General features: G+C 39.3%; 2 protein-coding genes and 1 non-coding gene across 3 annotated transcripts; 2 read left to right on the top strand and 1 right to left on the bottom strand.

The window, feature by feature from the left end:
- Nucleotides 1-20,150: 20,150 nt before the first annotated feature.
- LOC145111223 (uncharacterized) lies at nucleotides 20,151-20,888 on the bottom strand. The gene has a single exon (XM_079047518.1). The coding sequence runs from the start codon at nucleotides 20,886-20,888 to the stop codon at nucleotides 20,151-20,153; it is 738 nt and encodes a 245-aa protein (XP_078903644.1).
- Nucleotides 20,889-21,804: 916 nt separating this feature from the next.
- On the top strand, nucleotides 21,805-21,911 carry LOC145117896 (small nucleolar RNA R71). Its single transcript, XR_013712889.1, has one exon. It is a non-coding gene; the product is annotated as a small nucleolar RNA R71 (small nucleolar RNA).
- Nucleotides 21,912-30,150: 8,239 nt separating this feature from the next.
- LOC145114776 (putative serine/threonine-protein kinase WNK3) lies at nucleotides 30,151-33,182 on the top strand. Its single transcript, XM_079050859.1, has 7 exons — nucleotides 30,151-30,549; nucleotides 30,652-30,689; nucleotides 30,955-31,182; nucleotides 31,271-31,494; nucleotides 31,579-31,736; nucleotides 31,832-32,135; nucleotides 32,203-33,182. The coding sequence occupies exons 1-7, from the start codon at nucleotides 30,460-30,462 to the stop codon at nucleotides 32,874-32,876; spliced, it is 1,716 nt and encodes a 571-aa protein (XP_078906985.1). The 5' UTR covers nucleotides 30,151-30,459; the 3' UTR covers nucleotides 32,877-33,182.
- The last annotated feature ends 38,907 nt before the right edge of the window (nucleotides 33,183-72,089 follow it).

Below are 72,089 nucleotides of genomic sequence, written 5' to 3' on the forward strand. Positions count from 1 at the left end.
GCTCCGAGCATGCTGGAGATGCTTAGCCCGAGTCAGTCCCTTCGTGAGGGGATCTGTTGGGTTCTCATCCGATGATACCCTCTTTGCCACGAGGATTCCTTCTTCTATTCGATGTCTGATGAAGTGATATTTTCTGTCAATGTGTCTGGATCTCCCATGATCTCTTGGTTCCTTGGCTAAGGCAACCGCACTATTGCTGTCACAGAAAATCTCCATTGGCTCCTTTATAGCTGGTACAACTCCAAGGTCTCCGATGAACTTCGTTAGCCATATAGCCTCCTTTGCTGCCTGGCTTGCTGATATATACTCTGATTCACAAGTGGAATCAGCCACTGTCTCCTGCTTGGAACTTTTCCAAGTAATTACCCCTCCGTTTAGGGTAAAGACCCAGCCCAACTGAGAGCGGAAATTATCCCTGTCAGTCTGAAAGCTAGCATCACTGTACCCTACAACTCTCAAGTCCTCACTGCCACCGAGGGTAAGGACCCAGTCCTTAGTCCTCCGTAGGTACTTGAGGATATTCTTTACCGCAGTCCAGTGTGCCTTGTCAGGGTTCCCCTGATACCTGCTAACCATGCTCAAAGCAAAGGCTACATCAGGTCGAGTACACGTCATAGGATACATGATCGATCCTACAGCTGAAGCATAAGGTATTCGACTCATTTCTGCTATCTCAGCCTCAGTACTAGGGCTTTGTGTCTTACTCAATCTGGCGTTACTCTGGATGGGTAACTCTCCTTTCTTGGAGTTATGCATGTTGAACCTTTTCAACACTTTGTCCACATAGGTGCTTTGACTAAGTCCAATTAGTCTTTTACTCCTGTTTCTCAAATCCTTATCCCTAGGATATAGGCAGCTTCTCCAAGGTCCTTCATAGCGAAACACTTCCCAAGCCAGGACTTTACTTCCTGCAGGGTTGGGATGTCATTTCCTATGAGTAGTATGTCATCCACATACAGTACCAAAAAGCTGACTATACTCCCACTAGCCTTGATATAGACACAAGATTCATCTTCACTCCTTGAAAAGCCAAATTCTTTGACTTTCTCATCAAAGCAAAGATTCCATCTGCGAGGTGCCTGTTTTAATCCATAAATGGATTTCTCGAGCTTACACACTCTACTGGGGTACTCTGTACTGACAAAACCCTCTGGCTGAACCATGTAAACATCTTCAGCCAACTTTCCATTAAGGAAAGTGGTTTTGACATCCATTTGCCATATTTCATAATCATGAAATGCAGCAATGGCTAACAGAACCCTAATAGACTTAATCTTGGCCACTGGTGAAAAGGTCTCATCATAATCAACTCCCGGAGTTTGAGAATAACCCTTTGCAACCAGTCGTGCCTTATAAGTGTGTACATTACCATCCATGTCGGTCTTCTTCTTGAAGATCCATTTGCACCCAACTATCTTACGATCAGGTACATTGTAAACCAAGTTCCAAACTTTATTGTCATACATGGACTGTATCTCGCTATCCATAGCCTCTTTCCATTTAGAAGCCTCAGGGCCTGCCATGGCTTCCGTGTAGCTGTTAGGCTCATCCAGATTTACCAGTGTGTTATCACTGATAAGTGTCTCACCTTCTACAGTAATATGAAAACCATAATAATGCTCAGGTGCATTCCTAACTCTGGTGGAACGCCTCAGAGGTATAGATTCTTCAGTCGGCTCAACAGGAGTTTCCTCCTCAGGTTGAGGGCTAGGGTTTGAGGTTCCTTCACCACTTGATTCTTGAATTTCCTCAAGGTCAATTTGCCTCCCACTGTCTCCTTGGCTCATGAATTCTCTCTCTCAAAAGAATCCTCTTCTTGCTACAAAGACCACATTATCGCTGGGTCTGTATAAGATGTAACAAAAGGATTTTTGTGGGTAGCCGATGAACATACACCTTTCGCTTCGGGGTTCGTGCTTATCGTGAGTCTCGCGTCTCACGAAAGCCTCGCAACCCCAAATCTTGATGTGGTCTAGATTGGGAACTTTTCCAGTCCACACCTCGTGAGGTGTTTTGGCAACCTTCTTTGTAGGGACTAGATTAAGGATATGGGCGGCAGTCTCTAAGGCATACCCCCAAAATGAGATTGGTAGCGAAGCTCGACTCATCATGGAACGAACCATGTCCAACAAGGTCCGATTGTGCCTCTCAGCTACACCATTCAACTGTGGTGTCCTAGGAGGTGTCAATTGTGAGACAATCCCACATTCCTTAAGATAGTCAAGGAACTCAGTACTAAGATACTCACCACCACGATCGGATCGAAGCATCTTAATGTTCCTGCCCAACTGATTCTCCACTTCTTGCTTAAACTCTTTGAATTTCTCAAATGTTTCTTACTTATGCTTGATTAGGTAGACATATCCATATCTACTAAAATCATCAGTAAAAGTCACATAGAACCGATTAGCATCTCTTGTGGCGGTTCTGAAGGGTCCACACACATCCGTGTGTATGAGGTCCAACAAACCTTCCCCCCTGGCACAAGTGCCAGTAAAAGGTGACTTTGTCATTTTACCAAGCAAACAAGATTCACAACTATCATCTGACTTTAGGTCAAATGACTCCAAGACTCCATCCTTTTGGAGTTGGCCTATGCGTTTCTTGCTTACATGTCCAAGACGACAATGCCATAAGGATGCTTTATCTAAGCTAGTGGAAGAGTTAATACACAATACATTATTTCCTAGATTATCTACAACAGATACAGTTTCATACACGCCATCACAAGGTAATGCTTTAAAATAAAGAACATTATTAAAGTAAAGAGCATCAATACTACCATTATTATTATCAAAATAAAAGGTAAAACCTTGTTTATACAATGCATGAAAGGAAATAACATTTCTTGCCATTTTTGGCGAATAATAACATTTATTCAAATCTAATGTAAACCCACTATTTAGCACTAAGGAATAAACTCCTATCTTGGTGACAGGTGAAGCTTTCCTGTTTCCCATGATCAAGTTTATCTTTCCCTGCTCCACATTCTCACTTCTTTTTAGTCCCTGCAAATCACAACATATGTGAATACCACAACCTGTATCAAGGACCCAAGACTTAGAATGAGGTGAGTTATTAGACAATATAGTGTATATACCTGCATGGTTGGGTTTTACTTTCCCATCCTTCAAATCTTGTTGGTACTTTGGGCAGTTTCGCTTCCAGTACGACTTTTCATGGCAATAGAAGCATTCAGCCTCATTAGGGTTAGCAGAAGGAGTGACAAAACCTTTCTTGGTTTTGCTTGAAGAGGAGCCTTCAAGGATCTTACCCTTGGTACCCTTAGAAGGGTTCTTTCTCTTCTTCCCTTTGCCATGCCCGATTGACAAGACATTGGCCGCAGTTGGAGTAGGAGTAGGAGTAGTAACAACCGACTTACCCTTTAGACCACTTTCGGCGGTCTTCAAGAGTCCTTGAAGTTTGCTGAGGGTGACTTCTTCCTTGTTCATGTGATATGTCATGCGGAATTGATCATAACACGATGGCAAGGAGTGCAAAATGATGTCTATTGCTAACTCCTCAGGGAAGTTCACATTCAGCTTCAATAAACGGTCCACATACCTTTGCATTTTCTGCATGTAGCCCGTGATGGGTTCACCATCCTTCATTCGGGTTGTTATAATGGAGGAGATTATTTCATATCGCTCTTGACGAGCACTTTGATGGTAGCGGTCCATCAAGTCCTGGTGCATCTCAAAAGGATAATAGTCCTCATAGGACTTTTGGAGCTCGGCTGTCATGGTGGCCATCATGATGCATGCCACTTTTGTAGCATCTCTTTCATGTACCTCATATTCAGCAAGCTCTTCAGGAGTAGCAGTTGGCTCGGGTACCTTCAGCTCCTTGTCGAGAACATATTATTTGTTCTCATACCGAGTGACCATCCTGATGTTTCTGATCCAATCTGTAAAGTTGGACCCATCAAAGATGACTCTCCCATAAAGATTCATGAGAGAGAAGGAGCTAGTAGGGTTTGAGCCAGAAGCATTGTTATTGGAAGACATCTGAAAAGAAGAGGGAATAGATTAGATTAGATATAGAGATAGTCCTTAACAAAACACCCAAATGTAATATTAAGGCTAGGACCCAACACAATATTTTATAACTTAGAAGAGGGGTGCCGTAATCTAAGCTATAAGATATTTGAAGGTAGGTGAATGACGATTCACCAATTTCCACCATGAAAAACGAAATATTTAATTAGGTTTTAATTGGTTTAGAAACTCCTAGATTCTTTGAGATTCATTGAACTTTCTTCAATGGCATGTTTCAATCTCGAGTGTGCCCTTCAAGTTTTGTGACTGGGATGCCGAGGATCACAAAACAAGGTGTGAAGTAACCATGCAAATTACTTGGTACCCTTAATGTATTACCCCTCAATCGATGTGCCGGTTAACCACACACGCTCCATCGATACTATGATGAACATTAAGTCACCCTTTACCTACCTTGTTAAGTTCAAGTTAGTGTGTCGGTTAACCACACACGCTTCACTAACGACTTAAACAAAGTGTAAAGTGTAATTTCATGGATTAGCACCTTATTCACATTTTCCTAAAATAACTAAGATTGGGAATTCAATAAAGTTTAGTTACTTTAGTATTATCATTATACTTTTAATGAGAATTTATAAGTCCTTGTCCTACCCGTTCAGCTAACGACCCTCCACCGATCAAGGAAGCGGTGGGTGAGAGTGGACACCCATTAAGTTGCCATTTTATAGGCAACAACCTTATACCCCCCTTATAGACCGGCTTCGTGAATGAGGCGTACTAGCGGTAAGACGACTTGATCTTATACATATATAAATATTATTAAACTTATAATATTATAAAGTATAAGGGTTGAATTTTAACTTTTAAAATTCTAGGGGTTGGAACTAAAGTTTTTAATATGACTTTACATGTTCCAAAACTTGAGGGCAAGTTTTGTAAACTTTCAAAACTTTTCATTTCTCATAACTTATGAGTTAATGGTTATTAAAAATGAAGACTCTTCATTTTTTGTAACCTATGTGTTCTTTTAATGGTTATTTATAAATGTGACTTTTGGTTATCCATAACTTAAGAACTAGTTATGGACTCCATTAAAACACATAAAGATCAAGAATTAATCTAATCAATTATTAGCACATAATTTCTATGATCTTCTAAACTCATATGTTTATGAATGTTCATATCAAAAATTTCAAGAATCGTAAGTACATATACAAAACTTGAAATTTTGATACGAGCTTTTGAACAAAACTTCGATTTTCAAGTTTTTTTTTGCATCAAGTATCAAATAAACAAACCAGGCTCTGATACCACTGATGGGTTTTGAGCATTCTAACACTCCTATGGTGTACATGCAACCCTAGAAACCTTGGATCTATGTTTGACTAAGATACATGCAAATAATTATTTTTCCAAGGTTCTTATCCTAACTAGCATGGCATGGGGTACTTGAATCAAATAAAACTAGTAGAATTACTTACCTTGTACTAGTAGTTGATTGCTTGGAGTTTGAGAGCCTAGCACCAATAATGTGGATGCCTCAAATGGAAGTCACAAATCACCACAAACTTGGAAACTTGAGAGAATAGTCACAAATCACCACAAACTTGGAAACTTGAGAGAATAGTCACAAACTTCTTGAAATCGGCCCTCTTAGTTTACACACATCAACTAGTGTGATTTCAAGAACCAAAGTCTCCTTTATATAGTGTGGTGGATTAGGGTTACATCCATGTAAACCCTACTACCCATGTCTTTTCATTTCTATGAGATCCATGGGTTAAAGCTCCATGGAGTATCCATGGACTTTCCATGCAAGCCTAGCCCATTCCAAATAAGCATTAGCCCACACTATATAAATACAAGAGCCCGTATTTAATTAGTAATACTTTTGATCTCTAAATTAATTCTAGATTAATTATAGATCAATACTAATTAAATAATATGATTTTATATTAATATATTAGAACTTATAATATATTAATACATCATAACTTATACTATTCTCAAAAGATTATCCATAAATTGTTTGTGTGAAGTGCAACCCAAATGGACCATGCCGGGTCGGGTCAAGTACATACCAAATATAGTTATGGACTTAGACACTATATCCAACAGCTCCGATACGAGACATCGGTCTGAGGATGATAGTGATTACTCCATTCCTGGAGCAGATCAAGGAGGCGTAGGTAGAGGGCCTGAAGGAAGAGCGCCAGAAGTGCTAGTGGATCGTAGGCCTAGTGGCCTCATTTGATTATGACAATCGAGGGTTGCTGACCCTGCATGGGAGGGTCTGGGTTCCGTACTGGGGCGGAGTATGGAAGGTTCTGATGGATGAGGCCCATAAGTCGAGGTTCTTCATCCATCATGGGGCGACGAAGATGTATCGGGATCTTCGCCCCGATTACTGGTGGCCCTGCATGAAGCGGGACGTAGCGTGGTATGTGGAGAGGTGCTTGACCTGCAGGAAGGTCAAGGCCGAGCATCAACTACCCCACGACAAGATGCAGCCGTTGGATATTCCCATATGGAAATGGGAGGATATCACCATGGATTTCATCACCAAGCTTCCCCGGACCGCACGTGGAGTAGATTCGATATGGGTCATCGTGGATCAGTTGACCAAGAGTTCTCATTTTATCCCGATCCAAGAGAGCATATCGGTCGATATATACGTGCGTGAGATAGTGGCACGACATGGAGTGCCTGTCTCGGTGGTGTCAGACCGAGATGTCTGTTTCACTTCCAGATTTTGGAAGCGGTTTCAGGACGAGATGGGTACTCGTCTCCACTTCAGCACCGCTTTCCACCCTCAGACGGATGGACAAAGCGAGAGGACGATACAGACTCTCGAGGACATGTTGCACGCATGTATTTTGGATTTCGGTGGTAATTGGGATACGTATCTTCCGTTAGCGGAATTTTCATATAACAACAGTTACCACGCCAGCATAGACCGACCTCCGTTCGAGATGCTCTATGGGAGGAAGTGTAAGACCCCAATCTGTTGGGGTGAGGTCGATCAGAGAGTCATGGGGACTACTGAGGTAGTACTCAAGACTATAGAGCGGATCCAACAGGTCCCGAGCAGGCTCCAGACTGCTCAGAGTCGGCAGAAGAGCTACGCCGACAAGCCGCGTTCAAATTTGGAGTTTCAGGTGGGCGACATGGTCCTCCTGAAGGTGTCACCTTGGAAAGGTGTCATCCGGTTCCAGAAGCGGGGCAAGCTGGGCCCTAGATACATTGGTCCTTTCAGGGTTATAGCCCGGGTGGGCAAGGTAGCGTATCGACTGGATCTTCCAGCAGAGGTTAGCCAGATCCACAACACTTTCCATGTTTCCCAGTTACGGAAGTGCTTAGTGGATGATTTAGGGATTATGCCCTTATAGGATATTCAGGTTGACGACAGCCTGAACTACATTGAGAGGTCGGGGGTGATTCTGGATCACAAGACGAAGACCTTGAGGAACAATGTTTTTTAGCTAGTGAAGGTGCAGTGGTAGCACCACATGGGTTCTGAGTGGACTTGGGAGCCCGAGGAGGAGATGAGGGAGCACTACCCAGAGTTGTTTCCAGACACAGCAGACTTCGAGGACGAAGTCTAAGTCAAGTGGGGGAGAATTGTAACGTCTGGTTTCTGGTACGCTTTTATTTATAAATTATTCATTTTAATAGAGCTACTCGACGAGCTGGAAGCCCCAGACTCGTCGAATAGAATCGAGTCTTGGACGCGGGTTTTCAGCTATCTACTCGACGAGTCGAGATCCCTCGACTCAGCGAGTAGGTTTGCCAAAGTGAAACCCTAATTTCGGGGTTTTACACCCTATTAAAGCATCTTAATCCCCACCTTTTGGCCTCATTCCCAACCTCCAAGTCCTAAACCCTAATCCACGAAACCCTAGAGCATTTTGTGAGTGTGTGAGCCATTCTTGAGTGATTTTGTGTGTTCTTGAAGCTAGAAGAAGAAGAAGGAGCTAGAAGGTTCAAGTAGAAGATAGTATATTCAAGGATTTCCTTCCATCCTCATCACTTTCTGGTAATCAAGTCTCTAACTTGATCATTCATTCATTAGATCTACTTACTTTCATGTTTATGAGGGTTTTGGTTCAAGAACCTTGGTCTTTGGGATTTGGACGTCCCAAGTGACTTACATTTTAGATCTGGGATCTAGAAAGGGTTCCATGGCATAAATGTGCAAACTTTATGACCATGGAAGCCCCATGCAAGCTTAAAAGCATTATTATGGCCTTTTTAGCCTTAAAAGGCCATGCATGGAAGGGAAGCTAGGAACTTTACGTGTCTAACTGATGTCCAAGGCCTAGATCTATTATAGTGCGCTTTGGTTTAGAGTATTATGGCTTGTGGGCCAAGATCTATGTTCTAGAGAGTTAGGGTTTGAGCTAAACCCATTAAGAAGGACTAATAGCGGGTAAAGTTGGAAACTTTACCCTTAAAAGTGTATCCCAGTGTGTAGATGAAGTATGGACTTTGGATCTGAAGGGTAGGAACTTAATCCATTGAGTTGGCTCAATCAGACAGAGGAACTCGGCGAGTCCATAGAGGGACTCGACGAGTAGAGTTGGTTTGTCCCGTTTTAGCTTAAGGTAGAACTCGACGACTCGGTGAAGGGACTTGACGAGCTGATTCGGTAGATCGTGACTATGAGTAGCCTGGGAGCTCGACGAGTCGGGGAGACTCGACAAGTTAGATCGCGATTTCAGGTTCTAGGACTCAACGAGTTGATGGAGCAACTAGACGAGTTGGGTCAACCAGAAGGTTGACTTTGACCAAAGCGTTGACTGTGACCAGGGGTAAAATGGTCATTTTACCCTAAGGAGAATTATCAGGTTTTGACTAAGTGTTATTGTGATAATAATAGCCAGGGAGTCGTGGGAGCAGCCGTCAGAGATTCCTCACTCGAGATTTCAGCAGTCAGCTTTGCGAGGTGAGTTTCCTTCAGTAGGAACGGGTCTACGGCACCAAGGTCGGCCTATAGTATGATATGTTAGTAGCTGAGTGTGGGAAGGGCCTGAATCTCATAGTAGCCGAGTGTGGGCGGGGACTGAATCTCGTAGCATTATTTGAGTATAGATATGTGACTGCTTGATTGAATTAGATATACTTGTTATCTGTGTGATACTTGTATGCATGTTAGTAGCGGAGTGTGGGCGGGGATTGAATCTCCTAGACAGTGGAGTGTGGGCGGGGCCCGAATCTCCTAGAAAGCGAAGTATGGGCGGGGCCCAAATCTCCTAGACAGCGGATTGTGGGCGGGGCCTGAATCTCCTAGACAGTGGAGTGTGGGCGGGGCCCGAATCTCCATGAGAGTGGGCGGGGCCCGTATCTCCTAGTTACATGTTATGTGTATGGTATGTGGTAGATTGGGGAGACTCACTAAGCTTCGTGCTTACAGTTTTCAGTTTTGGTTTCAGGTACTTCCACTAGCAAGGGGAAGAGCTCAGGATGACTGCATGACACACACCACAGTTTATGGCCTGGGATGTTTTAGACTCTGATATTTTGACACATGGTTTGATATGAGTTTTTGGATACATGACTTGTGATTTTATTATGATGATGATGAATTATGGTTTTTCTTAAATGATTTTAAAATAAAATTTTGGACCGTATTTTTGGGATGTTTCACTACGTCACTACCAGAAGATCACTAATGAATTCATAACTATATGTAATCAGAGGTAAGATAGACAGTCGAACATGTGATCCCACTCTAGAGCCACAACCAAACAAGGAACAGGCAAGAAAGCCTAGATCAAGAGTTCTCATGTTATCCTACATGACTCAACTAGACGATCACCGAACCATGGTACTCTAACCAGCATACGACTACTCCTATATCCTAACATACAAGGATATATATTGTAACACATAGTATAATGAGGAAACTCACCTGAATCAAAGACCCAAGGAAAGACAGTAACGCCCTCACTTCCTGAACCGATCACCCCCACGAACCGACTAACACCAAACAAAGATAAATCCTTAATCAATAACCCAATTCCTTCAAGTTTGACCCAAAGTCAAACTGGTCAAAAGTCAACGGTCAATGGTTAACCAAGTTAACACTCACCATGACGTGGAGACCTCTTGGCCACGTCGTGGGCATGTCAGGAAACAGTCGACATACGGAACCTCACAACGTCGTGGCAATCCCTTTTTCACGTCGTGGATCCTGACAGAATGTGTGACAACCCATTATTTCGAGTCAATGTAATTCAAACTAATTTGAATAAAGTCTAAATTACAATCATGAACAAGTAAACTTACAACATAAATTGTTGCAATAAGAAGTTTGAATGCCTAGTGTACATGCTTATTTAACTAGTGTATGTGTATTTAAGTAATGCCTTGTTAATATGAACATATACTAGCCTAATACTTAACATAAATCACAAAAATACATAGGCTAAATGTAAATTCGGTCAAGGGAATCAAATCCCTTAATCAAGACCGAATTCCTCTTCACTTGGTTGACTTGAAACCGAAATCACCACCTTGGATGATGCATGACCGAATTCCCTTCATCCTTTGACTAGAAACCGATTTCATGTGTTTGTAGCACACATTAGGACCGAATTCTATGTAAATTCAGTCATATAGGACCGAATTCACCCATTTAAAAGCCCATTAAGGCTGAACACAACCTTATATATAATGCCATAACCGAATTTACTTCTCATTTCTCACATTTCTCAACTGAATTCACTTCATTTAGCTCTCAAGTATCATCAAAATTCCTTTCATTTTCTCTCAAGTATCATCCAATATCTCCAAACCTTCATACCATTTCCTAGAAACCCTTTGAAGATTCACATAAACACCAAGAACACACCAAGAACGCCAAGAACACCTTCGAATATTCTAAGAACTTATTGTAAGTATTTCTTAGTTATTTTAGTGTTGTCTAACACTTTAAATTAATATATTTATTAATTTAGCTTCGATATCGTGCATAATTATTATTAGAATACGACTTCTCACACGGGTTTCTAAACTAGAGGATCATTACTACTAAACTGCATCTTCACTCTATCACTCACAAAAGGTGAGTTCATACCCCTATGTTTTACCATTTTTAAATGTTTTCAGGGGGAGAATACAAGTAGAACACAACATATTTGTGTTCACACTCACATGCGATTACAAACCATTCTTAATATTCTGATGCTTTTATAAATTTATTAAACTATTTTAAACTGTTTTCAAACTCTTAAATTGTCCTTTTATCAAATCATATTCATATATATATATATATATATATATATCCTTATGTATAATTAGGATTTAACAGACTTAGGACTGGTGCTTTTACCTTGACTCCTGTTCCTTGTTTGGTTGTGGGCTTAGGGAAGGATCATTTGTCCGACTGTCAGTTAAACTTTGATTATACATGCCAAGTATATATATGAGTATTAAACTTATTTCAATAACAGTGTGAATCAGTTCAGTACAAACATTACATTAGGAAACTATAATAGGTATAGTTTTGAGATCTATTCACACTACTACTAGTTCAAACTACATTACAGGAATTTAATACATACCTACAAACTACTTTCATTGCAAGTACATTATTTATTTACAAGAACAAGAGAACATATACATACTATACGTAAACGAGTTAATACTAAAATGTGATATACTACTTCATGGTGTGATGTGTGTTAAACGAACTAGTTTTATCCTACTTTTTACAATATGAATTAGACACACAAAGGCAGTGAACCTGTCTTTTAGTGGTATAGTTGGGTAAGTAGGGTATCGAACTCGAGGAACGGAAATTAAACTAATAACTAGAATTAACTAAACAAGTAATGAAAGCAAAAGGTTTTCTTTAGTTTTACAAGACTAGAAACTTTACCACATTAACTAACACGCAAATTAAGTAACTAATCAGCTAAAAACAAGTAAAAACTAACCAAATTCAGTAATAAAGAGGTTTATGTTTAGGTTCGATTCATTTACTCCTATGGTTGATTTAAGACAAATGCAATGGATTAATTGTTATTGGTTACCGACTAAGGTGATTAGATTCACATTCGCTATTACCAATCCTTAGGAAACAAATTAACTTAAGTAGTGATCAAGTGTTTAAACTAATGAATTTCCTAGTTTAATTATTTGAATTAAATAAGACTTGTAATTAGTTAATCAAATTAATAATTCAACTAACCTCTTGTTGATGGTTTATCACACAAGCTCATACATTAATTTACCCATTCTCTAGTTAACCCTAGTTTCACATTCACTATTCCTAGGCACATAACAATGTTTTCACATAAATTATATGAGGTAAGCAATTAAGAGATGTTCATGCAACTTAATTACTTGTCAATTAGCTGAAAATAGTTATGGTTAATGCATAAGGTTCCTTAACAAGCTTAATTTAACAAGATTTACCAATAAACAATCAATCCAAATCTAAATCAATCCATATGAGCAAACTTATCTACCCTAAAAAGAAACTAAAGGAATTAGTTCATAATTGCAGCAGGTAACAACCCAAAAACGAATTCTAATAATCCAAACATAGTTCTATTCAAGAATAAAGTGGAAAAGTAAACTTATGTTGCCTTAAATCTTCTTGGAATTGAGGATTAGGGCTCTCTCACGATTTCCAGAACTCCAGATGCCTTCTTGGTCGTCAAGTAATTCTCCTTCAAAATTCCAAAGAGTCTCAATTCGGGAATGTGACTTATATTTATAGTTATTAGAAAACAGGGTCTACTCGTCGAGTAGGTAACCGACTCGCCGAGTCCCTTCGTGGAATCCGTATACGGCAAGGACTTTGTGTTTTGCTTCGCGAACATTCGTGGGTACTCGTCGAGTAGACGTCCAGATTCGCCGAGCAGCTTCAGTATTTGGCTCTTTTTCTTCTTTCTTCAGTTCCCGAGCTTCCGATCGCATCTCCTGCTTCCTTTTGCTTCCGAGCATATCTTTTGGACTGAAAATACAAATTAAACATAATTAAGTACCTTTTGTCCATAAATTGCATTAAAATAGCCAATAAATGATAAAAATCTATACTAAATATATAGCTAATTATGCACATATAAAAATACCCCACACTTGACTTTTGCTTGCCCCCAAGCAAAACTGAATTTTAACATACTAATACCACATAAGACAATCCCAATCGAACCAAGCCATTATGCCAAGACCGCAACGCATGCATTTGTGTCTAAAGTTTTTCCTAAGGACCCCCCTCAATTCTAAATACTCACTTTCCTCATAAACACTCGCCCACTTCTTTTGAACAATGCTCATTTTATGCATCCCTCCGAATCCATCCGCAGAAAACCTCCTAGCCTCAAGGTATTTTTGGTTGAGCAACCCAAGCATACATAATCTTGACAATTACAACTTTTTGATACTACTATAGAGCTTAATTGAAATTCTTCACTTCTTTGATATTTGATCTTTTTAATTTCTTGAATTCACCACCTTCTTTGATTTGATTTTTGGTATCTTCAACTTTTGAATTTTCGGAATTTTGATCTTTTGATCTTCACTTTGATTGCTCCAAAATTCTTACAACTTTTACTTGTAATGCTCTCTCTCTTTTTTTTTACATGTATCTCACTTTTTTCTTTCACTCAAATCCTACATGCTTAAGAGGGGCGCTCAACTTCAACCTTTATTGATTAAAGATAAAAAATTTCCTGGATACATTTCTGGTACACGATGCTAAACATATTGCATCCCTCAAACTAAGCGAGGTTGTGTTTTTGTCCCATGATTTCGCTAGAATAAAGGAGGCCACAAATGCACTAGAACGTATATTGGCTCAACTAAACATTTGGGTCTTCACGCAATCATCAAACATAACACTAGCATGATTCCTAATTGCTTTTTAACAAAGTTTTCTAAATTAAATCCTAGCAATTTTATGCAAAAATGTCAAAAATAACTAAAATTTTAACTAATGTAACCAACCCCCTACCCCACACTTAATTTATGCAATGTCCCCATTGCATGTTATGCATGAAAAAAAAAACAAAGTAAAGAGGGAATTAGAACAAACTCCCATGGGATAGTAGTAGCGAGGCTGATGTTCTTCATTTAAAGCTCCATCTTCAATTGACTTTAGGCATGGGAACAGCTCATCCATGCCTTGGGTGCTAAATCTCGTGTAGCTAAGCTCCAAAAATGGCTTACGGAAATCTTCAGGAATTAATTTTCAAGAGAATATCATCAAATCATCAGCTTTAGAGGTGAAATGGAAGTCAGCTGTAGCGCAAAACTGGCAAAAGTCGTGAAATTGCATTGCGACTCGTCGAGTCCTATTTGTGCACTCGGCGAGTACATCGTTGTATGGAAAAATAAATCTTCTGCTCTAAGTCCGTTTCTGCTGTACTGAAGTAACATCAAAATGACACTTATGCTCATTTTTCTTCAATATTTAGACACTCTTTAACCATCTTCATAACCGGACTCGATACTTGAACTCAAAACTATATTTCCTCTCTTGCCTAGACTCGATTCTTCCTACTACTCTTTCACTCTCTAGACCCTTTGCATGCATACCCTTATCCAAATTCTGAAAAGAATCAGCAAACACAAGCAATAAAAAGGAAAAACAAACAATAAACATCCTACTTAAAAGTTTGAACAAACCAAACAAAAACAACCAAACAAATAAAAATTGTTTTAACACAACCCAACAAATAAAAAGGATAGATCTTAATCCTCATCTTCTTCCTCATTTCCTCCCGCTCCACTTGCACTAGCTTGATTTCTTCTTTGATTTTCCCGCTCTTCCCAACTCGCAACATAGGGATATCCGGGCCCGGGTCTAGGCGCAATGTTCATTTGTTCAAATAAATAAACAAATGATTCGCTGTGATAGTTCATGCTTCGTCCATGGTCATCTTGATAACGTCTCATCTCCATATTATACCATTCCATTGGTATCTCCTCTTCCACCGGAATGACCGGTGGGTCTTCTCGAACATTCTCTCTTCTTTGCCTTACCCTTCTTCCCAGCTCCTCCGGCATCAACACTTCATCCGCATTTGGGATTCCAAAATGTCCCCCACCATAATCCTCAACAATCCTTGCCCTCCTGAATAAAGTGGTGCTAAAAGGAGGAGAGGGAATCATTGTCAACATTCTTGCCTCCCCTTGTTCCAAGATCCCATATAACCTAGCCAGCTTTGTGACAAACATACCACCATTGATTTTGGACGTGACCCGCTCCTTAACCGCCCCTTCTGCTAAATATTTCGCCAAACAATATGGCAAATTGCAGAAAACATCGGGAGTAATGATGCTCCACATATAGAAAATATCAAGAGTGGGGACCTTATCATCGTCCTTCCGCATATTAATGGTTCTTGCGATAAGACGATGGATCAAGCGGTGGATTGGGGGAACGTATGCTTCCCTCTTGTGCAGAAGAAGGAATGTAGACTCGGTTAGAAATTGTGTTCCACCAAGTAGATGCAACCACCTCTTCAGGAAAGTCCTTGTGGCAGTGCTCCAAAAATGCCTCAACGTTTTCAGACATGATCACATTTTGATCATAAATTCCTAGCCTCCAAGCAAGTTCTGCTATGCTGCATTGGTGCAGCTCCCCTCCAAGACAAAAAGTGATAACGCCCGGGTTATAATAATCATTTCCACCTCGGAAGGAGATGGTAGCAAAGAATTCCTAGCATAGCTCCTGGTAAACATGTTCCTGAATCCTGAATAACCGACTCCAGCTGTCTCAAATGATAGTCGCCCCATCATTGTCAAAAGACTTGACCAAATAAGGAGTCAATTCTTCCTCCAATCCGGATTGACCTATCCAATGCCAGTCTATTTGGTTGGGCACATATATCTCCTTTCGTTTCAGTGTTTCCAGCTTGTTTTTCGCACGGGCGAGTGAAGGTTTGGAAGTTATTTATGGAAAATTCAGCCATGGGATGTCCCCATAACCGCATCCCCTTGAACTTTGTCCACGCCTAGACATATTTTCTGCAAAATAAAACCAAGAACACCACAAACAAAATACTGATAAATTAAAAGTGTCAAAATAATGGGCATCTGCAACCTGGACTCGCCGAGTAGAAGTCCTACTCGACGAGCAGGATGAACTGCGCGAGTCCATTCTGAGTCGGGCGAAATCAGCCGTCCAAACACACAAATTAGTCCAGGGGTTTGTCTTGGTATGTCTATTAAGCATAAAATTGCAAGAAATCATGTCTAAAACAACTTAATTCGACCTAACAATCAAAACCCTAGGATTGGAGTAAACCCCAAAATTCGGATTTCCAAAAATTACAGCCACTAATATACTCAGGACATGAACTTTGAGAAGATTAAGTAGAAAAACGTTACCTTTTTGGTTGAGGATGCAAGAAATAGCAAGAACTTGGAGATGAATGCTTGAGAGAGGGAATGCTTGTCGAGCGGCTGGTGGTTGCGTATGAGAATGTGTTTTACTAATTAGGGTTAAAACCCCTTATTCACATAATGTAAATTAAATATTTTTTTCGGGTAAATACGTGGACTCGCCGAGTAGATACGCGAATCCGCAATTTTTTGTGATTTCCAAAATGGACTCGCCGAGCAGATATATGGACTCGACGAATTTTTCGTTCTGTTTGACAAAAATTTGAGTTCTTAAATTTTATGCCACCAACTCCACACTTGAGCACTGCTTGCCCTCAAGCAATCATATTAAGCACAGAAGAAGATTTATTTTTCCATACAGCGATGTACTCGCCGAGTGCACAAATCGGACTCGACGAGTCACAATGCAATTTCACGACTTTTGCCAGTTTTGCGCTACAGCTGACTTCCATTTCACCTCTAAGCAGATTCTAACAAAAACGAAAGTAAAATGAAAAAGAAAGGTAAAAAGAAAGCAAACTCTAAACTCGGGTTGCCTCCCGGAAGCGCTTCTTTTTAAGGAGTCGTGAGCTGGACTCCTTCCCGCTTTACGTTTCTGTAATTTCTTCCAAATGCAGCCCTTCTTCAAGTCCTTCATCTTTTGGGATTCCTTCTTCATATTTCTTCACCCTATGCCCATTAACCTTGAAAGGGGTCCCATCTCTTGATAAAAGCTCAATAGCTCCATGTGGAAAGACTTGTTTCACCACAAAAGGACCATCCCACCGTGTCTTCAGCTTGCCCGGGAAAAGCTTTAACCTTGAACTGAAAAGCAACACCTTTTGTCCTTCATGAAAGTCCTTATTACCCTTTAATCTTTTGTCATGCCATTTCTTGGTTTTCTCTTTGTATATCAAGGAATTAGTGTAGGCCTCATTTCTAAGTTCTTCAAGGGCATTCATTTGCATCAACCGGTTGGTACGAAGTTCAGCCAACTCAAAATTGCACATCTTTAAAGCCCAATAAGCTTTATGCTCTATTTCAACCGGCAAATGACAATTCTTTCCATAAACTAGCCTATATGGTGTAGTACCAATAGGTGTTTTGAAAAGCTGTTCGAAAGGCCCAAAGTGCATCATCAAGTTTATCCGACCATTCCTTTCGATTTCCTCCAACCGACCTCTCCAAAATCCTTTTTAATGCCCGATTTGTCACTTCAGTTTGTCCACTTGTTTGTGGATGATAGGATGTGGAGAACCTATGATGTACCCCATATTTTTTCAACACTTTGGCTAATTGATCATTTTCAAAGTGAGTGCCTCGGTCGTTAATAAGAGATTTAGGAACTCCAAATCTTGAGAATAACTTTTTTAGAAATCGCACCACCACCCGAGCATCATTAGTAGGTAATGCTTGTGCCTCCGCCCACTTGGACACGTAGTCGACCGCCACCAAGATGTATTTATTCCCTTTTGACATTGGGAAATGTCCCATAAAGTCAATCCCCCAAACATCAAATATTTCACAAACTTGAATATTATGTTGGGGCATCTCATTTCGGGATGATATGTTCCCCGCTTGTTGGCATGAATCACATTCCTTGACATATTGAGCAGCATCTTTAAAAATTGTGGGCCAATAAAACCCAATATCAAAAATCTTTTTAGCCGTGTAATGTGCTCCATGATGTCCCCCAGCGGGCCCGCTATGGCAGTGTTCCAAGATTTCCTGACTTTCTTTCCCGAATACACATCTTCTTATCAGTCCATCTGCGCAGCTTCGGAAAAGGTATGGCTCGTCCCAATAGTAGTACTTGATTTCTGAAAAGAACTTCTTTTTTTCTTGGCGGGTTAAATCTTTTGGAATATATTCAGTAGCTAAGTAATTAGTTATATCCGCAAACCATGGCACCTCTCCTTCTATTACTAAAAGATACTCATCGGGAAAATTATCTCCAATCTTGTTTTCTTCCAACTCCTCTAAATGCGGGTTTTCTAATCTTGACAAATGGTCGGCAGCTACATTTTCCATTCCCTTTTTATCGCGTATTTCAATGTCAAACTCTTGTAAAAGTAAAACCCAACGTATCAATCTCGGTTTTGCATCTTGTTTAGCAAATAGATACTTTAAAGCGGAATGGTCGGTGAAAACAATAGTCTTGGACAAGACTAAATATGGCCGGAACTTGTCAAAAGCATATACCACCGCTAGCAACTCCTTCTCGGTAGTAGTGTAGTTCTCTTGAGTTGGGTTCAAAGTTTTGCTTACATAGTAGATCGGTTGAAAATGTTTATCAACCTTTTTCCCTAAAACAGCTCCCACCGCATAATCACTAGCATCACACATTAGCTCGAAAGGAAGATTCCAATTTGGGGCTATCATGATAGGAGTAGTAGTTAATCTTTCCTTTAATAAATGAAATGCTTCATAACATTCTTTAGAGAAATCGAATAGAGCGTCCTTCAAGAGTAGTTGAGTCAAAGGCCTTGTGATCTTCGAGAAGTCTTTAATGAAGCGACGATAAAATTCTGCATGGCCAAGAAAACTCCTCACCCCTTTTACATTTGTTGGAGGGGGTAATTTGGCTATTGTGTCAACTTTTTCTCTATCCACTTCTATCCCTTTCCTTGAAACTTTGTGGCCCAACACAATTCCCTCTTATACCATGAAGTGGCACTTTTCCCAATTAAGGATAAGGTTGGTCTTCTCACATCTAGCTAGCATCAAATCTAAATTAGATAAGAAATCTTCAAAGGATGACCCAAAAACCGAGAAGTCATCTATAAAGACCTCCATGAATTACTCGATCATGGCATGAAAGATGGCCATCATGCACCTTTGGAATGTAGCTGGTGCATTGCATAATCCAAAAGGCATGCGCCTATATGCGAATGTTCCCCTTGGGCACGTAAAAGTGGTCTTCTCTTGATCTTGTGGGTCGATTGGAATTTGAAAATACCCCGAAAAGCCATCGAGAAAACAATAATATAGATGACCGGAAAGCCTTTCTAGCATTTAATCGATAAATGGAAATGGAAAGTGATCCTTACATGTAGCATCATTTAGTTTTCTGTAGTCGATGCAAACGCGCCACCCGGTTACTGTTCTTGTTGGAATTAACTCGTTGTCTTCATTAGTAACCATCGTCATTCCTCCCTTCTTTGGTACTACTTGCACCGGACTCACCCATGGGCTATCGGAGATCGAATAAATGATACCCGCATCTAATAATTTAACCACCTCCTTTTTGACAACTTCTTGCATGTTTGGGTTAAGTCTTCTTTGGCGTTGAACTACAGGTTTGGCTCCTTCTTCTAAGTTAATTTTATGAGAACAGTAAGCTGGACTAATTCCCTTGATATAGGTGATCTTCCATGCTATGGCACCTTGCCTCTTCCTTAGCACTTCCACAAGGCTTTCTTTTTCATGTTTGGCTAGATCAGCAGCTATAATTACGGGTTTTTGTTCCCCATCTTCAAGAAATGCATACTCCAAATGATTAGGTAGAGCCTTAAGTTCAGATTTTGTGTTCTGAATGATGAACACGTCGAGTCCAGTGAGGGGACTCGTCGAGCCCTGGGTGAAATTCGCGATCGATCGAGTTTCTTTGAATGGACTCGTCGAGTCGGTCGAGGCTACTCGGCGAGTCGGATGTTCTGTACTTCTGATCAGATCATTATATTCAGCTTCCTCGAGCAGTCTCTCTATTTCCAGCAGGTCTCTTTCAGCATCAAATTCTTCTTCAAGGGTGATGGTGGACTTGTTTGGCTCAACTTCATTCCATTCCTCCATTAACTCTTCCAACATATCAACTTAGAATGTCATGTCATCACTACTCCTTGCATGCTTCATGGCTTGATCAACCCCAAAAGTAAATGATTCGTCTCCCACCCGAAGAGCAAGTTTAGAATCTCGCATTTCAACTATAGCACTTGCGGTGTTTAGGAAAGGTCTTCCAAGTATGATCGGGACTTGAGGGTCTGCTTCCATGTCTAATACTATGAAGTCCGCGGGGAACACGAATTTATCAACTTTAACCAATAGATCTTCGCATATTCCCCTTGGGAATGTGATCGTTTTATTTGCGAGGTGAATTGCCATTCGGATTGGCCTTGGCTCCGAAAGACCTAATTTCTTGAAGAATGAGTAGGGCATGAGATTTACACTTGCCCCTGAATCAGCCAATGCATAAATGGTAGCTAAGTTTTCGAATTGACAAGGCAAGGTTAAGCTTCCCGGATCACCCTTCTTTTTAGGTAGCTTGTTTAACATGGCAGCTGCATAGTTCTCATTTAGGACCACCTTCTTCACCTCTTCCATCTTCTTTCTATTAGTTAGAAGCTCCTTGAGGAATTTGGCATATTTAGGCATTTGTGCTACCGCTTCTATGAATGGCATATTAATTTGAAGAGCCTTTATGTGTTCCAGAAACTTCTGGTAGTCAACATCATTCTTTTCTTGTCTAGCTTGAGCTGGAAATGGCAGTGGAGGCTGATATGGCTTGACAGGAGGCTTGTTTTTCTGTTCAGGTGGGGGACTCGTCGAGTCCATAACTTCGACTCGGCGAGTCGGGTCGGGAATTTGTGATTCTTCATGTTCTGCTTCTTCCTCTTGAACCAGCTTAGGATCTTCTTGCTGAATAGGGGCCAGAGGAGTTATAATATTCCCACTCCTAGTTGTTACGATATTTATATGTGCACCTTTTGGGTTACTTTCGGTATTACTAGGAAGTCCACCCGGTCGTCTCTCGTTCACTTATTGTGCAAGTTGGCCCAGCTGTTTTTCTATGTTGAGAATAGATGCTTGCTGATTCCTAAGCAGAGCTTGTTGATCTTTCATCATGATTTGGTGCTCTCTCAACATATTTTGTTGATCTTTGATTACCGCATCGGTATCATTATGTCTTTTCTCGGAGGCGGCCACGAATCTTGTAAGCATGTCTTCCAAATATGATTTCTTTTCATACACCGGTTCCTCCTTTTGATAAAAGCCTCTATCTTTTTGCTTATATTTTTCCTCCCTTGTTTTTTTATACTCTTCATATGGTAGCCATTCTTTCTTGGGTTTTCGCCAATTGTCATTATACCTATCACCACTTGAATAGCACACTTGCACTTTCCGGTTCCCGTTTTCATCAAGGTCACAATCTTTAGTAAGGTGGGGCCCTCTACAATTTTCACATCCCACTCTAATGGCATGGATGGATTGGTCCATCTTAGTTATTCTTCGGTCCATGCTTTCCAATTTTGCCATCATTGCCGCCATGTCATCGGTAATAGAATTCACCACCCCTCGAGTTAAGTCATTCCTTGGGTTGTGATATTCTCTAGAGTGCTTAGAGAATTCTTCAATTAGAGCCTTTATCACTGGGGGTGCTTTCTTTGTGAGTGGTCCTTGCGAATCAAGGAGTTGCCTGGTTGTCACATTTACTCCATCATAGAAAATGGAGACTTCTTGTTGGCTGTTTAGGTCGTGATGTGGGCAATTTCTTAGTAAACCCTTGTATCTTTCCCATGCTTCATAAAGTGACTCTCCAGCTTGTTGTTCAAAATTGGCATTGGCTTTCTTCAATTTGGCTATCTTTGATGGAGGACAAAATTGGTCTATAAATTCTTCTTTCATTTTAGTCCAAGTAGTGATGGATCCTGGAGGGAGTGATTTCAGCCAATCTTTCGCGGCTCCCTTGAATGTGACTGGTAGCATACGTAGCAAAACAGTGTCGTGAGCCACATTAGGGACATTGAAGTAGTCGGCTATGTCATTGACCTCGTCAAGATGCTTGTATGTGTCTTCATGATCCTTCCCGTAGAATGGGATTTCCTTAAGTTGAGCAAGTATGTGGCCCTTGAGTTCAAAGGTGGAAGTTATGGGAATCGTGGGTTGCACGAGTCCCGGGCCGGTGTCGTCACGCATCCTTTTCTTCCATTCACCCATGGGAACTTCATCGATGTTAGCCATGTTGTTAGCTAGTTCGCCCTCTATGTCGCTTCCTTCTCCAAATTCACTTTCTTCCTTTTCGGATTCGTACACGATATCGTCCTTCTTCGGGTCTTCGTCCGCCTCTGAAAAGATGCTGGATTCTCCCACTTTCTTGCACTTTTTCTTACTAAAAATAGATTTTAGATTCTTCAACGGCGAATTCTTCGATGTTGCGGTTTCTCCTACGGGTTTGCCTTTGTTTTTCCTCAAAGTTGCTTCCGGGTCTTCAAGTGGTGGAATCAAAGGTGTACCTCCTCCTCTGGTCATAAACGACTGCAATCAAAAAAGAAAACACACGTAAAAAGAACAAAAATAAACTAAAAACGAACTTCTATTTCAGCGATGGACTCGTCGAGTAAGTGCGACTGCACTCGGCGAGTACAGAGCTAAAACAGAAATAATTTAAACAAAAGATCTAAAAACATAAAAACTTAAAATTTAACCTAATAACTAAATTTCTAAAGCAGTAACTTTGTGCAAGGTGGATCTCACACAAAGGATCGATAATACTAGAAATTAGATTTAATTTTTGAACCGTTCCCCGGCAACGGCGCCAAAAACTTGATGTGTGTTAAACGAACTAGTTTTATCCTACTTTTTAAAATATGAATTAGACACACAAAGGCAGTGAACCTGTCTTTTAGTGGTATAGTTGGGTAAGTAGGGTATCGAACTCGAGGAACGGAAATTAAACTAATAACTAGAATTAACTAAACAAGTAATGAAAGCAAAAGGTTTTCTCTAGTTTTACAAGACTAGAAACTTTAACACATTAACTAACACGCAAATTAAGTAACTAATCAGCTAAAAACAAGTAAAAACTAACCAAATTCAGTAATAAAGAGGTTTCTGTTTAGGTTCGATTCATTTACTCCTATGGTTGATTTAAGACAAATGCAATGATTTAATTGTTATTGGTTACCGACTAAGGTGATTAGATTCACATTCGCTATTACCAATCCTTAGGAAACAAATTAACTTAAGCAGTGATCAAGTTTTTAAACTAATGAATTTCCTAGTTTAATTATTCGGATTAAATAAGACTTGTAATTATTTAATCAAATTAATAATTCAACTAACCTTTTGTTAATGGTTTATCACACAAGCTCATACATTAATTTACCCATTCTCTAGTTAACCCTAGTTTCACATTCACTATTCCTAGGCACATAACAATGTTTTCACATAAATTATATGAGGTAAGCAATTAAGAGATGTTCATGCAGCTTAATTACTTGTCAATTAACTGAAAATAGTTATGGTTAATGCATAAGGTTCCTTAACAAGCTTAATTTAACAAGATTCACCAATAAAGAATCAATCCAAATCTAAATCAATCCATTGGAGAAAACTTATCTACCCTAAACAGAAACTAAAGGAATTAGTTCATAATTGCAGCAGGTAACAACCCAAAAACGAATTCTAATAATCCAAACATAGTTCTATTCAAGAATAAAGTGGAAAAGTAAACTTATGTTACCTTAAATCTTCTTGGAATTGAGGATTAGGGTTCTCTCACGATTTCCAGAGCTCCAGATGCCTTCTTGGTCGTCAAGTAATTCTCCTCCAAAATTCCAGAGAGTCTCAATTCGGGAATGTGACTTCTATTTATAGTTTTCAGAAAACAGGGTCTACTCGTCGAGTAGGTAACTGACTCGCCGAATCCCTTCGTGGAATCCGTATACGGCAAGGACTTTGTGTTTTGCTTCACGAACATTCGTGGGTACTCGTTGAGTAGACGTCCAGACTCGCCGAGCAGCTTCAGTATTTGGCTCTTTTTCTTCTTTCTTCAGTTCCCGAGCTTCTGATCGCATCTCCTGCTTCCTTTTGCTTCCGAGCATATCTTTTGGACTCAAAATACAATTTAACCATAATTAAGTACCTTTTGTCCATAAATTGCAATAAAATAGCCAATAAATAATAAAAATCTATACTAAATATATAGCTAATTATGCACATATCATGGTGCTTAGTAATATTCTTGCTAAGTCATGTTTTATAACCAGAGTCTCCTGGGGGGAGAGCGTGAGTTTGTGTATAGATCTATACGGGACTGACAATCCCGCACCTTGGTTGTTAGCTACAGTTGGGACTGGCAGGTCTACGGGTGACAAATGTCATAACTTTTCGACGTCTGAAGAACGTCGTGTAGAATACTAGTCAATTAAGTATGGTTATAATCTCATTCACATTAAACATTAACTAACCACTTCGGTTTACAAATCAAACATTTCTTCAGTGGTTTTATTTCAAGTAATAAGACTACCTACCATTATTTTCCACGTACTAATACACTAGGGAGTTCATATTAGTGTGGTACAATATTTTCTATCAAAGAAACATACATTTATGGAAAACACACACACTCACACTATTTCAGAGTACAATAACATACAAAACATTTTGGTCTTAAGGCCTAAGACTGCTTTTCATTTAAATAGAGAAAATATGGGATTTTCTGGGTAACATACTATCATTTTCATGGAACAAGTACAAACATCAAATACTAAATGCTTATGAACTCACCAACTTAAATGTTGATACTCTCTTTTCAAAATAACTTGTATTCTCAGGGAACCAGTAGACAGGTACACTCATGCAGGTTTTTGAGAAGATGGAGCTTACTCAAGGCTCTTCCTTTATTGTTTTACATTTTTGGTGTCATACAACTATACAAAGAACACACATCTATTAACTATATTATTAATACAATGGATGTTGTTGCTTGTTTTGCTATTGTGCATTGTTATGATATTGTACATGACGTCCTCCGCCCCCGAAAGTTTCCGCCGTTCCGGTTTGGGGGTCTGACAGAATGCCATACTTTTCACTAAATGCTTAATCCTTACAAATCTAAACCCATAACTTCATATTTGGTTACCTTAATGGATAATGTTTCCAACTTTATCCATTAGAACTCCACCACAAGGAAAGATCTACAATTCTAAGTCCACTAAGTCCTTAGAGAGGCCAAATATTGGACTTGGACACAAAGTAACTCCAACCATGACTCTTTTCTCAATTACCAGAAGCTTATAGACTAAAAAATGACCATAACAAGCTCTGGAGTTCCTCAAACTCCAAGAGCATCCATGGAAGGGACCAAAACTACCCAAAATGACCCTAAACGTGAATCTAGAAGAAGAAATGCCAAGGTATGAACTTTATACCTCAAATAGTTCAGAAATCAGAAGAGAATTGTAACACCGTAAATTTTCAAACAAAAATTTTCATTTAAAAACCCAAATATCTCATTTAAAAATCACATTTTCCCCAAACATTAAGTTATCAAAACACATGTCTCAAAAACTATTTATAACACAAATCCAGGATCTTCCAAAAACATATCTCCGATGCAGGTGTGTGTACAATCAAGTCGGCGCCTTCCCGTGATCCTGAGAAGTACCTGAAACACATAACACATAACACGGTAAGCACGAAGCTTAGTGAGTTCCCCAAAATACCACACGCAACTCATTAACCACTCTAGGCTATAACTTAATAAGACCCTCCGGTCAATGTGTCTCAGTGTGACCCTTTGGTCCCAACTCAATAAGCTCATAATAACAATACTCAGCATAAATCACAAGACATGATGCAAAATATTAAGATACACAGTTAAGCACAATAAACATCTCAATCACACAAAGGTACCACTCATGGCAAGTATAGTGAGAAGACTCACCTCGTAAGCTAGCAAGTAAAAGTCTCGTACTCGTAAATCTCGAACTAGCCTCCGCCTAACACATAGGATAATCATCTCTAATTAATACTCTACTTATAATCAAATATACCAAAGGTTGTTCTCTCTTTCTCTCTAACTCTTGGAATGGGTAAAAGACCATTTTACCACTCCATTGTCTCCATTACTCATATTGACCAAACCCTAAAGTCAACATAAGTCAACTCGAGTCAACAGTCCAAGTTTGACCCGACTCGCCGAGTGCATCTATGTGACTCGTCGAGTCCACCTGTTCTCCTCAGAAGTCTCATGAAAGGTCCAACTCAGCTCGTCGAGTTGACCCCCAACTCGTCGAGCTTCCGCATGATCAAGCCCATTGGGACAACCCTAACCGACTCGTCGAGTTAGGACATAGACTCGGCGAGTCTCTTCGATCCGATTTCTCATTCATACGTTTTAAGGCAGATCTATCACTCCAAACACTAGATCTACCATCCTAAGGCTCGATTGTTACGTAAAGCTTCGATCTTTACGCTCGTGCATGGTGGTTTTGCCCCAATCTACCAATACATGTTCCCACAAGATGTTAAACACCATACTCCTCATATGGATGAATAAAGTTGGGACCTTTGTGCTCTAGGGACCTCACAAGGTCCAGATCTGAGGTTTAAACCTCTTGATAACTTAACATGCTCAAAGTCCCAAATAAAATGTGATGAAAACCCTAATTTCTCAAACTCATGAGATCTAACCAAATAAAGGGGAAAGGTTCAAGCTTTTTACCTTCCTCTTGAAGCTCTGGACGAAATGGCCAGAACCCCAATAGCTCTTTCTTGTTTCTTGCTGAACAAACTCCTTTTCCTCCTCTAAGATGCACTAAAATCCTTCAAGGTTAGCTTGGAGACTCTCTTAGCTCACTACACTCGTTTAGGGTTTCACACAGTAGGGTTAAGCAGCTGGTCAGCCGCAAATGAGGCTATAAGTGTCCTTATATAGGCCCCAAACCCGGGGATTTAGGGTTTCTCTTCATAACGTCTACTCGGCGAGTCGACTCTCTGACTCGTCGAGTAGATCATTAATCCCACGTGGCACATCGCGACTCTACTCGACGAGTTGTAGCACCAACTCGTTAAGTTGCTCAATAGTCCTCAAAAATAAATAAATAGATAATATACCTGAAAGTCCGGATGTTACAAGAATGATGGATCCAAACCAACTCCTTGCTTCCTTGCACCAATGTGAACTTCATTCTTCCTCAATCTTCACTACAATCCAAAGAATAAGCTCCAAATCAAGAAGATAGGCTCTCAAACATGCATGAAGGATAATGGTTTCATTTCTAAGGGTTAGAGGTGGAAGAGGATGCCCTAATCCTTGAGATTAGGTGGTTAAATATGGAAGAAACCCTAAAAGATAATGGGATTGGAATGCAGCAGCTGCCACGTCGTAACATTCCTCTTTCCACGTCGTGTCGGTCATCAGATACACATTTCACACATTTAGCATGACACATTGTGGTGCTCCATTCACCACGTCGTGGCACTAGATTTTTCCAAAAATCTAAGTCCTCAACTGATCCATCATGGAGAACGAGTGTTACATGTGTGTATGTGTGTATTCACAAATGTGTATGTTTGAGCACATATTTATGTGTGTATGTGTGTGTTTATCTTAGTCTTTGCTAAAAAATTCATGTTTGACCAAAAAAATTCATAGTTCGTCAAAAAATTCATATTGACAAACTAAACCTACAATAACCGACCACAATGATAGTTTTTAAACAAGACAAACAAGTTCAAATTTAAGATGTGTATAAGAAAACTTAGGTGACTAAATGTGTACACAAAACAAAGTCTGTTACCTTAATAAGTCATTATCTCTTTATAGTTTGACGTCAGACTAAACAAATTTAGATTGATATAAGTTTTTGGTTTCGTCTATGGTTCCAAATATATTTAAAATAAGGCCGAAAGTTGAATATTTTGTTAATAAAATAAAACATTGTCATGTCGTTACCATATCATCATCTTGTCACTGTTAAAGCAATAGTCCAATAAGTAAACAAGTTACGATATACATTTTTCTTTACATAAATGGAACTTCAGTGATAAAACATCTTGAAAAAAGGTTTAAGGTACCCATATGAAACAATCTGAAAAGTTGTTTGCTATTTAGTGATATTAGCTGTCTTTCAAACTTGAAAAACGTTGTACTAAACATCAACATGTCTATTTATTAATTTATTCCCATAACAATGTCTAAAAGGTAGGGTTAGGCCTTCGGTGCCTATAGATAAAGGGGCACCGTCCCTTCCATTCCATCCAAGCATCCACATAATGCTATATCATATATGGATTCTATTGATTAAATCAAACCAAATTATGTATTAATTATGTGGGTAAATTACACCAATCGTCCCTCGTGCATATGCCAGAAAGCGTGTTTAGTCTCTATTTTTAAAAATTAACTCGGACCGTCCCTCGTTTCTTTTAGACTTGCACGCTTCATCCCTATTGACATAAAATGACTATTTTGCCCTTAATAATTTCTTTTTTTCATTTTCTTTTATTTATATATAATTTTTTTTATTAAAAATAAGAATAAACAAAAAAATACCCCCACCCTTCCCCCTTCCATTTCTTCCTCGATCTGAAGGTCGAATAAAACATATAATTTCTTCTGCCTTCGTCTCCTTCTTTCTCACTCGATCCCTACGCCAACGAAAACCCCATCACTGCCACCTTCACTAACTTTGCCATCATCACTATCATCTCTAACCCTTAAAACATGCAACAAGATTCGACTATGGCCACCATATTCTCCATATATTACCCACCCTACGAAGAATCCATCGAAACAAAATCGATCAGGACATCCATGGTGGTGATTTTTCCAGATTTGTCAATGTCGTACATGTCGGGGTTCCTCTCTTCATAGAGCTTCAACAAAAGAATATACCCAACTGACCATAGCTTTATTTGATTTGCCAAATTGCTTGACAGGAAATTGAGTTTCGAGAATTCGTATGTACCAAGCCGTAATTTATCCCGATATCATGTGATGAACCATCATAGTTCTTTAACAGGAGAGGGAAATCCATGGTGGTGATTTTTCCAGATTTGGTAAAAAATCATATCTGCTTAAGGGTTGAACGAATACAAGTGTGTGTTTCCATAAGAATCCATCGAAACCAAATCAAACCAAATCAACCAGAAACACAAAATCAAAATCGATTTAGGAAGGATGGAGAAGGGGAAACGAAGAAATGGGGATAAGCTGCTCAGTGAAACAATTGGGAAAGGCATCTTTCGGAGACTAAACCTTCACCCGTTTCGTCCGATCTCATCTTTGCCTCTCATTGGAAACATAAATTTGTGATGAGGTGTTCTTGGTGTTGCTAGAAGGGTGTTCATCAGATGGAGTGTGGAGGTGGGAAAAGATGATCTAGACACCAGAACCTTCCTCCTTCCCATCGACCCGATCGTCGGAAACTACCTCCATATATGTCGAAAATTGTTGAATTGAACGTCGCCGGAATGTTGGAGGCTGAGGGTTTGATGCTCGTCGGAATCCTAGAATGTGAGGGTGAGGTTTAATGAGAGAAAAGATAAATAAGGGGAAGGGCCGTTATTTTTTTTTTCTAAATATAATTTATAGTTAATAATACTAAATAAACAAAAAATAATTAGAAAATAAATAAATAAAGGGCATTATGGTCATTTCAGATCTTATATGGACTAGATTTGCAACAAAACCACGTATGAGGGACGGAGTGTGCAACTTTTAAACAAACGAGAGACGGTCCGAGTTAATTTTTAAAAATAGGGACTAAACATGCTTTCTGGCATGTATACGAGGGACGATTGGTGTAATTTACCCTAATTATATTGTCCGGTTTCGGACCAAACAATTTTAGATTGGTTCAATTTTTGTTTCATTATTTTGGTTTTCTGGTTTCGGTTCTAGATCCAATATCCAACATGATGCTCATCCCTTAAATACATACACAATAACCAAAAAGCAAGTATTTTTCTAAATAGAAGAAATATGCCTATTGAGACACAATTCAGGGGTATTTCTTGTAATTCATTCGTAATCTTTGATGTGTAAATTCCCCCAATTGACTTTCCATAATGCTTCCAAATTCAAACTTTTTTTTTTATTAGATTTGATCTGAACAAAAAACAGAACAATTTACTAAGCTGAATTCCTGAAGCTTCTTCTAGATCTCTCACGGCTCTTTCTTCAATTCAAATTCTTCAAATTTATCCCTAAAATTAATAGAAGTACATCAATATTGGGAATCCTCAGTTCATGATTGGGTTGCCGGCGGCAGGATTTTCCGGTCAGAAATGACAATTGTTTGTGAGTTTTATTTTGTGGAATTTACGTGAATTTAGAAGTTGATCTGGTTTTTTGTTCGCAAAGAGTTAGGGTTTTACGAAGGAAAAACATACAGAAATGCCATTGGAATCGTCGATGTCAGACCATGAACCGGACGATTCCGATACTGAGTTCGTTGAGATCGATCCATCCGGTCGTTATGGTCGGGTTAGTACGCTTAATTTCTTAATTCCTTAATTTCATTTGACTAATATATGTTAAGATTTTGATTTGTTTCTAATCTGATTGTGATATTGGGATAACTGGCAGTATAAAGAAGTGCTGGGAAAGGGGGCTTTCAAAAGAGTGTATCCTCCTTTTGCATTGTTTTTTTATACTCATTTCTTTAAGAGTCATAACGATGAAAAAAATGCTGCCTTTGACATTTGATGTCACATTCCACCTTCATATATGACATGGATTTGCATCAAGATTGAACCTTTTGATATCAAATTTGCAATTACAAATTACTATGTCCGACACTGAAATTATTGTGTAGAATAATCAATAATACAAACATGCTATTGTGTATTGGAGCTTTATTTGCTTCCTTGATCGCTACTGGAAATTTAGATACAAAGCATTTGACGAATTGGAAGGAATTGAAGTAGCTTGGAATCAAATTAGGGTTTCTGATTTCTTAAGAAACCCTGAAGAACTAGAGCGGCTATACTCAGAAGTTCATTTGCTCAAGACACTGAAGCACAAGAACATCATCAAATTCTACAATTCTTGGGTTGATACAACACATGAGCACATTAACTTCATCACCGAGATTTTCACATCTGGAACATTAAGACAGTATGTTTTTTTAATTTTGGTGTAGACTGTAGAATTGTAGATACGTATTCTAAATGATGATAGGTATGTAATTGAAATTGGTATATAGGTATCGCAAGAAACATAAGCATGTAGATCTGAGAGCATTGAAGAAGTGGTCTAAACAAATATTAGAAGGACTTTTGTATCTTCATAGTCATGATCCTCCTGTTATACATCGTGATCTTAAATGTGACAACATTTTTGTCAATGGGAATCAAGGAGAGGTCAAAATTGGAGATCTTGGACTTGCTGCCATTCTTCGCCAAGCTCGTTCTGCTCACAGTGTCATTGGTAAGTCCAAGTCCACACTTTTTTTCTTCTTTTGATATATTTTCTTTTTTTGATTATTTTTCTTCCAAAATTTGATGTATTTAGGTACTCCGGAATTCATGGCACCAGAGCTTTATGAGGAGGAATACAATGAACTTGTAGATATTTATGCATTCGGAATGTGCTTACTTGAATTGGTGACATTTGAATATCCATATTGTGAATGTGCCAATGCTGCACAGATATATAAGAAGGTGACATCAGTAAGTAATTCATGATCCCCTGCTCTTTCATTTCCATACTGTCTCCACAATTTACATCTATACCCTTTACTTTTTTTTTTTATGAATCTTGTTAGGGTATAAAACCGGCTTCATTATCAAAAGTCAAAGATCCTGAAGTCAAATCATTTATAGAGAAGTGTATTGCTAAACAATCCGATAGGTTATCAGCCAAGGAATTGCTCATGGATCCGTTTCTACGTGATGAGCATGATGGAATGAATAGACCAGGTCAATCCAATTCCAATTCCGGTTCCGGTTCTGGTTCCGGTTCCAATCCCAATTCCAATCCACCCGATATCGCAAGAGATTTCACAGTCAAAGGTCAAATGAAAGACCTGAATACTGTATTCCTAAAGCTACGAATAGAAGATACAACAGGTTGTTTTTTTTTTTTTTTCGATTTTTTTTTCTTGAATTAAATTTAAAATTTTGATTGTGGGGGCAGGGAATGTTCGGAATATTCATTTCCCGTTTGATACGGATAACGATACATCAATTGCTGTTGCTAGTGAAATGGTGGAAGAATTGGATTTAACAGATCAAGATGTGTCCACAATTGCTGAAATGATCGATGCAGAAATTCGTTCTTGTATTCCCGATTGGGCTCCGAGAGATTACGATGATGATCAAGATGATGCCGATTCCAATTCCGAAGTTCAAAACGAATCTCAATCCCAATCCCAATCCCAATCCCCTATAACAATCAAATCTTCTACTTCACCTGGGACTTTAGCTCTTGAAAGATTGCCTTCAGGTAGAAGATATTGGAGTGATTCACCAAAAGGTTGTTTCTCTCCACTCAGACCAAGAGATTCAAACGCTTCTGAACCCGTAAGTAATGATGGCAAAACAGAAGAAGAAGAAGAAGAAGATAAAGATGATGATGATGATGATTATGATGATGATGACGACAATGTTGATACAATTGTTGAGAAACTTGAACATTTGTTGGATGAGCAACAAAAGGAGGTGGATGAACTTAGAAAGAAACATGAGTTGGTGGTGTCGGATATTTTGAAGAAACTTAGGCCCGAAACCCGTCAAGAAGTTGCTAATATTTGTAAATTTGAAATCTGCGAGGAGCCCGAGCCCGAGCCCGATCCTGAGCCCGAGATGTAGGAGTTGCCATCTGTCAAAAGTTGAAGGCTTGTACCAGTGGCATAGCTGTAGTTTTGGGAAACGATAAGGTCAGTTTATAACCAGTTTTATAGGATTATATATGGTATACGTGTGTGTGTGTAGTTGTTTTGAATTTCATAAAGGTTTTTTTTTTAAATATGTTTTTGGAAGTATATACTTTTGTACATAAGTTAATTAGTTGTATACCCTTTTATGTATTGGCACAAACGGGTGTTATATCATTTTAATCATTTTATTTGTGTTAGAACGTTTAGGAAGGAAGAATTCGATTTACACATTTTTGTATCTCATGTTCTTTTATTTGGCAAATTGCATAAACGACATTAAATTTACATAAATTTCTATTTTGGCGTTGTGTTTTCATTTTTTTTTAATTAAGTCATTAAGTTTATAATTTTGTTGTAAATTCAACCAATCAACCAGTTTATGATTTTATAAAGAAAAAACATATTAGAAACAATTCTTTGAGAAAAAAAGTTATAAAAAAAAACTAAAGTTAGGATGAATTCATAATAAAATTCTAAAATTTGGGCAAAAAGGGTAAAGTTTGGACCAAATTTGTAACAAAATTTTAAATCTGGGCCAAAAGTATAAATTTTGGACCAAATTTGTAATAAATTTTGAAATCTGGGCCAGAAATGTAGTTTTTGAAAGTTGGATGATCTGTTGACCGGGTCAAATGGTTAAATTGAATACGATTACCGGTATTTGAGACTTAATTGGATAAAAAGAAATATATAGGGACTAAATCGACTATGAGACCAATATATAGGGACTTTATTGCAGTTTTCCCTTTATTTTTTCTTAGTTTCTTTAAACTAGTTGACTTTTAATATTTCTTAGTTTCTCTTTAAACTAGTTGGTTGATTTTAGTGTTTTTGTTTGGTATTAAATTTTGTTGGATTTGTACCATTTTATTTAGAATTCCTGGAAATGGGTTAAAACCCAAAATCCATCAACCTGGGTTGAACCTGAAAAAAACCGACCCACGAAACCGAAAACCGAACGCAGTGGGTTTCAAAACCCAAAACCGAGCTTATCAGTTTGGGTTCAGTTTTACCCTAAAACCGATCCAAAATGACCCATGCTCACCCCTAACAGTTAGCAAACATTTTGGTTAAACTAAACATTTGCGTAGATTTGTACTCACTTTTCCTTATTTTTTTATTCTTTTGTTTTCTTAGAACATCACAATTTTGTACATAAGTTTCCCGTGGGTAGAGTGGGGAAGCAAAACAAGGAAAATTACCTTTAGGAGATGTTACCGTGGATAGTCATTGTCTTGTTTACACCATTCTTTAATGAAAAACCGAAAAACCACTTGAGCCATCTTGGGAAGCTATTACACAAAATCCTGATTTTTTGAGAGAAAAAAAAGATTTTTTTTTAAGAAAAAATGAATACTGATCTATGTAAAGGTTCAATGTAGTATAAATGTTTGTCAACTATGAAAGCATCAATTCTAGTTAGTGAGAAACATGAAACATTTGAGCAAACTAGTTGGTTAAATTTATAATAAAATTACAAACTTAATGATTTAATAATTGAGAAAAATAAAAACACAATATGAAAATCAAAATTTTATATAAACTTAATATTTCAATTTGCCCCCTTTTTTAATTACTCCAGCCACAAACTCTTAGATTTATGATCAAATCAGCTTCATAAAAATTTAGATAATAATATATAGATTAATCAAGAAGTATAATGAAACATGGATCCACTATCACATAGTTATTTATAACACTATATAAATTAATCAAATAATATATTAAAAAACTAATTGCTATACACAAGTGAAACATGATAAGATTAATTTGAGCTTATTAATTTTGTCAAACCAAAACCATAGCCATCGTAGTGCAAAACACAGCACAAGCAATAGCCACAAAGCTTCTCTCTTTAATTACAACCTTAAACAAATGCATTACGACTTCACTACTAATCTTCTTCCCTTCCAACACAAGCACACGACGCCGTTTCCCTACACAACTCAACATCACAAACACTGTTATCAACGTCACCATGGTGGCTCTCGCCATAACCACCAAGAATCCGCCCACCACCAGAACACCCACAACCGGAATGTAAAAAGACGGCCACCTTGAACCACTGTGGTCGGTGTGAGAGAACAGGATGTACAATAAAGAAAGCAGAAAGAACAAGCATGATGCGGTGGCTCCGGTGATAGCTGGTCTAGTGATCATTGTATTCCTCGGCGGTGGTTTTTGGTGGAGACGGTGGTGTGGATTTGGAACCAAATGGATTGGTTGTTGTTGATGTATTGGAATCAAATGGACCGGTGGGGTGGGACTATAAGAACACCAATTTTATTAATATAATAATATGAGGATTATAATATAATTACATGTAGATATTGTTTTTTTAAAGTTTCTTAATAGTATAAAGTTTGCCATCTTTGACCACTGTCAATTTATTTTACTTTGTTTTTATAAAATAATATTATTAAATTAAAAAAATGGAAAAACGACAAGCATATATACACAATAAGTACAATTTAAGGGTAAGGAGCTAATACTTTCACGTGCGTTGACGGAGATACATGACGTCATCGACCGGCGACGTCCTTTTGTTTTTAACGTTGCGAACGACGTCGTTACGCTTTGCATCCCGTGATTTTCCTCTTTGATTTGTACGAAAAATTCCGGAAATTTTCTTTTCCGTGATTATTTGGTTTTTTAATCAAATTGGCCATTTATAAAAAAAAAAAGATGATATATACGTATATAATTATATAATAGAAAGAAATAAATGATGTATCAACAATAGCTCTCACAATCGAGAATCAAGCTAAAATTATGTATGATTTGTTTGGATACAATTATCAACCATAAATAAGGTAATTGATTATTAATTAATAAACGCATAGAATCAAGCTGAATCTTTTCAAATGATTGTACGATAATTATTCCAAAATCACATTTTTAGAATACATTTTCTTAAAATTTGTTTGTCTATAATTTCTATTTTAAGAACATGTCACAATTTTTAATCAAATTAATGGTAACAATTATAAGTAAGGCTTTATATTTTTTTAGTAGTCGAAAAATGAAATCTAAAACATCAAATAATTATCGCTATTGTTAACTTGGTCTTGTTTATAGATACATCTTTTTTTTCATGAACTTACATGTGATTCATGGAGATCTTGGTTTCTCAATTCATGGGTTAGATAGAACACTTTATGTAGAGTTTATATCGTGTGAAAACAATTTGAGCAAAAATTCATCCATTTGCAAGGTAAGGACACAATTTTCAATATTTGCATTGTCGTGACACGACGTGTTCGGCAAAAATAGATGGTAGCGAGTAACTTGTAGCGGGAAACGAGTAACTTCTAGTTGGTACCGTTTTGTTAAACGCTACGTGAAATAGCATTTGGATTTGGAGCATTTTGTTTAAACTAAACATTAGAAGTTTGTAGCACCAAACAAGGCTTTTTGTTCAAAACAGAGCGTTTTGTCAAACGCTAGAACCTAGAAGCCCCTTAAACGCTCCGTACCGAACACGCCCAAGTTTCTAAATTTCATGTAGAGTCTATATGAATTTTTTCTATACTGATTTATGAATTCTATGGGCAAGTTTGTGAACTTCATGTAGAAGTTTGTGACTCTTAATATATATATATATATATATATATATATATATATATATATATATATATATATATATATATATATATAATTTGTGAATTTCAAATACAAGTTTGTGAACCATCTGTACAAGTTCGGGATCAGATATTGTAAATATAATAAAAACAATAAAGCAATTTGATGTTGCAAATTTGAACTCCAAACAACGAGGAAAAGAAAAAGAACTTGGAATGCAAAAGAGTATCTGAAAACGAGACTTATAACTTGATTGACAAATAACCTACAAATACCATCTATTTATACTAATAAAATAGAATCCTCATCTAATACTAAAACTAGGAAAAACAATTATTTAATTAAAGTTATCCTCATATAATAATATTTTCCTTATTAACTAACCGATTAATCCAACAATCACCCCCTTAATCGGTTTAGTCATAACATTCATTCAAAACAGTGTCGGTTCCTCTTCGATGAGACCCACCTCTTCTTGGACACTCGTTGCTATAGTGACCAAGCTCACCATATTTGTAAGATTTAACGTGACTTTTATCCCGGATACGTTTATTACCATCTCGAATTCTCTTAGGACCCTCGACCTCTTCCCCGGCCACGTCCAAAGTCATCCCGATTTGTACGTCCATTTCCATAATGCTTACAAACATGTGATTTTTCCTTACTAGCCAACAACAACCCACCTTGAGTGTCTTCCACTTTCTCGGTTCCTCTTATACACTCCACGTATGCCTTTAATCTACCAATCGCTTCATCGAATAACATTGAACCCAACTCGAAATATTGCTCTATTGAAGCCATGATTTGAAGAAACGACTTAGGCATCGAATCAAGTAAACTTTTCACCAAATCAACTTCTTCGTGCTCGTAACCAAGACTCCTTTCTTTTGAAGCTAAACCGGATAACTTTGTCACAAAATCATCGACCGTTTCACCCTCCTTCATGCGTAAACTTTTAAGCTCCCTTTTTAAGGTTGCAAGTCGAGCCGTTCTCACCCGATCCACTCCCAAATACCATGTTTTCAGTCCGTCTCACACTTGCTTTGGGTCGGTGTAACACGCCATTTGCAACACCATGTCTTTGGGTATCGCTTGAAACAAAAAGGCAAGGGCTTATTTTGACTTCTTTTGATCCAATGCTTCACCTAAAGCCTTCGTTTCTACCATCTCCCATAAGTCGTGTGTAACATCCATAAAATTCATGAATATTTAAAACTTTTTCAAACATCCAAAAGCCATTAGTTGTTAAAAAATGTTTTCAAAATAGTTTCATATCAGAGAATCCCATAAATCAAAGTCATAAAATGTGAGGAGGTGCACGATCAAGTCTTTGCCTTCCCGCGATCATCTGAAGTACCTGAAACAAAATCCACAACTATAAGCCCGAAGCTTAGTGAGTTCCCCCAAAATACCAACGCCATACAAACCAGAACAATATCATAACAAACAGTATGCATACAGAGTCTTCAGTATGACTGGACCGCCCTCATCGGGCTTTCAGTCTATCTGACCCACTATCAGAACCTTCAGCATGTCTGGTCCACCCTACCAGGCCTCCAGCCTGTCTGGACCGTTCTACGAGCCTTCGGCCTGACTGGTATGCCCCGATGGGCCTTCAGTCTATCTGGGCCGCCCTGGGTCTGTTGGCCTAGAGCACAAAGCAGGATCACCTCAACCCACCCGCAATCACACAATCAACACATAAATATCATACGCTAGCTAGCATGTACAGACAGTCATACAGATCTAACAGATCAGTAATCATAACATCATCCTATATACCAGGATACTGATCTAACAGATCACTAAACATAGCATCATCCTATATACCAGGATATAGATCTAACAGATCACCAAACATAGCATCATCCTATAACCAGGAGACAATTCAAAAAGGGACAACCTTGGTGCCTTAGACCCTGTTGATATAGTGAGAAGAACTCACCTCACAATGTCGAACTGTACTGAAATCTACGACTGCTGACTCACCGAGAATCCCAAACTATCATAATAAACGAACACTAAGTCAACAGTTGAATACCAATCTTGGCTAAAGGTCCAAACATAGGGTGATAGTGTAGGGTTTTTAGCATTCTAACACTCCTAAGGTGTACATGCAACCCTAGAAACCTTGGATCTATGTTTGTCTAAAATACATGCAAAATACTTTTCCAAGGTTCATAATCCTATCTAGCATACATGGGGAACTTTAAACATAAAAGATAGCTAGAGTTACATACCTTGTAATTGATTTGATTCCTTGAAAACCTTGAGAGCCTAGCACCCCAAGTGTGATGCCTCAAATGTTTCACACAACACCAAATGCTCTTGGAATAAACTTTAAGAGATAATGTCACACTTAGAAATCGGCTTGCCCTCTCTATTGCTTCTAGTAGTCGATTTTGGTGAGCTTCATATCCTTTATATAGTGTGTTACAATTAGGGTTACACCATGTAAACCCTAATGTAACATGACTCTTCATTTCCATGACCCATGGGTTTGTAACTCCCATGGAGCATCCATGGAGCATCCTACGGACCTTAGCCCAACTTGATAATCCATGGAGCATCTAGCCCACTATACAAGTATGGATGATTTACACAATCAACCCATATATTTAATTAGTCTCCTTTTGATCACTTAATTAAATCTAGATTAATTCTTGATCAATACTAATTAAATAATATTATTAATATATTAGAACTTATAATATATTAATAAACCATAAGTGTTATTTCTCTCATTTTAGTTTATCCAAATGCATGATGCCATGCAACCCAAATGGACCATGCCGGGTCGGGTCAAGTACATACCAAATATAGTTATGGACTTAGACACCTTATCCAACAGTCTCCCACTTGGATAAGTCTAATAACTATAGCTGCAAGTATGACTTCAGGAACCGATCAGCAATCGTAGCTCTTTCAAGGTCTCTCGGAACTGAGAAGATGATGTTACGCCATTTAAGATAAGTGATCATATAATCCTCTGTTCTAGATATCAGCTGGACAAATACATGGAACAATGTCTTACTTATTGTCCAGCAGTTTGTTTCCCGATTTTCCGATTTGTTTGACATAAAACTTAATTGAACATATCAACTTAGTTCTGACTGGGTCCGGTACATAGGTCAAAACAAAATCATCGAGGGGCCCAGATATCGCTTCTAATCCAAGAAGGAACAGATAAACTTCGACTCATATGCTTGTTCTACTACTTGTTTAATCACACACAAAAGCACGTTTTATAACATCGAGTTACCAGTGCGTTTTCGTGCTATCAATGCATAACCAACTCATAGGCAACAAATCATATCTCTAGGTTTGAAGACTTATATGATATTACCGTCTCGTGATCACTCGAGATAAATTCCATGAAGTGATACCAGCGAGCGTGGGTTGAATCCAATACTCAGAACGTATGAGCACTTATGAAGTGTTGTAGCATCTCTTGCTATGTCTAACCACATAGCCCTCTACATGCCAACTTCATGACAGTCTTAATTCATATCTACTTCCAACATATGACCGACTGTGGATAACATAAATATTCTGGAAGTCAAAACATGTAAAAGAAATGATAGTAAACGATCGACACAAGATAGCAACACTTTACTTATAAATAAACACACCTTTTATTCATCATCAAATGTCAATTACACTTTACAAATTTCAAAGTTATCTAACTACTAAAACTAATATCATCCTTCAGCCCTATGCGCCCTGCATGCTGGAGATGCTTAGCCCTACTCAGTCCCTTCGTGCGGGGATCTGCTGGGTTCTCATCCGATGATACCCTCTTTGCCACGAGGAGTCCTTCTTCTATTCGATGTCTGATGAAATGGTATTTTCTGTCAATGTGTTTGGATCTCCCGTGATCCCTTGGTTCCTTGGCTAAGGCAACTACACTTTCACTATCACAAAAAATTCCCATAGGCTCCTTTATAGCTGGTACTACTCCAAGGTCTCCAATGAAGTTCTTCAGCCATATTTCCTCCTTTGTTGCCTCGCTTGCTGCTATATACTCTGATTCGCAAGTTGAATCAGCCACTGTCTCCTGCTTGGAACTTTTCCATGTAATTGTTCCTCCGTTTAAGGTAAAGACCCAGCCCGACTGAGAGTGGAAATTATCCCTATCAGTCTGGAAGCTAGCATCACTATACCCTACAACTCTCAAGTCATCACTCCCACCGAGGGTAAGGACCCAGTCCTTAGTCCTCCGCAGGTACTTGAGGATATTCTTTACCGTAGTCCAGTGAGCCTTGCCAGGGTTCCCCTGATATCTGCTGACCATGCTCAAGGCAAAGGCCACATCAGGACGAGTACAAGTCATAGCATACATGATCGAGCCTACAACAGAAGCATAAGGTACTCGAATCATTTTTTCTATCTCAGCCTCGGTACTCGGGCTCTGAGTCTTACTCAATATGGCGTTACTCTGGATGGGTAATTCTCATTTCTTGGAATCTTGCATGATGAATCTCTTCAGCACCTTATCCAAGTAGGTACTCTGACTAAGTCCAATTAGTCTTTTACTCTGGTCTCTCAGAATCCTTATCCCTAGAATGTAGGCAGCTTCTCCAAGGTCCTTCATAGCGAAACACTTCCCAAGCCAGGACTTAACTTCCTGCAGAGTTGGGATGTCATTTCCTATGAGTAGTATGTCATCTACATACAGTACCAAAAAGCTAACTATACTCCCACTAGCCTTGACATATACACAAGATTCATCTTCACTCCTCGAAAAGCCAAACTCTTTGACTTTCTCATCGAAGCAAAGATTCCATCTGCAAGGTGCTTGTTTTAATCCATAAATGGATTTCTCAAGTTTGCACACTCTATTAGGGTACTCTGTATTGACAAAACCCTCTGGCTGACTCATGTAAACATTCTCAGCCAACTTTCCATTAAGGAAAGCGATTTTGACATCCATTTGCCATATTTCATAGTCATGAAATGCAGTAATGGCTAACAATACCCTAATAGACTTAATCTTGGCTACTGGTGAAAAGGTCTCATCATAATCAACTCCCAGAGTTTGAAAAAAGCCCTTTGCAACTAGTCGCGCCTTATAAGTGTGTACATTACCATCAATGTCGGTCTTCTTCTGGAAGATCCATTTGCACCCAACTGTCTTACGACCTGGTACATTGTCAACCAAGTTCCAAACTTGATTGTCATACATGGACTGTATCTCGCTGTCCATTGCCTCTTTCCATTTAGCAGACTCGGGCCTGCCATGACTTCCGCATAGTTGTTAGGTTCATCCAGACTTACCAGTGTCCCATCACTGATAAATGTATCACCTTCCGCAGTAATATGGAATCCATAGTAATGCTCAGGTGCATTCCTAACTCTCGTGGAACGCCTTAGAGGTACAGACTCGTCAATTGGATCAACAGGAGTTTCCTCCTCAGGTTGATTGATAGGGTTTGAGGTTCCTTCACCACTTGACTCTTGAATTTATTCAAGGTCAATTTGCCTCCCACTGTTTCCTTGGCTTATGAACTCTCTCTTTCGAAAAACACCCCTCCTTGCTACAAAGACCACATTTTCACTAGGTCTGTAGAAGAGGTAACCAAAGTATTTCTGTGGGTAGCCGATGAAAATACACCTCTCGCTTCCCAGGTTCGAGCTTATCGTGAGTCTCGCGCCTCACGAAAGCCTCGCAACCCCAAATCTTGATGTGGGCTAGATTAGGAACTTTTCCAGTCCACATCTCGTGGGGTGTTTTGGCAACCTTCTTTGTAGGGACCAGATTAAGGATATGGGTGGCAGTCTCTAAGGCATACCCCTAGAATGAGATTGGTAGCGAAGCTCGACTCATCATGGAACGAACCATGTCCAACAAGGTTCGATTACGCCTCTCAACTACACCATTCAACTGTGGTGTCCTGGGAGGTGTCAATTGTGAGACAACCCTACATTCCTTAAGATAGTCAAGGAACTCTGTACTAAGATACTCACCACCACGATCGGATCGAAGCATCTTAATGTTCCTGCCCAATTGATTCTCCACTTCCTGTTTAAACTCTTTAAACCTTTCGAAAGTCTCTGAATTATGCTTAATTAAGTAGACATGTCCATATCTACTATAATCATCTGTAAAAGTCACATAATAACGATTAGCATCCCTTGTGGCAGTTTTGAAGGGTCCACACACATCTGTGTGCACTAGATCCAACAAACCTTCACCCCTTGCACAAGAACCAGTAAAGGGTGACTTTGTCATTTTTCCAAGCATGATTCACAACTATCATCTGACTTAAGGTCAAATGACTCCAAGAATCCATCCTTTTGGAGTTGGCCTATGCGTTTCTTGCTTACATGTCCAAGACGACAATGCCATAATGATGCTTTATCCAAGTTATTATCATTAGTAGAATCAATACACAACACATTATTTCCTAAGTTATCTACAACAGACACAACTTCATACACACCATCACAAGGTAATGCTTTAAAATAAACACATTATTAAAGAAAGCATTTATTCCACCAATTTCATTATCAAAAGAAAAGGTAAACCCTTGTTTGTACAAAGCATGAAAGGAAATAATATTTCTTGCCATTTCAGGCGAGTAACAACATTTATTCAAATATAAAGTAAACCCACTACTTAGCAACAAAGTATCAACTCCAATCTTGGTGACAGGTGAAGCTTTCCTATCCCCCATGATCAAGTTTATCTTTCCATGCTCCACATTCTCACTTCTTCTTAGTCCCTGCAAATCAGAACAAATATGAATACCACAGCTGGTATCAAGGACCCAAGAGTTAGAATAGGGTGAGTTATTAGATAATATAGTGTAAATACCTGCATGGTTGGGTTTTACTTTCCCATCCTTCAGATCTTGCTGGTATTTTGGGCAGTTCCGCTTCCAGTGCACCTTTTCATGGCAATAGAAGCATTCAGCCTCTTTTAGATCAGAAGAAGGAGTGACGAAACCTTTCTTGGTTCCACTTGTAGAGGAGCCATCAAGGGTCTTACCCTTGGTACCCTTCGAAGGGTTCTTCCTCTTCTTCCCTCTACTTTTCCCGATTGCCAAGACAGGGGCGGAGTTTTGAGTAGGAGTAGGATTGGTAACAACCGACTTACCTTTAAGACCACTTTCGGCGGTCTTCAAGAGTCCTTGAAGTTTGTTGAGGGTAACTTCCTCCTTGTTCATGTGGTATGTCATGCGGTATTGATCATAACACGAAGGTAAGGAGTGCAAAATGATATCTATTGCCAACTCCTCGGGGAAGTTCACGTTCAGCTTCATCATACGGTCCACATACCTTTGCATTGTCTGCATGTGGCCCGTGATGGGTTCACCATGCTTCATCCGGGTTGTTATCATGGAGGAGATGATTTCATATCGCTCTTGACGAGCACTCTGATGGTAGCGGTCCATCAAATCCTGGTGCATCTCAAAAGGATAGTAGTCCTCATAGGACTTTTGGAGCTCGGCTGTCATAGTGGCCATCATGATGCATGCCACTTTGGTAGCATCTCTTTCATGTGCCTCATATTCAGCGATCTCCTCAGGAGTAGCAGTCGGCTCGGGTACCTTAAGCTCCTTGTCGAGAACATATTCTTTGTTCTCATACCGAGTGACCATACTGATGTTCCTGATCCAATCTGTAAAGCTGGATCCATCAAAGATGACTCTCCCATAAAGGTTCATGAGAGAGAAGGAGCCGGTAGGGTTTGAGCCAGAAGCAGCATTGTTGGAAGACATCTGAAAAAGAAGAAAAGACAAGTTTAGTTTAGATATAAAGATAGTCCTTAATAAAACACCCAAATGTAATATTAAGGCTAGGACCCAATCACAATATATTATAACTTAGAAGAGGGATGTCGTAATCTAAGCTAAAACATATTTGAAAGGTAGGTGAATGACGATTCACCAATTTCCACCATGAAAAACAAAATATATAAGAATTAGGTTTTATTTGGTTTTTAGAAACTCCTAGATTCTTTTGAGATTCATTGAACTTTTCAATGGCATGTTTCAATCTCGAGTGTGCCCTTCATGTTTTGTGACTGGGATACCGAGGATCACAAAACAAGGTGTGAAGTAACCATGCAAATTACTTGGTACCCTTAATGTTTTTCACTTAATAGATGTGCCGGTTAACCACACGCGCTCCACCGACCTATGAAAAACCTTAAGTCACCCTTTGCCTACCTTGTTAAGTCCAAGTTAGTGTGCCGGTTAACCACACACGCTCCACTAACGACTTAATCAAAGTGCAAAGTGTAATTTCATGGGTTAGCACCTTATTCACATTTTCCCTAAAGTAACTATGATTGGGAATTTATAAAAAAAACATTTAGTTACTTTATAATAATCATTATACTTTTAATGAGAATTTTAAGTCATTGTCCTACCCGTTCGGCTAACGACCCTCCACCAGTCAAGGAAGCGGTGGGTGAGAGTGGACACCCATTAAGCTGCCATTTTATAGGCAACAACCTTATACCCCCTTATAGACCGGCTTCGTGAATGAGGCCTACTAACGGTAAAACGACTTGATCTTATACATATATATATATATATATATATATATATATATATATTATATTATTAACTTATAATATTATAAAGTATAACGGTTGAATTTTAACTTTTTAAAATTCTAGGGGTTGGAACTAAAGTTTACTAGATGATTTTACATGTTCCAAAACTTGAGGGCAAGTTTTGTATCTTTACAAAACCTTTCAATTCATAACTTATGAGTTATTAAAATGAAGACTCTTCATTTTTGTAACTTATGTGTTCTTTTAATGGATTTAATACAAAGTGACTTTTGGTTATCCATAACTTGACGACAAGTTATGGACTCCATTAAAACACATAAAGATAATGAATTAAGCATTAAACAAGTAATTCCTATGATCTATCAAGAACTCATAAGAACATTAATCGTCATATCAAAAATTTCAAGAACATATGAACACATATAATCATGTAATTTTGATATTAGCCATTGTAAATGGATTAGAACAACCATTACACCATCTAAAACAAGTTTTAAAACACCAAAACAGTTTAGGGTAATGTTTCTAGTCCATTTCCAGCAGCAAAACTCGAAAAACTGCACTAAGGGGCTCCTACTCGTCGAGTGCATGAACCTACTCGACGAGTAGGATGAGTTTACTCATGGTATCGTCGAGTCCCCCCATGGACTCGGCGAGTTCATGCTCCAGAGTGCATAAAAACGAGTTTTTTTCACAATTTTGCATCAAGTATCAAACAAACAAGCCTAGGCCCTGATACCACTGTAGGGTTTTTATCATTCTAACACTCCTAAGGTGTACATGCAACCCTAGAAACCTTGGATCTATGTTTGTCTAAAATACATGCAAAATACTTTTCCAAGGTTCATAATCCTATCTAGCATACATGGGGAACTTTGAACATAAAAGATAGCTAGAGTTACATACCTTGTAATTGATTTGATTCCTTGAAAACCTTGAGAGCCTAACACCCCAAGTGTGATGCCTCAAATGTTGCACACAACACCAAATGCTCTTGGAATAAACTTTAAGAGAGAATGTCACACATAGAAATCGGCTTGCCCTCTCTATTGCTTCTAGTAGTCGATTTTGGTGAGCTTCATATCCTTTATATAGTGTGTTACAATTAGGGTTACACCATATAAACCCTAATGTAACATGAATCTTCATTTCCATGACCCATGGGTTTGTAACTCCCATGGAGCATCCATGGAGCATCCTATGGACCTTAGCCCAACTTGATAATCCATGGAGCATCTAGCCTACTATACAAGTATGGATGATTTACACAATCAACCCATATATTTAAATAGTCTCCTTTTGATTACTTAATTAAATCTAGATTAATTCTTGATCAATACTAATTAAATAATATTATTAATATATTAGAACTTATAATATATTAATAAACCATAAGTGTTATTTCTCTCATTTTAGTTTATCCAAATGCATGATTCCATGCAACCCAAATGGACCATGCCGGGTCGGGTCAAGTACATACCAAATATAGTTATGGACTTAGACACCTTATCCAACAGATAGTCCATTTTATTTTTTCCCCAATTTAGGCCATGGCCCAATTCCAATTTCTTGATCCAAAGGCCCAAATATACAAGGCCCATAATTGACCTAATTTCCAAATTGGGCCCAAATCCCTTATTGGGCCTTACCCCAAAGATCTGGTCCTCTAACTAGCTCACAATTACACTTATCTAAATGATCCAGTAGGGCCCAAGCATCAAGTCCCAACAGATGGCCCAATACCCGAAGCCCAAAATAGCTAAGCCCAACAGGCTGAGTACGCGGTTGATCCTGAACTCGACCTGCCTCTCAGGAGGAACTCCGGGTAACTCCTCCGGAAATACATCGGCGAATTCTCAGACGACTGGAACGTCTGAAACTGAGACCTGATCCCTAACACGTGTATCCACCACATACGCCAGATAACCCGTACACCCGTGCTGAATATACTACCGAGCCCTGGCGGCTGAACAAAACCCTGAACCCAACCTGGTGCCCTCGCCGTAGATAACCAGTTCTCCCCCACTTGGGGTTCGAACTACCACTCGCTGACCCTTATAATAATTGGTGACCAACTTGATAATCCATAATAGCTAGCTAACCATAAAGAGGAAGTGGATTCGAACTAAACAAGAGTGTTTTTTTGATGACTTGATAACATTCCTAATCAAAAACTCAAAAGCTAAAAAGAAAAGAAAAGAAAATGCAAACCAAACTCGGGTTGCCTCCCGAGAAGCGCTTCTTTTTGATGGAGTCGTGAGCCAGACTCCGTGCTTCCTATGTTGAATTTTCAGATGAGTCCATCACCAGCTGGATTTTCTGCTCCTTCCATCGCCTCTTGTATGCTTGGACTCGGCCTGTCGTGAGCCAGACTCTCGGCTGGTGGTTACTCTTTTTGGTAGAAGCCTCGGCCTGTCTGCTTAAATTTTTCTTCTTTTTGCCTCTTGTACTCATCATATGGCAGCCACTCTTTCTTTGGTTTCCTCCAGTCTTCATCATACTTGTCCCAACTCAAGTAGCAAACTTGAGCCTTCTTGTTCCCATATTCATCCAAATGGCAATCTGTGACACCAGTCAAATATAGGTCAAAAATAAATTGATCAATAATCATAATTGGGATGAACCAAGTGGTAGAGTTTGTAACAAGGTTTCCAAAAATATAAAGAACACTGAAATCCGAGTTATAACGAAGAAGTTATGACCAATCGAAAAACCGCGACAAAACCGGCAAAACACTTTTCAGAGCACAAAGTGAATTTTCGATAAAAGTCTTTTTAGCCTTAACAATCTAAATGAAAGCTGTAGAATATGTTAAACCAAGAACGTTCATAAAAAGAACGTCAAAATCTGACTTCGTATGAGGAAGTTATGATTTTTCTAAGTTTCGGTTTAGCAGTAGACAGCTAAAAATTCGAAATATAAATCGATCGTTATTTAGCCGACACAACTTAAACGAAAATCGAAGGTCTCGTCAAAAGTAGTACAACGGTAAAAAGACAGATGAAAACGGACGCCGGATGAAGAAGTTATGAATTTTTAACGGATTTTCCTGTCCCGGTCTGTTAAAAATAATAATATTAAAAATAAAGTCAAAATCAGCAAATGAAGTCTAAACGAAAGTCGTAGAGTATGATTTTACCTACGCGTGCATATAAAGAACGTCAAAAACGGAGTTCGTATGCAACAGTTACGAATTTTAGAAGTTTTTGGGTCAAAAACCGAGAAAAATCACATAGTCATCCTTCTGCCACGTCACCCTCGCATGCGAGCCTCCACGTGGTACCATTGGATTAGACCGAAGTCTCGCGTGTCACCCTCTGATTGGACCGCAGCCGAGGTCCAGTAAGAAGCCAACACCTTCGCATGAGACACCCCCCGGACACCTCTCGGACACCCCCTCGGACACATACCCTCTTCCCATTGGACCGAAGTTCGGCCCACTCAGAAGCCTCCACGTCCGAAGGCTCACCCCGTGTACCCCTCGCATGACCGACGCGTGGCTGCTGACTCCTCGCCCTCGCCAGCTGTCCGATGACTCACCTACCTCCGCCGAACCCTCGCTGCTAAGTGTATACACGCGAGTGGTATATAATTTAGACTTAACAAGATTAAGGATGTGTAATTCCGCCATAACTCCTGTTCCTTGTTTGGTTGTGGACCTGGGGCAAAGTCACCCATCCGAACGTTTTGTGAAATCTAAATTATATACGACTTGTATACACGAGGTGATGGTGGATGAGCCAGGTACGAGTCTTATCATGAACTTCGGAGCAAAATCCTTCATCATATATTTTACCAGGTGGAATTCAACATGAGACCACGACAGTGGGTCGAGCTACTAAATGAGTACGAATTCAAAATTCGTTATCATCCCGACAAAGCCAATATAGTAGCTGACACCCTAAGTCGGAAAGAGTACCCAAGTCGTAGAGCCAATCATTGACTATGATAACCCATTCAAATCTGTGCACATAAAGTAAGGAGGCTCAACAAGAAGCCTTGAAACCTGAAAATGTGGCAAGTAGAGAAGATGACTAGAACGTGTGAGTGCACGGTATTCCAATATCTGTTATCTCCGCAGAGATAATAGAATCATCTCCTAGTTCAGGCAGTCACTCAAAAAGCTTTAGGAACTAGAGTAGTCATGAGCCTATGTGATCGACTATGGTAAAGAATGGGATACCCATTTACCAATTAGTCGAGTCCTTTATCACGCTAGCATTCAAGTTGCTCCATTCGAAACCTTCTGTGGTCACAAGTGCAGATCTTATCTGCACTGGACTAAATTAGGTAATATGCAACTAGCTAGAGATCCAATTTCCACACAGCACCTTCGCTGATCTGGAATTCATCCGAGAAACTACCAAAAACCAAATACAAATCAGGAAGCGACATAAAGCTTCCAGAGTTAATCAGAGAAGCTACGGCTTCGATAAAAGAAAACCCTTGAAATTCCAGGATTGATGACCTTGTCATATGAAGGTCTCACCCCGGAAGGACAAGATACGCTTGAGAAAGCGTGGAATACTAAATTCAAGGTACATAGGACCATTTGATATTCTTACCAGAATTGGTCTTGTACTTATAAACTTAAACTACCACAAAAACTTAATAACATTCATCCCACCTTTCACATATCTAATCTAAAGAGGTGTCTATCCGATAAAACATTTGTTATTTCACTCGATGAAATCAAGTTAAATGAAAGTCTACACTTTGTAAAAGAACCAATGAAAACCATGGATTGGGAAATCAAAAGAACCAAGCAAAGTCTTATCCCGTTAGTGAAGGTTCGCTGGATTACAAACCGGGGACCTGAATTCACTTGGGAAAGGGAAGATTAGACCTAGTCCATGAGTATCACTTTAGACATAATTTCGGGACGAAATTCCCTCTAACGGGGGGATAATGTGACACCAGTCAAATATAGGTCAAAAATAAATTGATCAATAATCATAATTGGGATGAACCAAGTGGTAGAGTTTGTAACAAGGTTTCCAAAAATATAAAGAACACTGAAATCCGAGTTATAACGAAGAAGTTATGACCAATCGAAAATCCGCGACAAAACCGGCAAAACACTGTTCAGTGTAAAAAGTGAATTTTCAATAAAAGGCTTTTTAGCCTTAACAATCTAAATGAAAGTTGTAGAATATGTTAAACCGAGAACGTTCATAAAAAGAACGTCAAAATCTGACTTCGTATGATGAAGTTATGATTTTTCTAAGTTTCGGTTTAGCAGTAGACAACTAAAAATTCGAAATATAGATCGATCGATATTTAGCCGACGCAACTTAAACGAGAATCGACGGTCTCGTCAAAAGTAGTACAACGGTAAAAAGACAGACGAAAACGGACGTCGGATGAACAAGTTACGAATTTTTAACGGATTTTCCTGTCCCGGTCTGTTAAAAATAATAATATTAAAAATAAAGTCAAAATCAGCTAATGAAGTCTAAACGAAAGTCGTAGAGTATGATTTTACCTACGCGTGCATATAAAGAACGTCAAAAACGGAGTTCGTATGCGAAAGTTACGAATTTTAGAAGTTTTTGGCTCAAAAACCAAGAAAAATCGCATACTCATCCTTCTGCCACGTCATCCTCGCATGCGAGCCTCCACGTGGCACCATTGGATTGGACCAAAGTCTCGCGTGTCACCCTCTGATTGGACCGCAGCCGAGGTCCAGTAAGAAGCCAACACCTTCGCATGAGACACCCCCCGGACACCTCTCGGACACCCCCTCAGACACATACCCTTTTCCCATTGGACCGAAGTTCGGCCCACTCAGAAGCCTCCACGTCCGAAGGCTCGCCCTGTGTACCCCTCGCATGACCGACGAGTGGCTGCTGACTCCTCGCCCTCGCCAGCTGTCCGATGACTCACCTACCTCGGCCGAACCCTCGCTGCTAAGTGTATACACGAGAGTGGTATATAATTTAGACTTAACAAGATTAAGGATGTATAATTCCGCCCTATCTCCTGTTCCTTGTTTGGTTGTGGACCTGGGGCAGAGTCACCCATCCGAACGTTTTGTGAAATCTAAATTATATACGACTTGTATACACGAGGTGATGGTGGATGAGCCAAGTACGAGTCTTATCATGAACTTCGGAGCAAAAGCCTTCATCATATATTTTACCAGGTGGAATTCAACATGAGACCACGACAGTGGGTCGAGCTACTAAATGACTACGAATTCAAAATTCGTTATCATCCCGACAAAGCCAATATAGTAGCTGACACCCTAAGTCGGAAAGAGTACCCAAGTCGTAAAGCCAACCATTGACTATGATAACCCATTCAAATCTGTGCACATAAAGTTAGGAGGCTCAACAAGAAGCCTTGAAACCTGAAAATGTGGCAAGTAGAGAAGATGACTAGAACGTGTGAGTGCACGGTATTCCAATATCTGTTATATCCGCAGAGATAATAGAATCATCTCCTAGTTCAGGCAGTCACTCAAAAAGCTTTAGGAACTAGAGTAGTCATGAGCCTATGTGATCGACTATGGTAAAGAATGGGATACCCATTTACCAATTAGTCGAGTCCTTTATCACGCTAGCATTCAAGTTGCTCCATTCGAAACCTTCTGTGGTCACAAGTGCAGATCTTATCCGCACTGGACTAAATTAGGTAATATGCAACTAGCTAGAGATCCAATTTCCACACAGCACCTTCGCTGATCTGGAATACATCCGAGAAACTACCAAAAACCAAATACAAATCAGGAAGCGACATAAAGCTTCCAGAGTTAATCAGAGAAGCTACGGCTTCGATAAAAGAAAACCCTTGAAATTCCAGGATTGATGACCTTGTCATATGAAGGTCTCACCCCGGAAGGACAAGATACGCTTGAGAAAGCGTGGAATACTAAATTCAAGGTACATAGGACCATTTAATATTCTTACCAAAATTGGTCTTGTACTTATAAACTTAAACTACCACAAAAACTTAATAACATTCATCCCACCTTTCACATATCTAATCTAAAGAGGTGTCTATCCGATAAAACATTTGTTATTTCACTCGATGAAATCAAGTTAAATAAAAGTCTACACTTTGTAAAAGAACCAATGAAAACCATGGATAGGGAAATCAAAAGAACCAAGCAAAGTCTTATCCCGTTAGTGAAGGTTCGCTGGATTACAAACCGGGGACCTGAATTCACTTGGGAAAGGGAAGATTAGACCTAGTCCATGAGTATCACTTTAGACATAATTTCGGGACGAAATTCCCTCTAACGGGGGGATAATGTGACACCAGTCAAATATAGGTCAAAAATAAATTGATCAATAATCGTAATTGGGATGAACCAAGTGGTAGAGTTTGTAACAAGGTTTTCAAAAATATAAAGAACACTGAAATCCGAGTTATAACGAAGAAGTTATGACCAATCGAAAATCCGCGACAAAACCGGCAAAACACTGTTCAGTGTAAAAAGTGAATTTTCGATAAAAGGCTTTTTAGCCTTAACAATCTAAATGAAAGTTGTAAAATATGTTAAACCGAGAACGTTCATAAAAAGAACGTCAAAATCTGACTTCGTATGATGAAGTTATGATTTTTCTAAGTTTCGGTTTAGCAGTAGACAACTAAAAATTCGAAATATAGATCGATCAATATTTAGCCGACGCAACTTAAACGAGAATCGAAGGTCTCGTCAAAAGTAGTACAACGGTAAAAATACAGACGAAAACGGACGTCGGATGAAGAAGTTATGAATTTTTAACGGATTTTCCTGTTCCGGTGTGTTAAAAATAATAATATTAAAAATAATTCAAAATCAGCCGACGAAGTCTAAACGAAAGTCGTAAAGTATGATTTTACCTACGCCTGCATATAAAGAACGTCAAAAACAGAGTTCGTATGCGAAAGTTACGAATTTTAGAAGTTTTTGGCTAAAAAACCGAGAAAAATCGCATAGTCATCCTTCTGCCACGTCACCCTCGCATGCGAGCCTCCACGTGGCACCATTGGATTGGACCGAAGTCTTGCGTGTTACCCTCTGATTGGACCGCAGCCGAGGTCCAGTAAGAAGCCAACACCTTCGCATGAGACACCCCCCGGACACCCCCTCGGACACATGCCCTCTTCCCATTGGACCGAAGTTCGGCCCACTCAGAAGCCTCCACGTCCGAAGTCTCGCCCCGTGTACCCCTCGCATGACCGACGCGTGGCTGCTGACTCCTCGCCCTCGCCAGCTGTCCGATGACTCACCTACCTCGGCCGAACCCTCGCTGCTAAGTGTATACACGAGAGTGGTATATAATTTAGACTTAACAAGATTAAGGATGTGTAATTCCGCCCTATTTCTTGTTCCTTGTTTGGTTGTGGACCTGGGGCAAAGTCACCCATCCGAACGTTTTGTGAAATCTAAATTATATACGACTTGTATACACGAGGTGATGGTGGATGATCCAGGTACGAGTCTTATCATGAACTTCGGAGCAAAATCCTTCATCATATATTTTACCAGGTGGAATTCAACATGAGACCACGACAGTGGGTCGAGCTACTAAATGAGTACGAATTCAAAATTCGTTATCATCCCGACAAAGCCAATATAGTAGCTGACACCCTAAGTCGGAAAGAGTACCCAAGTCGTAGAGCCAATCATTGACTATGATAACCCATTCAAATCTGTGCACGTAAAGTAAGGAGGCTCAACAAGAAGCCTTGAAACCTGAAAATGTGGCAAGTAGAGAAGATGACTAGAACGTGTGAGTGCACGGTATTCCAATATCTGTTATCTCCGCAGAGATAATAGAATCATCTCCTAGTTCAGGCAGTCACTCAAAAAGCTTTAGGAACTAGAGTAGTCATGAGCCTATGTGATCGACTATGGTAAAGAACGGGATACCCATTTACCAATTAGTCGAGTCCTTTATCACGCTAGCATTCAAGTTGCTCCATTCGAAACCTTCTGTGGTCACAAGTGCAAATCTTATCTGCACTGGACTAAATTAGGTAATATGCAACTAGCTAGAGATCCAATTTCCACACATCACCTTTGCTGATCAGGAATTCATTCGAGAAACTACCAAAAACCAAATACAAATCAGGAAGCGACATAAAGCTTCCAGAGTTAATCAGAGAAGCTACGGATTCGATTAAAGAAAACCCTTGAAATTCCAGGATTGATGACCTTGTCATATGAAGGTCTCACCCCGGAAGGACAAGATACGCTTGAGAAAGCGTGGAATACTAAATTCAAGGTACATAGGACCATTTGATATTCTTACCAGAATTGGTCTTGTACTTATAAACTTAAACTACCACAAACACTTAATAACATTCATCCCACCTTTCACATATCTAATCTAAAGAGATGTCTATCCGATAAAACATTTGTTATTTCACTCGATGAAATCAAGTTAAATAAAAGTCTACACTTTGTAAAAGAACCAATGAAAACCATGGATAGGGAAATCAAAAGAACCAAGCAAAGTCTTATCCCGTTAGTGAAGGTTCGCTGGATTACAAACCGGGGACCTGAATTCACTTGGGAAAGGGAAGATTAGACCTAGTCCATGAGTATCACTTTAGACATAATTTCGGGACGAAATTCCCTCTAACGGGGGGATAATGTGACATCAGTCAAATATAGGTCAAAAATAAATTGATCAATAATCGTAATTGGGATGAACCAAGTGGTAGAGTTTGTAACAAGGTTTCCAAAAATATAAAGAACACTGAAATCCGAGTTATAACGAAGAAGTTATGACCAATCCAAAATCCGTGACAAAACCGGCAAAACACTGTTCAGTGTAAAAAGTGAATTTTCGATAAAAGGCTTTTTAGCCTTAACAATCTAAATGAAAGTTGTAGAATATGTTAAACCGAGAACGTTCATAAAAAGAACGTCAAAATCTGACTTCATATGAGGAAGTTATGATTTTTCTAAGTTTCGGTTTAGCAGTAGACAGCTAAAAATTCGAAATATAAATCGATCGATATTTAGCCGACGCAACTTAAACGAGAATCGAATGTCTCATCAAAAGTAGGAGAACGGTAAAAAGACAGACGAAAACGGACGTCGGATGAAGAAGTTATGAATTTTTAACGGATTTTCCTGTCCCGGTATGTTAAAAATAATAATATTAAAAATAAAATCAAAATCAGCCCACGAAGTCTAAACGAAAGTCATAGAGTATGATTTTACCTACGCGTGCATATAAAAAACGTCAAAAATGGAGTTTGTATGCGAAAGTTACGAATTTTAGAAGTTTTTGGCTCAAAAACCGAGAAAAATCGCATAGTCATCCTTCTGCCACGTCACCCTCGCATGAGAGCCTCCACGTGGCACCATTGGATTGGACCGAAGTCTCGCGTGTCACCCTCTGATTGGACCGCAGCCGAGGTCCAGTAAGAAGCCAACACCTTCGCATGAGACACCCCCCGGACACCCCTCGGACACCCCCTCGGACACATGCCCTCTTCCCATTGGACCGAAGTTCGGCCCACTCAGAAGCCTCCACGTCCGAAGTCTCGGCCCGTTTACCCCTCGCATGACCGACACGTGGCTGCTGACTCCTCGCCCTCGCCAGCTGTCCGATGACTCACCTACCTCGGCCGAACCCTCGCTGCTAAGTGTATACACGAGAGTGGTATATAATTTAGACTTAACAAGATTAAGGATGTGTAATTCCGCCCTATCTCCTGTTCCTTGTTTGGTTGTGGACCTGGGGCAGAGTCACCCATCCGAACGTTTTGTGAAATCTAAATTATATACGACTTGTATACACGAGGTGATGGTGGATGAGCCAAGTACGAGTCTTATCATGAACTTCGGAGCAAAATCCTTGATCATATATTTTACCAGGTGGAATTCAACATGAGACCACGACAGTGGGTCGAGCTACTAAATGACTACGAATTCAAAATTCGTTATCATCCCGATAAAGCCAATATAGTAGCTGACACCCTAAGTCGGAAAGAGTACCCAAGTCGTAGAGCCAATCATTGACTATGATAACCCATTCAAATCTGTCCACATAAAGTAAGGAGGCTCAACAAGAAGCCTTGAAACCTGAAAATGTGGCAAGTAGAGAAGATGACTAGAACGTGTGAGTGCACGGTATTCCAATATCTGTTATCTCCGCAGAGATAATAGAATCATCTCCCAGTTCAGGGAGTCACTCAAAAAGCTTTAGGAACTAGAGTAGTCATGAGCCTATGTGATCGACTATGGTAAAGAATGGGATACCCATTTACCAATTAGTCGAGTCCTTTATCACGCTAGCATTCAAGTTGCTCTATTCGAAAGCTTCTGTGGTCACAAGTGCAGATCTTATCTGCACTGGACTAAATTAGGTAATATGCAACTAGCTAGAGATCCAATTTCCACATAGCACCTTCGCTGATCTGGAATTCATCCGAGAAACTACCAAAAACCAAATACAAATCAGGAAGCGACATAAAGCTTCCAGAGTTAATCAGAGAAGCTACGGCTTCGATAAAAGAAAACCCTTGAAATTCTAGGATTGATGACCTTGTCATATGAAGGTCTCACCCCGAAAGGACATGATACGCTTGAGAAAGCGTGGAATACTAAATTCAAGGTACATAGGACCATTTGATATTCTTACAAGAATTGGTCTTGTACTTATAAACTTAAACTACCACAAAAACTTAATAACATTCATCCCACCTTTCACATATCTAATCTAAAGAGGTGTCTATCCGATAAAACACTTGTTATTTCACTCGATGAAATCAAGTTAAATAAAAGTCTACACTTTGTAAAAGAACCAATGAAAACCATGGATAGAGAAATCAAAAGAACCAAGCAAAGTCTTATCCCGTTAGTGAAGGTTCGCTGGATTACAAACCGGGGAACTGAATTCGCTTGGGAAAGGGAAGATTAGACCTAGTCCATGAGTATCACTTTAGACATAATTTCGGGACGAAATTCCCTCTAACGGGGGGATAATGTGACACCAGTCAAATATAGGTCAAAAATAAATTGATCAATAATCGTAATTGGGATGAACCAAGTGGTAGAGTTTGTAACAAGGTTTCCAAAAATATAAAGAACACTGAAATCCGAGTTATAACGAAGAAGTTATGACCAATCCAAAATCCGTGACAAAACCGGCAAAACACTGTTTAGTGTAAAAAGTGAATTTTCGATAAAAGGCTTTTTAGCCTTAACAATCTAAATGAAAGTTGTAGAGTATGTTAAACCGAGAACGTTCATAAAAAGAACGTCAAAATCTGACTTCGTATGAGGAAGTTATGATTTTTCTAAGTTTCGGTTTAGCAGTAGACAGCTAAAAATTCGAAATATAAATCGATCGATATTTAGCCGACGCAACTTAAACGAGAATCGAAGGTCTCATCAAAAGTAGTAGAACGGTAAAAAGACAGACGAAAACGGACGTCGGATGAAGAAGTTATGAATTTTTAACGGATTTTCCTGTCCCGGTCTGTTAAAAATAATAATATTAAAAATAAAGTCAAAATCAGCCGACGAAGTCTAAACAAAAGTCGTAGAGTATGATTTTACTTACGCGTGCATATAAAGAACGTCAAAAATGGAGTTCGTATGCGAAAGTTACCAATTTTAGAAGTTTTTGGCTCAAAAACCGAGAAAAATCGCATAGTCATCCTTCTGCCACGTCACCCTCGCATGCGAGCCTCCACGTGGCACCATTGGATTGGACCAAAGTCTCGCGTGTCACCCTCTGATTGGACCGCAGTCGAGGTCCAGTAAGAAGCCAACACCTTCGCATGAGACACCCCCCGGACACCCCTCGGACACCCCCTCAGACACATGCCCTCTTCCCATTGGACCGAAGTTCGGCCCACTCAGAAGCCTCCACGTCCGAAGTCTCGCCCCGTGTACCCCTCGCATGACCGACGCGTGGCTGCTGACTCCTCGCCCTCGCCAGTTGTCCGATGACTCACCTACCTCGGCCGAACCATCGCTGCTAAGTGTATACACGAGAGTGGTATCTAATTTAGACTTAACAAGATTAAGGATGTGTAATTCCGCCTTATCTCCTGTTCCTTGTTTGATTGTGGACCTGGGGCAGAGTCACCCATCCGAACGTTTTGTGAAATCTAAATTATATACGACTTGTATACACGAGGTGATGGTGGATGAGCCAAGTACGAGTCCTATCATGAACTTCGGAGCAAAAGCCTTCATCATATATTTTACCAGGTGGAATTTAACATGAGACCACGACAGTGGGTCGAGCTACTAAATGACTACGAATTCAAAATTCGTTATCATCCCAACAAAGCCAATATAGTAGCTGACACCCTAAGTCGGAAAGAGTACCCAAGTCGTAGAGCCAATCATTGACTATGATAACCCATTCAAATCTGTCAACATAAAGTAAGGAGGCTCAACAAGAAGCCTTGAAACCTGAAAATGTGGCAAGTAGAGAAGATGACTAGAACGTGTGAGTGCACGGTATTCCAATATCTATTATCTCCGCAGAGATAATAGAATCATCTCCCAGTTCAGGGAGTCACTCAAAAAGCTTTAGGAACTAGAGTAGTCATGAGCCTATGTGATCGACTATGGTAAAGAATGGGATACCCATTTACCAATTAGTCGAGTCCTTTATCACGCTAGCATTCAAGTTGCTCCATTCGAAACCTTATGTGGTCACAAGTGCAGATCTTATCTGCACTGGACTAAATTAGGTAATATGCAACTAGCTAGAGATCCAATTTCCACACAGCACCTTCGCTGATCTGGAATTCATCCGAGAAACTACCAAAAACCAAATACAAATCAGGAAGCGACATAAAGCTTCCAGAGTTAATCAGAGAAGCTACGGCTTCGATAAAAGAAAACCCTTGAAATTCCAGGATTGATGACCTTGTCATATGAAGGTCTCACCCCGGAAGGACAAGATACGCTTGAGAAAGCGTGGAATACTAAATTCAAGGTACATAGGACCATTTGATATTCTTACCAGAATTGGTCTTGTACTTATAAACTTAAACTACCACAAAAACTTAATAACATTCATCCCACCTTTCTCATATCTAATCTAAAGAGGTGTCTATCCGATAAAACACTTGTTATTTCACTCGATGAAATCAAGTTGAATAAAAGTCTACACTCTGTAAAAGAACCAATGAAAACCATGGATAGGGAAATCAAAAGAACCAAGCAAAGTCTTATCCCGTTAGTGAAGGTTCGCTGGATTACAAACCGGGGACCTGAATTCACTTGGGAAAGGGAAAATTAGACCTAGTCCATGAGTATCACTTTAGACTTAATTTCGGGACGAAATTCCCTCTAACGAGGGGATAATGTGACACCAGTCAAAAATCCGCGACAAAACCGGCAAAACACTGTTCAGTGTAAAAAGTGAATTTTCGATAAAAGGCTTTTTAGCCTTAACAATCTAAATGAAAGTTGTAGAATATGTTAAACCGAGAACGTTCATAAAAAGAACGTCAAAATCTGACTTCGTATGAGGAAGTTATGATTTTTCTAAGTTTCGGTTTAGCAGTAGACAACTAAAAATTCGAAATATAAATCGATCGATATTTATCCGACGCAACTTAAACGAGAATCGAGGGTCTCGTCAAAAGTAGTACAACGGTAAAAAGACAGACGAAAACGGACGTCGGATGAAGAAGTTATGAATTTTTAACGGATTTTCCTGTCCCGGTCTGTTAAAAATAATAATATTAAAAATAAAGTCAAAATCAGCCGACGAAGTCTAAACGAAAGTCGTAGAGTATTATTTTACCTACGCGTGCGTACAAAGAACATCAAAAACGGAGTTCGTATGCGAAAGGTACGAATTTTAGAAGTTTTTGGCTCAAAAACCGAGAAAAATCGCATAGTCATCCTTCTGCCACGTCACCCTCGCATGCGAGCCTCCACGTGGCACCATTGGATTGGACCGAAGTCTCGCATGTCACCCTCTGATTGGACCGCAACCGAGGTCCAGTAAGAAGCCAACACCTTCGCATGAGACACCCCCGGACACCCCTCGGACACCCCCTCGGACACATGCCCTCTTCCCATTGGACTGAAGTTCGGCCCACTCAGAAGCCTCCACGTCCGAAGTATCGCCCCGTGTACCCCTCGCACGACCGATGCGTGGCTGCTGACTCCTCGCCCTCGCCAGCTGTCCGATGACTCACCTACCTCGCCGAACCCTCGCACCCCTATATAAAGGGTGCGAGACTTCTTGGATTTGAGTGGTTTTTCACCCCATTTTTCACCCTCTTTCACCTTTTCACCCCGTAAACTTTCTCATGACCCCCCAAGGCCCCGGTATAGTGTTTAAGACCCGCAGCAAGCCCCGGAGCCCCGAAATTCTCGAAAAGTTAACCTCTCTCCAGTCGAAACTCTGCCCGATTTGAGCCGGTTTCTCGTCAAACAAACTCCTTTCCGGGAAACGAAACGCTGCCCGAATCACCGCTTATCAAAGTGAGTTCATACCCCTATAATATACCTGTTTAAATGGTTTTATATGCTTTTTAGGGGGTGAATACAAGTTTAACACAATATTAAATTGTGTTAATAACTGTATGTGATAATAATCACACAAAGAGTTTCCGTATGCTTTTAAGAATTACCAAATACTTCCGAAATGACTTAAAGCCATGTTAAATCTTTAAAGTCATGTAAACTCCATTAAATTCTTTGAAAAATGTTTTATAAACTATTTCAAATTATAAATGCCAAAATCATGTTTATATATGTATAAATATATAAATAAGATTTGAAGGGCTTAGGACTAATGACATTTCATATTTCATTTTCCTTGTTTGGATGTGGAATTAAGGTTGTGTTATTTGTCCGAAGGTCGTTTCCTTCTTAATTATATATATATTATACATATATGAGTATAAAAGGTTACTCCTTTTGGTATCATAACCTTTGTATCAGGCTGAGCAAAGGTGTTCATCCATGAGAAATCATGCTAATCAAATAGAACATATAAATTATAATAGGTATAATTTATGATTCAGAACTAAATACACAAGTATGATTCACGATTGTATACTTTCCAAGGAAATTACCAAAAATTCATTTAACTATACCAGGATATGTATAATACCTTTAATATATGAACAACATATTAAAGAAGTAAAAATACATCATACCAGGATTGCATTAACAAAGGTACGATACAGAGTACCAGGGTTAGTGATCACGGGGTAATAATACATCATACCGGGATTGCATTAACAAAGGTACGATACAAAGTACCAGGGTTAGCGATCACTGGGTAATAATACATCATACCGGGATTGCATTAACAAAGGTACGATACAGAGTACCAGGGTTACCAATCACGGGTAATAATACATCGTAAATCTCGTTGAAACAATAAATTTGTGAGACCCTTCACGGTGTACTTATCTAAGTACGACTTTAAGTCCTGACCTATTAACCAGAATCTCTTGTAGGGAGAGCGTGGATTTGTGTATAGATCTATATGGGAATTACAATCCTGCACCTCTACTGTTCGCTACAGTTTGGCCGGCAGGCCTAGGGTGTCAAATATCATACCATTCCGACGCCTGAAGAACGTCGCCGCAGGCATATCAGTCATATTAGTATGGTTAATAGAACTCACATGGATAAAACAACGAGTGAATTACTAAGTAATATACTTCTCTTAAAACAGTAAGAAAAGATAATTACATCCCGACCAAATATACTTTCTATAGTTTTTACTTACAGTAAAAGCTACGTATCATGAATTCAAGTATGGTAAATATACTTGTACTTCTGGTTTTGAACTTTCAAAACCACATGGCAGTATTATGGATAATATAATATTTTCCAGGATTAATACTAAGGTTTTTACTATAGAACAGATATAACTAAGAATACTTTTACAAATGAAACGGTTTATGGAATTCAACCACTCTTTCAAAAGAAACTGTTTATGGGATTAAACCACTTATACAAAGGAAACGGTTTATGGGATTAAACCACTTTTACAAATGAAACGGTTTATGGGATTAAACCACTTTTACAAATGAAACGGTTTATGGAATTAAACTACTTATCAAATAGAACTTAGTCATTCAATCTCTGTAAATTAGTATAACATAAAAGACCTTTAGTGGTTAATTCTATAATTCCTTAGTTTTTACATCAGAGTTATACATAAGTAATATCCGATTGACAGTGAAATGTGTGACTTCCGCCTTACTTCTTATTCCTTGTTTGGTTGTGGGCTTAGGGCAGATACACCCATTTGACTGTCCATTCAATATTAGGTTATATATAATTAGTATAAACTAAGTAATTACAGAGGGAAACTATTGAGGTTATCAGTTAATCACCTCAGGAAATATAGGATTTTCTGGAGGAACCAGTGAACTTATCCAAAGAACTTAGGGTATACTTAACAGAACTAAAATACTTATGAACTCACCAGCTTAAATGCTGATCTACTCTTTCCAAATAACTTGTATTCTCAGGAATCCAGTAGACAGGTACACTCCCGAAGCTTTTGAGAAGACTACCTAGTACCGTACCGCGACTCTTGTCTTCTACTATACCTACTTTGGTGTTTGAATATGTAATGTTTAAACACTTATGTAAAACTTATACTTATTAATGCAATGGTTGTTTGCACTTGTATTACTATATTGCATGTATTGTGATACTTACATGAAGTCCTTCGCCCCCGAACGTTTCCGCCGTTCTGGTTTGGGGGTGTGACAGATTGGTATCAGAGCAGTGTTTATAGTGAACTCAATATATCAGTCATAAAAGATATACAACTATAAACCCAATGGGATAAAAGCACTCTGACCAAGAGTTATACTTTAAAAATATAACAATATTTTATAAAAGTATAAGTACATGCAGAATATATATACTAGAATGAGTATCACAAGAAGAACAAAACAAAAGTATTTGGATGTTGGACATTGCAGTTAAACCTAGACAGCGACGTAATCATATATGGGATCAATATAGCCTGATCAACTGTATTCATTCGAGATATGACCAACATGTGTTTGGGGAGTGATTGTAGTGTTGCAACAGGTCTAAAACTCACCTAAGTACCGGAAGAATTCTAGAACTAAACATAAAGATTAAAATACTATAGGAGTATTTTAGGATGCTATAACAAGAAAACTGAAAACTTGTCAAGTTCTTATATCTAGAAGTCCAAGAATCAAACTCATAACTAAAATAAAATGGATGTATTTTACATACCTTTGGGGAAATGTTAAAAAGATCTTTTCTGATAAGTCTATAATTACTAAGTGGATACGTTAAGGTTATATATAGCCGAGATTTTATAGACTTAGAATATGTGATTTTCACTCTACTTCCTTTTCCTTGTTTGGATGTGGTTTTAGAGTAGGATTACTTATTCAAAGGTCTATTTGATCTGGATTATATATAATCGGTACACACCATGTGATTATAGAAGGACCAGAAAGGATCACCTTCGTAAAAATTTAAATTTTCTCATAAATTCTTTAGACATTCCCATTCTCGTGTAAACCCGTTAGATAAACATAGTTACTCCAGCACTCAATAAAAGAGTCAAGGAAGATCCAACAGAATTTCATTAGGAGAATTCCAAGAAAGAAACATATGAGAAGTAAACAAACTATAGAAATCATTTAGTGCCCTTACCCTATTAAGGACACCAATGAGAGATTCGCATGAACTTCCGAGATTCAAAATCTTCATTACGAAGTAATGAGGATCAGTGTCCGAATCAGAAGTAAGACAGCTTAGGAATTCAATATACCTACAGAGGAGAAGGACACCCTATAGATACCAAGAGGAAACAAATCATTACCACCTAGAATAGAACAGAGAACAAAAGAAAACCACGTGTGATTCATGTGAAGTGTTGAGCGCCTTTTCACCTAAGTAATAACTAGTAAATCGATTCAACCTAGTGAGTTAGTGATTTCATTACTCACATTAGGTTTTGAGCTTATACTCTTTTCCTGTCACGACTAATAACAATAAATCAGATCACGAAATCTTAATTGATAGTGATTACTTCTCAAATCCATAAGTCTATTTTATATAGACACTGTTATGAATTGTTTTCGAATATTTTCGAAAATTGGAAAACGATATCCACCAAACGAAGGTAACTTAGTTCGGATGATACTCGGTTCATAACCATTCTAGAAACTTACTTTTGTTCCTTACCAGGGCTGCATCATGGGGATGCAGGTCGAATCATTGAGAACAATATAACAAAACGAAAGATTTATACATAGATACAAATGGTTAGAATACATCTAGAGACAACGATAGTCGCTCACGAGCTCATTTTCTTATCATGAAACAGAATCATGCCTCCGAAGGAATGTAGCCAACCCACCGGCAAAACACCAATCCTTCAAATAGATGCGGCTATGTTTCAAGCTGCGGCCACAACAGCTGTAGCAGCTGTCATGGCACACCTTAATGCTAACAATGCAAATGTTAGTAGTACTGCTATCGGTAACCCCGATCGTGGTGATGGCCAAGTACAGCAATGAGGACCTACTTGTAAGGACACCTTGAACCTTAAGCCTAATGTCACACCCCCGAACCAGACGGCGGAAACGTCCGAGGGCTCGCGTGACTTAAATTGAAATATCATCACAATGAATATACATGAAACATAACACATTCATCACCAAACATTACATAGTACAACTGGCATTGTTTACATCAAGTACATGGTTTACATTACATGATCCCAAAATATAAAGTGTTTGGTGATTAGCAACTACAAAAGAAACTTTCAACACACTGGATGCTTCCTCGTTCTAACGATTACCTGAGAATACAAGTTATTTTGAAAACGGTCAACATATATAATGTTGGTGAGTTCATAAGTGTGTTTGATGTAAAATAGTTTATGTCGTTTGTAAAACCCAGAAAATCCGATATTTTCTGTAATAAGACTTTTCATGAAAATGTTGTGATGATCCTGTAAGTATATGCGTGAATGATTTCAAAACGTGTATAAATGAGTAGTTTTGCATTATAGTTTTTGAAAGTACAAGTGAGTAAGATTGGTTTCCCTGGAAAACCCGATGTTTTTCGATAAAAAGTTATGATTGTTTTGTATTATTGTATCGTCACAGCGAATGAATATGATTTCCCCTGATTACTTAAATGATATCGGATTTCTATGTGAGTCGTTATAACCATGTATGATAATGACTAGTTCGTCTGTCTTGGCATTTTAATGAACACCGGAATTGATCTTAAGATTTTGTCACCCTAGACTGGCCGAGTCTAACTGTAGCGAACAACTTAGGTGTGGGGGAGTCACCCCCGTATAGATCTATACACAAACTCTCGCTCTCCCTCCAGGAGACTTTGATTACAACTACTGACTACGACCGACACTTATTGGTGTCACCCGTTATTACTCACTTAATCCACATGAATTTGATTAACCTTGATTAATGACCTGATTTTAGTTTACTTGAAGAGAAGGTAAGCCTAACAGACGAGGAGGAGAGGACTACTAGGCCCTACTAATTACGTATGTTATTTAAGGCTGTCAACTATACGAAAGGCGCATTGGCCCATTTCGCATATGATTTATTTGGACCTTAATACCAATGCTAATGGGCCACTGAGGCCCAATAGCATGTAAAAACCATTGAGGGTCCCTTAAGCATGTAGTTGGATCACAGGAGGCCCAATAACATGTACTATTTATGTTGGGCCCAAAAGTCATGTTAATGGGTCACGAAGGCCCGATAAGCATGATTAGAATCTCTCAAGCCCAACCATTAGAATGTTTACTTGTTTTGTATAGTATTAGTGTTGCGAAGTTGTTTAATCGATATGTCGTAATAATAACGAATTTGTTTTATAACGATTCATAGATTTATAAAAATAGTTATTTTTCTATTTAAAACCCATAAGCTATAAACTTTTGTATATTTTGACCCAATTATTTTATTATTAACATAATTGACCAAAAATATTAGTTTGACCTATTCAGCCCTTATTTTGGTAAAGTTGGCAATTTTTAGCCATTTTTATGAAAAATGACATATTAGGTCCTTGAACTCTCTTTCTTGACATTTTTGGCCTAAACACTTAATTAAATAATGTTTTAAGCCCAAAATTTTATTTTGGACAGTTTCAGTCCCTTAGTTAAAAGATTTGCATTTAAATCCACACTTTTCGCAATTTTTACACTTTTTACCCAAAATCCAAAATCTTTGCATTTTTAGTCCCTTTTGATAAATAAGGCCATTTTAACCCCTGAAATAGGTTTATTTATGTTTATAGCCTCTATTTTGAGAAAACTTTCCATTTCAGCCTCTAAAATTTGATTTTACGCATTTTTGGGCCTAAATAGCCGAAAAGCCCAAATTTTAGCCCATTAGGCTAAAATTTACATTTTTAGTCCTTTAAAAAGCCTAATATTTATAAAAACTCTTATTTTGGCTGTTTTGACCTTTTGATCCTTGTAGAAACCGTGAATGACATCTTTTTCCCCATCTTTTGTTTATTTTTCAAAAATAGTCCAATAACAAAGTTTTATGTTGTAGTGTGTTATTTTAAAGCTTGTATAGTAGTTTATCTTGACATGTTAAGTGAAGTATGACCTAGATTACATATTTTTCCTTCTTGAACTATAGATCTCGAAATATCTTTCATTTTTAGTACATATTTACCACAAAAACACAAGAAATCACACATAACATACAAATACACATAGATCTTCACATTTTACTTGTATTCTCCCCCATAAATCATATGAAAACCGAAAATAGAGGGGTATGAACTCACCTTGCTTTGATGTTCACGGTTTTGAAGAAGAAAGGATGAAAATGATGAGATCTTTCGGCCTAACAAGCTTCTTTAGAAGTCTTTGGGCTTAGATTGCTTCTAAGGAGTATGATCATGAATTTGAATGAATTAAAAGATGATTTTTGATGAGATGTAGAAGTTAAACTTTGGATTTAAGTAAAAACTTACCAAAGATTTGTGTTATGAGTGATAGATCTTCTTGGCATGTGAGCAAGTCTCGAAATTTTGAAGGAAGAATGGAGATGTTCTTGAGAGAAATTGATGGTATTGGAATGGAGTTTGGTATGTGTGTGTGTTACTACCTTCGGCCGTGAGTAATAAGAAGAGAAGGAGAAGAAAGAGATAGGTGAAGGGATGGTTGCATGGAGACATGTGAACTTGCATGGAAGTCCAACATGTAATAAGGAGGTGGCTAACCCTCCTTAATTCCCTTAATTCCCCTTTTTTTTGTTTTCTACTTGGGCCGAGAGAGAGGGAAGGAAGAGAATGGCTTGGGCCTTTTGTGCTTGAGTCCATAATATGAGGCCCAATTTGATGATTTTCGGCCCATTAGGCCTTTAGAGTAGTTCACAGCCCAATTTAGCATAAAGGAATGGATTTGAGTCTATTAAAGTTATTTGGATTTGTTATGGCCCAATAAGGCCCATTAAAGGTAACCTAGTCCATTTTAGGCTTATAAGGCCCAAAAAGGTTAAGTCTTATGAGAGTGAGCCCAATAAGAGCCCATTTAAGAGTTCTAAGCCCAAAATAGTCACATTGAAAGTTTATTGGCCCATTAGGCCCAATAAGGAAATCCTAGTCCATAATGGACTTAAACCGGGATTTCTAGGGTTTTCAACTTTACTTGATGAATCTAGGTTTGAATGTGCTTCCATAGGTTGAACTTCAAGCATAACATGAATTAGGGTTACGAGTTTACAGTAGATAATGTTTACAAGAGTACATAATTTCCTAGCTAGAATGCTAGTTGTGACATCATCCCCCCGTTAGAGGGAATTTTGTCCCGAAATTCTTTTTGAAGCTCGATTTGAGAATGCGAGAATAGGTGAGGGTACTTTTGCTTCATCTGGTCTTCGCGTTCCCATGTGAATTCCGGTCCACGTTTCGCGTTCGACCGAACCTTCACTATTGGAATGCGACTTTTCTTAGTACGCTTCACCTCCCTGTCCATGATCTCGACGGGTTCTTCCACGAACATGAGGTTCTCGTTGATTTCGATTTCTTCCAACGAGATGACTAGAGTCTCGTCGGATAAGCACTTTTTCAAATTTGAAACATGGAACATGGGGTGTACACTGCTGAGTTCAGCAGGTAGTTGCAGTCTATAAGCCACCAGACCGATTCGGGCAAGAATCTCGAATGGTCCAATGTACTGTGGGTTTAGTTTTCCCCGTTTCCCAAAACGAATCACCCCTTTCCAGGGAGAAACTTTTAACAACACCCGATCCCCGACTTGAAACTCCAAGGGCTTTTGCCGTTTATCAGCGTAGCTCTTCTGTCGGTCTCGTGATGCTTGAAGTCGAGCTTTGATTTGAACTATCTTCTCTGTCATTTCGCGTATGATTTCTGGTCCTGTTAATGCATTGTTTGGTGTCTGCCCTCTTGCCAGCTGAGTGTCGCCTACCTCAGTCCAACACAACGGTGATCTACATTTACGACCATATAATGCTTCGAAAGGAGCAACTTTGATGCTTGTGTGATAACTATTGTTGTACGAAAACTCAATTAAAGGTAAGTGGGTATCCCACGACCTTCCAAAGTCTATCACACATGCTCGAAGCATATCCTCAAGCGTTTGAATGGTTCGCTCACTTTGACCATCCGTCTGTGGGTGGTAAGCAGTGCTCATGTCGAGTTGTGTCCCCATAGCCTTCTGAAGCGATTGCCAAAAGCGTGAAGTGAACCTACTATCTCGATCTGAGATGATAGATATTGGTACTCCATGGAGTCTCACGATTCCTTGATGTAGATTCTCGTCAATCATTCCATCTTGTATGACTCCTTTATTGGCAGGAAATGGGCGGATTTTGTCAACCTGTCGACTATTACCCATATGGTATCCAATCCATCTGTTGTCTTGGGTAATTTGGTCACAAAGTCCATAGTAATCCTTTCCCATTTCCACTCGGGTATTACCGGTTGTGTAATAGTCCCGAGGGCTTATGATATTCTACCTTCACTTTAGTACAAGTGAGGCAATTGCTAACGTATGTGGCAATTTCCGCCTTCATGTTAGGCCACCAATACTGTTGCTTGATATCCAAGTACATTTTATCTGAACCCGGATGGATGGAGTATCGTGTCTTATGAGCCTCATTCATGACTACTTCTCTGAATCCCCCAAGTTTAGGGATCCAAATTTGGTTCATGAAGTAATATGCTCCGTCCTTCTTGACTTCAAAGTTCTTTTCCATTCCACGTAACGCTTCGCTTTTTCTGTTTTCTATCTTCATGGCATCAAACTGGGCTGCTTTGATTTGTAAGGACAGATGGGATTGAATGGTTATTGAAAGAGTCTTCACACGACGACTTGAGTATTCTTTCCGACTCAAGGCATCAGCTACCACGTTAGCCTTGCCTGGGTGGTACTTGATTTCGCACTCATAATCGTTTAGCAGCTCAACCCATCTTCGCTGCCTCATGTTTAACTCCTTTTGATTTAAAATGTGCTGGAGACACTTGTGGTCGGTGAAAATGGTGCACTTGGTACCATAAAGGTAGTGCCTCCAAATTTTCAAGGCGAAGACCACAACTCCCAATTCGAGATCATGGGTAGTATAATTCACCTCATGTGTCTTTAGTTGTCGGGATGCATAAGCTATCACCTTTCCACGCTGCATGAGTACACAGCCTAAACCCTGATTCGAAGGATCGCAGTAAACTACGAAGTCCTCTGTTCCCTCTGGTAGTGATAGTACTGGTGCACTACAGAGAGCTCGCTTCAGAGTTCGGAAGGAAACCTCCTGCTTTTCTGTCCATTCAAATGGCACGCCCTTTTCTGTAAGCATGGTAAGTGGCTTGGCTGTTTTGCAGAAGTTCTGAATGAATCTACTGTAATAGCCTGCGAGACCTAAAAATTGACGAATTTCTATGGGTGTCGCTGGGACCGCCCATCCTTCTATGGCTTTGACCTTAGAAGGGTCTACATGTATCCCTTCTTGACTGACAACATGACCCAAAAAGTTCACGCTACGGAGCCAGAACTTACACTTAGAGAGTTTTGCGTATAACTTTTCAGTTCGTAGGGTTTCCAAGATTTGCCGGAGATGTCGGCCATGCTCCTCTTCGCTTCGAGAATAGACTAGGATATCGTCGATGAAAACAATGACAAAATTGTCGAGGAATGGTCGACAGATTCGATTCATCAGGTCCATGAATGCGGCAGGGGCATTCGTTAGACCGAAGGGCATTACAACAAATTCGTAATGTCCATAGCGAGTTTGAAAAGCGGTTTTGGGGATATCCTCTTCCCGGACTTTGAGTTGGTGATATACGAATCGCAGATCTGTCTTAGAGAAGTAACTTGCTCCTTGGAGCTGGTCGAATAGATCGTCGATTCGCGGAAGTGGGTAGCGATTTTTGATAGTGAGCTTGTTCAGTTCTCTGTAATCAATACACATCCTAAAGGATCTGTCCTTTTTCTTAACAAAGAGGACCGGAGCTCCCCAGGGTGAGAAGCTAGGTCGGATGAATCCTTTGCTCAAGAGTTCGCTAAGTTGGCTTGACAGTTCTTGCATCTCCGAAGGAGCCAACCTATAGGGTGATTTGGCAATGGGCGTAGCTCCCGGCACCAGGTCAATTCTGAACTCGACTTGTCTTTTTGGGGGTATCCCCGGAAGGTCTTCAGGAAAGACATCCAGGAAGTCGCAAGCCACTGGGATGTATCGAATATTGACCTCTTCCTTGGACTTATCCACTATGTGTGCCAGAAACGCCAAGTCCTTCTTTTGTAGATACTTCTGTGGCTTAATGTACGAGATAAGACGAAGGTTCGTACTGGGTTTGTCTCCGTATATAATTAGGGTTTCGTGGTTAGGGAGATGAAGGCGAACGGCCTTCTCGCAACACATAATTTCGGCATGATGGGGGCTCAACCAGTCCATGCCGATAATCACATCAAAACTCCTAATAGTTACAGGCATCAAGTTTATTTGAAAGGCATGTTGATTTAAAGTTAGGGTACATCCTACATAGATTTCCCCAGCTGATTCTGTTTTCCCATTAGCCATTTCCACCGTAAAGGTTTCATTAAGCTTTTGGGGTTGTTGTTTTAGCAAGTGTTTGAATTTATTACTCACAAAGCTTCGCTCTGCCCCGGTATCAAACATGATGCATGCATATGAGTGGTTAAGGAGAAACGTACCGGTGGTGACAGCGGGATCCTGAACCGCTTCTCCTTGTCCCATAGTCAGCACTCTTCCTGCTGCTCCTGTCGCCTGGGTGTTTGCATTGGGACAATTCCGCCTGAAATGTCCGGTCTTCCCGCACCCATAACAGGTATAACTGGCTCCATCCTTTGTGTTGTTGTTGTTGTTGTTGTTGTTGTTGGGCATCTGGTTTTGTGGAAGCTGGATCCTACAATACTTTGCTGTATGGCCCTTCCGGTTGCATCTTGTGCACATCATCTCTCTGCATTCCCCGTGGTGATGGTAGTTACATTTGTTACACTTGGGAAGATTCTCTGTGTACTGTTTCGGAGTATTCGGCGTGGATGAGGCTGGAGCATATGGTGCTGTGGTAGCTTGGGTTGTTGCATGGACAGTCACTGTCTGTTGCTTCTTAGATGATTCTGAGTTCTGTTTACCTCTTCTCTTGTTGTTCTTCCCTTTCTTATTCTCTTCTTCTTTCTTAACATCCGCTTCCACAATCTTAACACTCTTCTTGCTGCCATGATCATACAGTTTCTTGGCCAATCTTTTGGCGCTATCAAACATCTCAGGGTTTGCCGCAATGACATTCCCTTGGATAGGTGTAGTCAATCCCCAGATGAACCTCTCAATCTTTTTCCCTTCTGAGGTGATCATACCCGGACACAGAAGGGATAGCTCGCTAAACCTGGATATGTATGCGTCGATATTAGAGTTCTGAACTGTCAAGTTCCACAATTCTTGTTCCATCTTTTGTATCTCGCCTCTAGGGCAGTACTCTGCCAACATCATTTCCTTCAGTTCTTCCCAGGGCATCACGTTTGCCACTGGAAGGGTCATGACTTCGATGTGACCGTTCCACCAGGAAAGAGCTTGATCAACAAAGGTACATGCTGCGAACTTGACCTT

This window comes from Lactuca virosa, chromosome 5, assembly GCF_052849685.1.
Source record: "Lactuca virosa cultivar CGN04683 chromosome 5, Lactuca_virosa_CGN04683_v6, whole genome shotgun sequence".
Lineage (NCBI taxonomy): Eukaryota > Viridiplantae > Streptophyta > Magnoliopsida > Asterales > Asteraceae > Lactuca > Lactuca virosa.

Bases quoted from the DNA above. Each gene is read 5' to 3' on its own strand.
- LOC145111223 (XM_079047518.1), bottom strand. From the start codon at position 20,888: ATGGACTCGACGAGTCCCCCACCTGAACAGAAAAACAAGCCTCCTGTC.
- LOC145114776 (XM_079050859.1), top strand. From the start codon at position 30,460: ATGCCATTGGAATCGTCGATGTCAGACCATGAACCGGACGATTCCGAT. The intron at 30,550-30,651 runs GTTAGTACGCTT...GATAACTGGCAG, and splicing joins CATCCGGTCGTTATGGTCGG to TATAAAGAAGTGCTGGGAAA. The intron at 31,183-31,270 runs GTATGTTTTTTT...ATTGGTATATAG, and splicing joins ACATCTGGAACATTAAGACA to GTATCGCAAGAAACATAAGC.